The sequence below is a fragment of the Mercurialis annua genome, linkage group LG3 (assembly GCF_937616625.2).
Source record: "Mercurialis annua linkage group LG3, ddMerAnnu1.2, whole genome shotgun sequence".
Lineage (NCBI taxonomy): Eukaryota > Viridiplantae > Streptophyta > Magnoliopsida > Malpighiales > Euphorbiaceae > Mercurialis > Mercurialis annua.
The window spans coordinates 13,635,085-13,707,173 of NC_065572.1; the positions used below are offsets into that span (position 1 = coordinate 13,635,085).

General features: G+C 36.4%; 3 protein-coding genes across 3 annotated transcripts; all 3 read right to left on the minus strand.

Annotated features, from left to right (window-relative positions):
* Nucleotides 1-22,191: 22,191 nt before the first annotated feature.
* On the minus strand, nt 22,192-22,998 carry LOC126672322 (uncharacterized). Its single transcript, XM_050366267.1, has one exon. It carries the CDS (start codon nt 22,996-22,998, stop codon nt 22,192-22,194), a length of 807 nt encoding a protein of 268 aa, XP_050222224.1.
* A 4,694-nt stretch (nt 22,999-27,692) lies between these two features.
* Nucleotides 27,693-32,343, minus strand: LOC126674261 (vacuolar protein-sorting protein bro1). Its single transcript, XM_050368683.2, has 3 exons — nt 31,894-32,343; nt 29,502-29,780; nt 27,693-29,028 (listed from the first exon to the last, which is right to left on the minus strand). The coding sequence occupies exons 1-3, from the start codon at nt 32,263-32,265 to the stop codon at nt 27,964-27,966; spliced, it is 1,716 nt and encodes a 571-aa protein (XP_050224640.1). The 5' UTR covers nt 32,266-32,343; the 3' UTR covers nt 27,693-27,963.
* Nucleotides 32,344-38,072: 5,729 nt separating this feature from the next.
* On the minus strand, nt 38,073-43,397 carry LOC126674739 (probable galactinol--sucrose galactosyltransferase 5). The gene is made up of 4 exons (XM_050369239.2): nt 41,898-43,397; nt 41,014-41,191; nt 39,494-39,861; nt 38,073-38,752 (listed from the first exon to the last, which is right to left on the minus strand). The coding sequence occupies exons 1-4, from the start codon at nt 43,146-43,148 to the stop codon at nt 38,189-38,191; spliced, it is 2,361 nt and encodes a 786-aa protein (XP_050225196.1). The 5' UTR covers nt 43,149-43,397; the 3' UTR covers nt 38,073-38,188.
* Between the last annotated feature and the right edge of the window lie 28,692 nt (nt 43,398-72,089).

Genomic DNA, 72,089 nt, shown 5'->3' on the forward strand with positions numbered 1-72,089 from the left:
TTAAAACCTTTCTCGTTTAACGCAAACACATTTCTGAAATTATACATATAAGCGAATTATGGTTTCAGAAGTACTGGTTGGATAATTGTATTATCTCAACCCTTGCTTCCTTCTGAAAACCTGGCGTGTAAGCATTGGAAAACCAGGGACTTATCTTTCACTTGCCTTAACACATAGGCAGCCCCGTTCCCAACCACACGCCGCTCTTAATATGTTTAATAAAATAAAGCGGACACCTCTGCGTCTCGCAACGGTGGTATTAAACATATTAAAATACACAGCGGACCTGTTACACATAGCCGGCGTATATAAAACATATTGTTTTTGACCCTCACAAAAACACATGAGGCCGACTCGGTAACTATATACAATATGCCACTAAGCAGCCACCCTAAAGGTACACACGTGCACTAGATCCTATCAGAGTATCTACAAACAGAGAACTAGTGGCACGGCTGCTGGCACATCACACTTATACTATTGCAGCACACTAAGAGTACAAAATCCTATGTACATTACCAAAGAAGAGCTTTCCTGAAGAAGGGATGTGGAAGCTCGACTGACCTCAAAGCTCGTTGCCTGAAAATTGGGAAACAACAACGGGGTCAGAAATATAAATATTTCTGAGTGAGTAGACAGTTTACAAATAAATACCAAAATCGCATAATATATATATAAAACAGTTATATATATAAAATATTACCAATACGTTGATCCATATGAAACCCTAGTCCGCAATTGTCCTAACAGACACACTCATCTCACGAGCTTATAGACAACAGAATAAAGACCGTGACCCGAGTCACTGCCGTCCACTTCTGTATCTCTGGTACCTGAACCGTAATCATGAAACAGCCATCGCGGTTTTACCCGCGACCGTAACTGTATTACTGTCGTCTCAGGGTTTACCCGTGAAGTCAGGGCATCTACTTTCCCAATGACTTACACGACAAACATACCTCTATATCTCGACAGAAGTACATCTAGAAATCGGTGTTGGTGATCACGCAACCCTATTGCCGCCCAATAGGTAGCTCGTTCCAATGGACCTCTCTTGGCTAGTTTATACTATTGCGATTATGGATTTAAAACAGTTGAATACTGATATTACAAAGTAAACACGTAAACTCACAGTACTGCTAAGTTACTACTTAGCACCGTCGTAGGTGTGACAGACTCCACTGAGTCCTGGTCTGACTGCTGGACAGCTAGTCGGATCAAACATATAAAACACACAAGCCAAACATCAATACTCATTTCTGGTATAAACATCTAGGTCCTGAAACCTAGGTTTAATCAAATCATTCAATTCACATAACACATAGCACGTATGGTCTCTTTCTCTTTAAAAACCATTTAAACCGTTTTCACCTCGAGAAAACGTTTAGACTTCACTCTAGAAGTCATTTTAGGTATAGCAATACCTAATTAAAATCATTTACTAGTATCGACTTGATTGCCAAAGCAATTCACAGTCGACTACTAATTATTTAGCAACATCGTTTGCTAAATCTTTTAAACCGGTTAAACGTCGACTTTAACTCTTTTAAAGTCATTTTTAAACGTTTAACTTTACTTTTAAAATCATATTTTAAAAGTCTTTAGCTTAGGTTTAAAAACTCTTTTCACTTTCTTTCAAAAGAAGTTATCGTTTTTAAACGTTTTAGTTGGACGAAACTACTTCAAACGGATAGGGCAAAAAGCCCCAAAAGAATTTTCCCCTTCGGCGTCGGCCTGGTGCACGTTCGTGCACCCCTGGCTAGTGCACGATCGTGCACCATTGTGCACGGTCGTGCACCCTGGATGGTGCACGTTCGTGCACCTCCAGATTGGTGCACGTTCGTGCACCATATGTGCACGTCCGTGCACCAACGTGCACAGCCCCGGGGAAATTCGATTCCCGGGGCATTCCGACGTGTTACAACTTCTTTTTTCCGCTCCTAACAAGTATACACAATCCAATATATCCAAATTCACATTCGAAATGTAAAAATAATAGGTATACGTTCGATTCGATACGGTAACCGTTTATAAACGAATATATATTCGAAATATATCAAAATATATCAAAATAAACGTTTAATACGGGATTAATACCTCGATTACTTGAGTAATCGTCGAAGAAACGGAGTTAGAATCGAGAAACGGATGAAAAATCGTGAAATCAAATTTCACGTTAACTGTTGCGCGCCTCCATTCCTAAGCTAGCACCTCAATGTTGTTTCTGAACAACAAAGAATGAGGCTGTGTCCTAATTTTTGAAACCTAATGTTATATTTATATATTTGATCAAAGTACACTTTAATACTAGCTCAATTATGCACTTTAAACCAACTTTTTAACTAGTCGTTCGTAGCTCAAACAGAAACGACTTCCAAATTTCATGAAACTTTACCCAAAAATCTAATAAAATATAACCGACTTATATTTTATTTTTAATAAATCATTTTCGATTTATTAGGCCTATATTGGTCGCGCTTGATAAAATTTCTATTCCCAAATTTTATCAAATTTTCACGATAACCTTTTTAAAATATTCTGCGAATATTGACACCAAAAATATTCGCACGAGACTTATGGATTATTCTGCACCCAATTAATAAGTCTATATTATCCCCGTTAACTATATAAATAACCAAATTTAAATTTCTAAAATTCAAATTTGAAATCCTATTGCCACAATATACTTTTAGGGACATTAATTTATCTTTAAATTTAATTTACCTACTCCCGTCTAATAAAATATTAGACACGTGGCAATATTTTATCCCTTAAAATTCCGGGTTATTACATTTAGCCAGCTCAGTTGGTGTTATACCAGCAAGAATGTCTGATTGTTGGGTTGGAAGTGATTCATGCATTTTAGAAATGTTGACATTACTACATGAGCCCAGATGGACCTCTTGAGCACCTGTTGAGGAAGACCCAACACATGGCACTGAATGTAGATTAAAATGAGCAGGTGGTGGCATGTCAACAATTTTTTTACCTTTGTCATGAGGCCGTGGTGCTGGATTGATAGTGTTGAGATGACTGTGAGAAGACCTGCCTGGTGTGACATCCTCCATGACATCGGTGTGTTTCCTAGGGTTTGCATGTCGCTGCAACGACAAGTCTTGGTATGAATGGTGATCAGATGGAACATTGGTAGGTGGTACTGGGAAATGATGGAACATTTCCTGAGCATGGTTGATTCTGTAGTGTTGGGGTCTGCGATTATCTTGCATGAAATGGGCTTCATAATCCTGTTTATTGTGTACCAACGAACTATGCATCATTGGAGCAGTACCCATCTGTGGACCAAAAGGGAGAGGATCCCCACCTCTGAGATGAAAACCCTTGATAGCATTATCCAATCTGTATCTGCATGCCCGGAGCATATGACCCATGCGCCCACAATAAAAACACGTATCTGGAAATCCTTCATACTTGAAATCCACCCAGAATTGATATGGGGATCTTGGGTTGATCATACATCCTCTAGTGAAAGGCTTACTGACCAACACTTCCACTTTCATTCTGAGAAATTGCTGCCTCCATAATGGATTCGACCGATCAAAATCCAGCTCCAGAAAACGATAAAACAAGGTTGACAGTCTCCTTGCATTAGCTTCAGTTACTTGGTTTCTAGGCAGCCCATGGATCTGAACCCAGAAAATGGTAGAGCGGAAGTAGATATGACGAATATTTCTATTCGGAGGCCACTCCTTGATGACTATGTGTTGATGTTGTATATTCCATGGTCTGTTTTCCAGCACCATGTCATAATCCTTCTTCTGCTCAAACGCAAACGTGAAAATACCAAAAGAAGCACGTTCCACCAGAACGGGTCCAGTTAATGGCCATGCAACCTCCGTCCATTGTTGCACATTAGAAGCTTCACAAGGTTTTTTTGTAAGTATTTTCCCCACCAGGACCAGTTGGTATCTAGTCATGTTTTCAAGATTGTCTGTGGGAAGATAAGGGTTGGATCTGAAAAGGTTAAGTGGTGTGTTCTGGTGATAAGATCATCAATGGAAGGGTAAGAAGGGGAGGGAGATCGATGAAAAGAGGACTCCATGAAGGAAGTATTTAACCTAAAGGATGGGTTGTTTGCCGGTAAGTGGAAAGTGTAGAGTAGGGGGAGAGGAAAGGATTCACTTATAGCATAAGTAATGAAGAGAAAGGATTGCTGATCTGATAGATAGTAAGCCATTTGGCAAGAATGATCTTCTCTAAGCCGGTAGTGGGAAAAGATTTGCATAGACAGAGAAGAAGATTTGAATAGAAGCCTCGGGTGCAGAGATAGGAGAAATCAGAAAACCAAAAGTTTATAGAGTGAAAAGGAAGCAACTGAAAGAATGATTGCAAAACTGTAATATCTTCTGCCATGTGGCTAATTTGATCTTCCCAAAATCGGAAGTTCTTAATGTTCATCATCGGAGAAGGAAGAAGAGAGGTCGCGCGTACGGCGCGTTCAAAAAATTTTCAATTTCCCTTTTCTTCCTAAATGCTTATTTGAGATACGCTTAAGATGGGACGCTATTTGCCTTGCAATGCAAGAAGGGATCACTAAAGATTCTCTCACACTAACACGAAGTGTCTTTTGCGCCATCCGCGTCAGACACACTTTTTCTGAAAAATAACAGAATGGACAGCTAGCAATTAGTATGAGGATCATAGAAGAAGCATTCAACGCTCGTCATGTTTTATTTTTCTATTCCTACCAAACTGACTTAAGCGTTTGAGTGAACGGACAAAATCTCATCTAAAACACTCAAACTGGCTTCTTTGCTTTTAAGTTTCAAATTCCTATTTTACAGCAAATCCTCCCTAGAACCTTGGTGATTTACCACTTGGCGCCATTTATGAAAAATCTTCACTTGGATCATTTTGTTATCGGATATTCGTTAAACATTACCGGTCATCGTTTTTGCATCCCATCAGACTGGATGGAAGAAGTAGACTTTCTGTTGATAGAGATCACCTCGAATCCTCCCACGGCCAAGACTACACCCTGCCTGTCCAAAGGAGAGATAAGGGCATCTACGCTCCACTCACCGGTGAGAACAAGATGATCCCTTTAGCTACATCTCATGTGGGTAGGTCTTTAGCCACAAGTAGTGGCCTAAATCCGTATGAAATGCCAGCATGGCCGATGATTCGACCATCTATCATACTCTTGCAACCTCATGGAATACCACCATATGGAAAGCCTCCTTCCTTTTTTTCAAACACCCACCCCCCCAGATGCGTTTTATTCACAACATATAGTTAGTTCCTACAAATCTAAGTTACATTATAAGTTACCTTATATAGATATAACCACCAATACTACAACTAGAGCAATCTATCCCAATTTATTCCAATACAGAAATATGTGGAGTACCATAATCGTTCTGTTTAGGCATCTCTCAGACGTGGTTGACGGGAACAAGCCAATACCTCAGTCAGATCAAACTCTGCCTCCTCGAGATGCGGGAACAACTCATAATTTCAACCCTCAACAAGTGATCCGGACTGAAGGTGAAAGGCCCGGGCTAGTGAGGAGAGATCATGCTAGAAGAATTCATAGCACGGATACCGACTCTAGCTGGAAACAGACTTGGGATCAAGATATATCTAACTGAGTGTGTGTTGAGTTTGCTAGGTTCACAATGCAGCGAAATTTCAAATTTTTTAAGAAAACCCAAAATAATATCCATGTAATTGACTGATAGGCATAGTTGTATAATTAAAAGTAACCGAATGTCAAACACAACAGTAATGCAGGAAGGAAGATAGGTGCTTTACTTTGTTGATACCTTGCCTCAGATCAGAAACGCCCCTAAAGAACGCGTTCTCTACGAGTATCCACACGAACAGTTTATCCTAAAGCGAGTGCTTATGTGCTAGAACTATTGCTTCTCAAAGCAATTTCGAACTAAGTGATAATATTTTGTGAGAGGGTCTTGTGTTTAATTTCGAAAAACACATATCTAAAACCCTAGGCTTAAGTGTGTATATATAGGCAAATAGCACATCTATAGGGTTTACTCAAAAAATGTGTATTGCAATCAAATTCAAACACTTCATTTTTTATAACTCTTTTGAGTTTAAGTATAGCAAAACTCCGTTTTGATAATTTTATATACTCCCTCCGTCCCAATAGAGTTGTCCACTTTGCCTTTATCACACAGTTTATGAAAAGCAATTATTGTTTATGAGTTTTGTAAAATTTTCTTTGTTTTTCCTGTTATACCCTTATTTAATATAGAATCCACTTGCAATTTACTCATTAGTGGATTTTAAATATGGGTAATATAGAAAATTTGAGTGTAAAAGTTAGTTACTTTTTGAAAGTGGACAAGAGTTTTTGGACAATTTTTTTTCTCAAAGTGGACAACTCTATTGGGACGGAGGGAGTATATATTAATCTTATCTTCTAAAGATAATATCTTAAGGATAACTATTAATCTCATTATTCTATTAGGCTTGTACAACTCATAATTGTTTTGGACATGTTCTTAGTGTGAGACCCTATAGGTTCATATAACGTTGGCAGTGAGCCTGAAATCCTAATTTTCGGCCCACGAGTCATAAGTGGCCTCTATCAAGACATTATGACTACCCCAAATCATATGAAAATCAATTATCCGACTTCACCTTATATAATAATATATTGATCCTTTTGTCTCATGATATCCAGATTGAATATATAGTATTGTCATCCTTATATAATTCAATCATTAGTTTTCTGAATTCAAGTAGACTGAAATGATAACTCTTTATCAATTCATTTAGCATGGTCATACATTTCCTTCAATCTATATTTTCAAGGGGCCATGGATATCTTATTCAAATAAATGAGGGGCAAATTCCTTCTCAGCCATTCACATTTCTCACGTAGTTACTTTCATATCTAACAACAATCTATTCCATTATCCTATTAAAAATAATGTAAGAATGTATCAAAATTTGAAATAGCTATGTAGAAATCCATGATGATTTCAAGGTCAAAAGATAGGTTTAACATTACTATAATGAGAAGTACTTATGACAGTGATCTATGTAGTATTCTCATGATGGGTCATTCATCGCTTCATTTTATAAATGGCACCTAAGATTTGACTTAATACCCATATATATGATTAGTAAAATATAATCATCAGTCAACATCATACTAGTCTTAATGTACTATTAAGACTAGGGATAGATTCAATATAATTCTATATAAATCCTAAGGGTTTTACTATCAAGTCACATACTTGATGACCTTAGGAAGAATTAGTAGAATTTAATCATAATATAAAATGAAAATAAAAGTACCAACTAATTAATAACAAAAGTATAAAGTCAATACATGGTCAAACATGATTGACTTAGTGCATATCACTAACAATTCGGGCTGAGATAGAGAGGCAAAAAGCAACCACGAGAGAAACTCGACTAGCCAGGTATCTGAAGATTGACTCTACATTATCTAAGGCCATTTGAGATGAACCATTTCCAACTAAGTATAAAATTGTGCGGTTAGAAAACTATGTGGAGTACCATAATCAGCATCTAGCATCACTCTACTAAATGCAACAACGGTTGTTAGCTCAGTGGCACTCAATCACACAAAAAATCTCGCAAACCGACATTATTCCACCATCGATCATTGCCCTTACCAAACAGTCAATAAACAACACAAGTTCGGCTTACGATCCACATGCTCATACCACGTCGTCATTTAGGCAGCCTCATACGTAGATAGGAACAAGTTGATCCCTCAGCCGTATCAAACTCTACCTTCTCGAGATGCGGGAACAACTCAATTCAACCCTCCACCTATGATCTAGACAAAAGATAAAGAGCCTCGGTCGGTGAGGAGAGATCATGCCGAAAGAATTCATAGGTCGGATGCCAACTTTAACTGAAAAATAGACTTGAGATCAAGATATATCTAATGGAGTGCGGGACGAGATAGAGAGGCAAAAAGAAACCACAGGAGAAACTTGACCATAAAGACATATGAATATTGACTCTTTATTATCCAAGGTCATCCACAACGAGCCATTTCCAGCAAAGTATAAAATTGTGTCGTTAGAAAACTATGTGGAGTACCATAATCGGCATCTAGCATCACTCCATCAAATACAATAAATGTTGTTAGCTTGTTCCAAACAACTTCTCAAACCAACATTGTTCCACCACAGGTCATTCCCTCAACCCAAAAGTGTGGAAACATAACAAGTCCATCTTACAATCCACATGATCATACCATGATGCCGTTTAGGTAACCCTCATACTTGGTGGAGGGGAACATATTGATACCTCGGTATAATTAAAATATGTCTCCTCAAGATGTGGGAACAACTCACAATTTCAACCCTCCACTAGTGATCCGGACAGAAGGTGAAGGGCCTAGGTCGGTGAGGAGAGAGCATGCTGAAGGAATGCGTAGCTCGGTGTTGGGTTTTCTAGGTTCGTAAGGCAATAAATTTTTATAATTTTATTCAAAATCCAAAATTAAAATCCATGTAATTCAATTAGATCAACATAATTATATATAAAAATAATCAAATAACGAGTTCACAACAGTTTTGTATGAAGGAAGAGAGACGGTTCACTTTGGTGATACCTTGCCTCAGATTAAAATGCCTCCAAAAGAATGTGTTCTCTACGAGTATTATGTAATATCCCTCATTGTTATGATGTAAGAATCTGATGTGTGACACACGTATTGTTTAAAGTCCAATGATATACGTGCAGTGTTTGATATAAAAATAAATTAAATATGTTAAGGGGATAAATAATGTAATATCCCGTACTTTTGTGACGTCAAATGTTAACGTATAACGTATGAATTGTTAGAATCTCGACATGACACATGTAATGTAGAAAGAAATTAAATTGAAATCAAAGTAATATAGATTAATTAAGAAATTTTATGGAAATTGAAAGGTTATATGATAAGCAAAGCATTGAAACGGAATGTGATTACATTCACTCAACCATTTGATCACGTATGGAATTGAATTTCATAAATTGTTTAAGTGAAATGAATATATATGAATTATATATGAAGTGACATAGTGAGTGCACAAATTGGGATTAATTTGAGATCATTGCGATTCATTTTCAAGAAGTTCTCAAGACAGTGTGCAGATGTTGCATGCACACTGACAATGTTTAATAAAACAACGATTTCTCCCAATTTAACCGTTGGATTGAGACGAGACGTGAGGGAGGCTTTCCTAAGATATAAATCTATAAAATGACCGTTGGGATTTCAAATATGGCAAGTTTAAGGTTATGTGAGAGAGCACACAAAAATGTGCGAGCGCACACCCTTTAAATTGCAAGTTGTACGAGCGCACAAGACACACATTCTAGGTCGGCATCAGGGCCAATAAGAAGGTACTATACATTCCAGAAAGGGAAAAAATTCATTTCCCTTCGATTTTTAAAGCTCTGGAACCCTAAGTCACGGCTCCCTTGCAAAACTATCACCCTTAACTCATGTAAAACATATAATTGATCATTGAATCAAGATTGCTCAAGTTGTCTTTGAATTGAAAAACTATCAAAGTAACAACAGAGTTATCGATTCATATGTCTGTTTTCCGGGGTTACATCAAAGCATGGGACTGGTTTCAATCCTTAAATGTAAGGATTATAAGGTTTTCATCATTCGTATGCCAAGATTTAATTAAGCCTGATGATATGATCAAGTTAGGGTTTAGAGTTTCAATTGAATTATTAAAATTCTAAATTGTTAAGGTGATTAGTTTCAATTCCTAGTTACTGAAAATGATGTGTTGAACATATAGAGTGATGATATCAAATGATTATAGTTGATAAAACGAAGAATCGGAGATTGGAATTGGTCGAAGATTGCAGCTGCCCAGCTGTGCGATCACGCACTAAAAGTGTGCGAGCACATACTGACTGAGAGTGTGAGAGCGCACACTTCTGAGAGGCTATATATATATATATATATATATATATATATATATATATATATATATATATATATATATATATATATATATATATATATATATATATATATATATATATATATATATAAATATATATATATATATAATGGTGATTAGCAATTGATTTATTAAAACGATACAACGTTTTAATTAAGTTATTGATTGATCAAATCAATCATAGAAACGAGAAGTATAACTTAACAAAGTTATATGATTTTGAATAAACACCAGATTTAGGAATAAAGGGATTTGAGTTAGTCGTATTCCGATATTAACATATGGTGTAATGTTTAGATACGACAAGTTTGAGACTTCAGACGCTGGAAGTTAAAGGAGCAATGTATTGGGATAGCAAGTTGTGAGTACACTTTATTAATTTTCGATATTCGTAAAGCCAAGTATTTTTATATACTATTGACTATGTGTTTTGAAAAGTATATGTATATTTTAAATATAGATTGATTCTTATTTATTTTTAAAAGTGTTATGTTTGTTAGTGCATGAGATATAACAAAACTACTATATATATATAAGATATAGGAAATGAAAGCGTAAGATACATAACAATAATAAATAATAAACAATTATGAACGCACATAACATATAAAAAGAACCCTTAATAATTAACGATATGAGGTCAACGCAATATGTGTTTCCAGTACGGAACATAACAATAATGTATTACCTCATTATTAATCATATGGTGTTTGTACAATTAAGGCTATACCTATTATATGTTATCGTTAGTTGGTTGTAAAGAAATATAGTTCGTGTAAGACTCACCATGTCGATGAAGTTAAACACATTATATTTCCAACTAGTGTGAGAGCGATTAGCATAATACGTACATGGAGTTTCATTTTAATCACTGACTTTTAAAAGTTGACATTTAAAGGCAGGACCTTTCATTTTTTTTTTCAAATCCATCATTCCAATGAATTTTTGTTGGCTAAATTCTTAACTAAACCATTAATGAAAGAACCAAATCATAAATTGACACCAAATATTATTGTGAGCGGAGCGGGGTTCAGGGGGCCGCTCGCCCAAGGCTTATGGCTCACTTCTCGATTTGGAAATGGTTTGAAAAATGGCGTCGCCACTTAGTTCAACTAGGAAATGCCATTTAACCGACTAGATAACCTTACTTGCCTCTGGTAAGAATATCGTGCATCAGACCAAAGAATAGGGTTCGTAGACATCCCTAAGACTCTTGTGATTGGCTTATCTGTTATCGGCTTTATTTACTGAACATATTCGCATTAATCTCATTTCAATAGTATATGCAGTTCATAGGATATGAAAGCTGGAAATAAACAGGTATGAAAGCAGTAAACACGTTTAACGCGCATATGACTCGATCTGGACTGGCATTTGAGGCAAGTAGCAAGTACTCCTAAACATATATTTAAACTTAGAGGTTTATAGCAAATAACATAAGTCTAGCTGGTCTGGATATTTTACATGCACAAAGCCTAAACCGGATGTAAATTTTTGATTGATTGATTTTATTAGGTGATCATGAAAAACCTATACAACCGTTACTACGTTTTCATGGTAGTCCTACGATGTCTAAGTTATGGGCTGGAATTGTATTAACGGGCCAATTTTAGGTGATCAATCCTTTAAACGGTTATTATTTGATTTGGAATGCTTTAGGATAGCGATAAACAGTCCGATCATGCTCAGGGGCAGTTGGATATACATATAAGGTTAGAAATACTTTTTAACCTCGTTGACTTTGAGTGTCTGGCACTCACGCTGGTTTTGACCATCAGCATGGTCGAAATTAGTTCTCAGTCAGATCAGGAGAGTTATGCGTCTCGTCGATAAGGTTCTACTGATTTGATTCAGAGTTGATTCTGAGTTTGGGTTAGCCCAGAATTGGCTCTAAAAGTTGCCGGTTTGCTGGGCATCAGGCTCGTGGGCCCGGTTTATACACTATGTTACATATTTGGACTTCTGGTTCCGTTTTACATCGGGTTTGGCTTGTTACAAAGAAAAAACATAAAGTACATGAAAAACAGTAAATCCGGGTCTAACAGAATCTAATTCCGAGCTCAAACGAGCCCGAAACGTAAATTGAAGATCTGTGAGTCAATCTAGAAACAAGATTCCTCAAGAACACGACGCCAAGAGGAGGTAGAGGCGCCGACAGGTTAGAGTGGCGGCGGCGCCAACTTATTCTGGCGGCGGCGCCTGATTCAGTGGCGGCGGCGCTAGTTCGTCGGCAGGTTCAGAGCTCGTTTTGTTTCGCTTCGTTCTCACTCGTTTCAACTCTGTTTTTCATGCAAAAGTAGTCAAAACGCATAAAATAGCATTTACAGAGTGTTTAAAGCTCATTTAAACAAAAAATATTTTCTGGACATCAACTTCGAAAATAGGCTTTTCACGGCAAACAAGCTCAAAATCACATCTATCATGCATCTTAAGAGCTACAATTAACTGAGTTTCTGGATTTGAACGTATTAGACACATTAAATCAGTCATTAACATGATTATTTGTCGATTTCATGATAATTTGACAATTAAATAATCAAGCTTAATATGATAATTATATGTCTAACATTGACAAATAAACTAACATACACCCTAAATCATGCAATTACATCAAACATAACAATCATGGCATACAAATTACTGGCAAATCAAAGAGACTAATAAATGGGTCCAAAGAGTTATTAGTTCGAGTCCTTGGCTCGTTTGCTGGCGAAGTGGATGCGTAATCCAGCTTCGAATCGGATGCGGGTGCTGCGTTCTTGGAGAATTAACACGTACTAGGCTGCATTAAGAATGGATTGAAGTGCGATTTGTGTGTATGGTGTGTATGTGAATTCGGATATGACTTTTAGGGAAGGGGTCGAATTTTTCTATCTAGGGTTTATGTGTTTCTGGTCCGACCTCTAACTCAATGAGCTAACAGTAGTATTTATAGGGAAATGGGTGACCTGGAGTTAGTTTCGAGTCTTTTAGGATTTAAATTGCTAAGAGATAAGTTATTCGGTATTAGGATTAGCTTTAAACTCCTTTTAATTAATTAAATCCCGTATCAAAACTTGATGGCTAAGCAAAGGGTGTCTAAAAGTTGATTTTGGTGTCCAAAAGTGTTAAAAAATGCTCATAGGACTCTATGGGTTTGAGTATGGTCAATTATAGCCCGTAAAACTTGCAAATTGACCTATAAACTTCTAAGACATTACTATTAGTCCAATTTCTGGACTTAGACTACAATCGCTTTAGATTTTTATGGGCTATTTACGTCTAATTGTGTTTTAATCCTCCAAGTTTGCAGCTATGCACATATTACGCCTGCTTGGAATCCAGCATACAAATCAAAAGGTCGTCATCCAGACATATTTCTCTAGAAATCATCATTCGACGCTTCAGTCCCTTATCACTTTTTACCTGTTCCAAAAATAGGTGTCTACAGTTTTCCCCCTCTTTAACGAGAATTGACGAAGTAGGTCAATTTTTGCTAAAGAAGAGACTTGCTGCTAGAGAAGCAACAAGGATACTGCCCACCATCGGAGGCGCTCGCTCGCCCGATGGTATGGTAATGCCCTAGCCTGAGCATTACCCATCATGGTGCATGACTCTACCTTCATGCACCCTGGTTCTGGTCTATTGCGCATCTAGCCGGGAGTAGTCTTCTCAACTGTTGTTGAACCTAGGCTGCTTGAGTACTTGCCCTGTGGAATGGAGCTATAAACTCTCAGCCGTCCCGAGAGTGATTTGATGGCTCAGAACCTGGTAATTATCTTGTCCAGACCTTCTTAGGTTTGTAGAAGGGACAACATCCCCTTGGCCGTCCCAAGGGCCACCCTATTGAATAAGTTCCTAGTTCCGTTAGTTATTCCATAATTAACGGATGTTGGTGTTTTTTACCAGGCTTTGGCGTCTTTCTACAATTTTTGGTGTCTTTCTACCGACCTCGGTGTCTTTCTACCGTATGCTGATGTTTTCTATAAGGATTTGGCGTCTTTCTGCCATCTCCGGTGTCTCTCTACCGGTTTTTTGTGTTTTTCTACCGTCCATGGTGTTTTTATACCACACTTTGGTGTCTTTCTACCTTATGTTGGCGTCTTTATGCCATATATGGAGCTTAGGGTTTGTTGGTTGTTTGAATTCTGTCTTATGGGCAACTTTCAAATCCTTTAGGGTTTGTCTCGAAGGCCTTGGGGCTTTTTCTGATCCTCTGGGACTTGTCTTGAACGCTCTGAGGCTTGTTCCAATCCTCTACAACTTGTCTTGAAGGCTCCAGGGCTTGTTCTGATCCTTTGGGGCTTGTCTTGATCTTCTGGGGAATTCTGATCCTCTGGGTTGTCTGTATTTCTGACTTTTATCTTCTAGGGCGTCTGTATTTCCGGTTGTCTATCCTTTGGGGTGTCTATTATGAAAGTTCTCGGCTCTGGCCTGTCGTTGGGAAAAGTCCTTTAGGGATTTATACTTTGTCTGGCCGGATCCAGCATGGATTTTTCTTATTTTGAATTTACCGTGGAGCCTTTTGGTCCTAGGTGTATCGGAAGAAAAATAGCTCTAAGTAGCCTGTCCATGGAAGGCTTGCTCTTATAAATGCCTCAGGGGAAACTGGATACATCCTTATTCATTTTTATCCATATTTTCTCAGATTTGAGTGGTTCTGTCTGGTACTCTTTTAGGATTTCATCCTTTTACTGGAGATAGGTTTTTCTGCTGAGATTTTAGGATATGTTTCGTATTCTGATTCGGAGTTTGGGAGTTGCTTGTAAATAGTACCTGAATGAGCTGACCTGGATTGGTGCACACAACATACAACAAAATGGTTAGTGTTTAAATAGTATTTGACTTGTATACTTACTTGGAGTATTTTGCGGATCCCTTCGTCGTGGAACATCCCTCTGGGAGAGACTTGGCCTCGCTGGTTGCAAATAGTCCAAAGTACCGGTCTCGGTTCTTAGGTGAGCGCATGCTCCATTGATGGGTTAGACCCAATGTTCTTGTGGTTCCCAGTGAACCACCCCCGTCGATGCTGCATGGTAGGGATGTTGTGACGTTTTCCCTCTATTAGGACCACAAAGGTTATCTGGTGGCTGAGTTTGTTCTGCTCCCCGACGAAGCTACTTGGACGATCTGGTATTACCCTGTCTTCTATGTAAGTTCCCTCCGGTTGGCCTGCCAGGGCTTCAGCAACTGAACGATGCTAATACGCTCCCTGGGAGCTGGGATGGCGACCTCGAGTCGTTGTCACAGGGGTGGGATTCCGACGAGTAGATTTCACCTTCTTGTACTGTAGATGTCATATTGCCTTGAATGCTGCGTACTACTGGTTCTGGAATTGGATGGAGGCTATGACCCATTATTCCTGGAGAGATCAGCTATATACCGTATCTGCACAGATGAGGGTAAAAATGCCAGAATGCAAGATGATATATTCTATATGTATGCATGTATGCAATTTTTCTGCTCTGACTGCTCTTTCGTTTCTTGTAGTACTACATGGACAATCTGGACCGTAGGTTGCAGCGGGCAGAGTTGGCTCCTATTAATAGTGGAGTTGATAATCCCCTTGGATTTCCTGGCACTAGCTGATGTGACTTCCGTGTCGGCGGTCGCGGACTCGGATCCCGTGGTGGTCGTAGAGACCATGCTTCTTCTTCTAACGGTGTGTAGGCTGCGCGCTACGACGACCTTGATGATGAGCTCTCCGAGAGCGATGATGGAGATTCTGAAACCCTGGTGTAGGACTGGGATTCTGACAAGTAGGATTTTGTCCTTTTTAGTGACTTCTTGTATGTTAGTACATTGTTTCCTAAGCGTGGATACTTTGCTTGCCGAACTTCATCGTTGCTTCGCGTTTTGGACGTCTTGCTAAGTTTTTGATTTCCAAAACGTGATCCGATTTTTCGTCTTCTACTAGAATCAACGTGACCTTTACTGTTGTGTTTAGGAGCTCGTAGTCCCGTGATGATCAAACTGCGGGAAGCCTCGGTCCCGAGATGTTGCCATGATCGGGAACCCGTAGTCTAGTAACGATTGAATTGTAAGAAGCCCTAATCCCGAGATATTTCCATAATTGTTAACTCGTAGTCCCATAAATGTTTAAGTCGTAGGAAGCCTTAGTCCCATTACTGATGCCCCCTGCAATATAGTAGCAGAGGTTTGTTGACTTTTATAGGGAGGAGTCTGATGCCCCTTGCTATTCGGATTTCTGTCTCAGTATTATAGAGGCATCTCGCCTGTGTTTAGATACTCCCATCTCGATTATAGGGAAGAAGCTCGACGTCTATCTTGGGTACTTTTGGAGGTAAGAGGTCGGCGACACGTCTTGTCTTTTGGAGGAAGGCCCAACTCCTTTTTTGCATGCTTATGGGGTAAGGGGGCCAAAAGCACGTCTTGATTTTTCCTAGAGTAAGAGGCTTGACGCCTTTCCTAAGGTATGCTATCCAGATGTTCTTTGTAGGACGATAGAGGCATAATGCTTTTAGCTGAGTAGAAAGCCTGAAACCTGTAACAAGGGTCGCAATGCCCAAGTGGAGTCGACATTTGTTTGAAATTCCCAGTGGAATCGCCAATGTGAGCGGAGCGGGGTTCGGGGGCCGCTCGCCCAAGGCTTATGGATAACTTCTCGATCTGGAAATGGTTTGAAAAATGGAGTTGCCACCTAGTTCAACTAGAAAATGCCTTTTAACCGACTATATAACCTTACTCGCCTCCTGTAAGATTATCGTGCATCAGACCAAAGAATAGGGTTCGTGGACCTCCCCGAGACTCTTATGCTTGGCTTATCCGTTATCGTCTTTAGTTACCAGACATATTCACATTAATCTCATCTCAACAGTATATGCAGTTCACATGATATGAAAGCTGGAAATAAACAGGTATGAACGCAGTAAACACGTTTGACGCGCATATGACTCAATCTGGACTGGCATTTGAGGCAAATAGCAAGTACTCCTAAACATATATCTAACCTTAGAGGTTTCTAGTAAATAACATAAGTCTAGCTAGTCTGGATATTTTACATGCATAAAGCCTAAACCGGATGTAAACGTTTGATTGATTGATTTTATTAGGTGATATTGAAAAACTTATACAACCGTTACTATGTTTTCATGGTAGTCCTACAATGTCTAATTGATGGGCTAGAATTGTATTAATGGGCCAATTTTAGATGATCATTCCTTTAAACGGTTATTATTTGATTTGGAATGGTTTAGGAAAGCGATAAACATTGCTGTCATGCTCAATGGCAGTTGTATATACATACAAGTTTAGGAATACTTTTTAACCTCGTTTACTTTGAGTGCCCGGAACTCGCGCGAGTTTTGACCATCGGTCTGGTCAGAATTGGTTCTTGGTTAGATCACGAGAGTTGTGCGTCTCGTCGATACGGTTCTTCTGGTTTGATCCGGAGTTTATTTCGAGTTCGGGTTAGCCCGGAATCGTCTTTGGAAGTTGTTGGTTTGTTGGACCTTAGGCTCGTGGGCTCGGTTTATACGCTATGTTACATATTTGGAATTCTGGGTCCGTTTAGCATCGGGTGTAGCCCATTACAAACTAGAAACATAAAGTATAGGTAAAACAGTAAATCTGGGTCTAAGCGTAATCTAATTCCGAGCTCAAACGAGCCCAGAAACCTAAATTGAAGATCTGGGAGTTGCCTCGAAGATCTGGGAGTCAATCTGGAAACAAGATTCCTCAAGAACACGGCGCCAAGAGGAGGTGGCGGTGCTGGTAGATTGGAGTTGTGGCGATCTCAACTTATTCTGGCGGCGTCGCCACTTCATTGGCAAGTTCAGAGCTCGTTTTATTTCGCTTCGTTCTCACTCGTTTCAACTCTGTTTTTCAAGAAAAACTAGTCATTTTAATTAATTTTAATATTTGATTATTTCTTTATAATTTAAAAAGTTTAAAACCATATTAACTTTTAAATAAAAAAAAAACCATTTATAACTTTAACCCGTTAAAATTCCGACAAACTCAATCGCCGCCTCCCGGCTAACCACCGCTTGAAAAAATTCCGGCCACCTCTATCGAAGCAGACCCATGGGTCTGCTCCTTGTCTTCTCCGATGAAGGAGCAGACCCACTGTGTCTGCTCCTTCACCGAAGAAGGAAAAGCATACCCATCTGGGTCTGCGTTTCCTTCACTGTTGAAGTAGCAGACCCATCTTTTCCTTCACGTTCTGGGTCTGCTCTCCTTCTCCGGAGAAGCAGACCCATCTGGGTCTGCGCCTTCATCGGAGAAGACAAGGAGCAGACCCATGGGTCTGCTTCGATAGATGGCCGAAATATTTACGGACAGAGGTTGGTCGGATGACGGTGGTTGGGTTTGTTGAAATTAAAGTTATAAATGGTTTTTGTATTTTTAATAAAAAAATTTAATAAATTTATTTAGTATTAATCTTAAAAATTAATTAGTTATTAATTTTATTTGATTTAATTTGTATGGTTTGATTTGGTTGGGTTAGTGTTTTAGAATATTGTCATGTCAACTAATTTTGGTGAGTTGGAAGTGACATGGATGACACATAGGCAATAAATCCAGTTTAATTCAAAAATGGCGGAAAAAGAAACACAACATATAAGGTTTAGTTAAATTTGGTGGTTTTTAAAGGTTTGGCTAAATCTGACACAAGAGGTATAGATTTGGCATTTTGTGGTGATTAGCCTTTCTATTATGTGAGGTATAAATGAAAACAATTAGTCTTTTAAGAAATTTGTGTACTTAGCCCATCTATTTTCTTAAACAAGTTCAAATGACTAATTTTAATGAATTATATTTTTAATTTAAGTAAAATTATAAAATTTCACCAAATATAAATAAATTACATAAATTATATTTTTTTAGTATTATTAAATTATATCTTTTAAAAATGTTTTATGCCTAAAGTTCAATTGAGTATTCTTTTATATGTTGTATTTATTATATACTCTTATTTAATTTTTTAGAACTTGTTTTTATTTTTTATTTTTCTATCTAAATTTTTATTTTTAATAATTAACCTAGACATTTATATTTTAAATAATAACTATCAATTTATAATGAAATGGCTGAATTTTTTTTTGAATGAGAAGATTGGCCAAGGCCCAAAAACTAAGACGATCTACACATACGGGGGTTTGAGACCCCCATAATATCATCTAACATGAATCTAATAATCGCTTTCGGAGCATCATAAAAAATGACAAGGCCAATCTCCTGCGAGAAGCCACGATTGGCCATCCAATCCGCACAGCGGTTTCCTTCACGATAAGTGTGACGAATGCAAATCTGTCAATCTCTGTTTAAATAACTCCGGATAGTATTGAGCTGCATGGTATAAGCGTTCACCCTTGTATCGTCTTGGCTAAGAGTATCGACAGTCAATTTGCTATCTATTTCTAGAATAATATTCCTATAGCCACGATTCCAAGCGATTTCTAAACCGTCGATAGCCGGTTCAACTTGAAGAACCGAGCTACACCCGATACGTCTACTATACCTAAAAATCCAGCCGCCATTGTTGTTTCTTGCCAGGCCACCAGACGACGCTCGGCTGGAGGGAGAGTGCATTGCTCCATTAGTGTTGAACTTCAAACAACTTGGAGGAGGAGGAGGCCAGTTGATCAGTTTCTCTTTCTTCTTAGGAAGCCCTGGGCTGGACAGGTGAGCGTATTTCTGAACAATGACGGTATATTCAGTCAAACGACTGAACGAATGGGTGATTTCAGCAACTCTATGGAACTCGTTATTAAAAGCTGCATTGTTTCGATTCGTCCAAAGACTCCAGCAGGTCAGCTCGAACATAATGCTCCACTGTTCATTTCCATTAATGTGCGTGACCTGCAAATTATCACAAAACCAATCAGAAAACGGAACATTAATCCAATTATTTAGAGAAATGGGATAGACTAAACTACGTCAGACTTCCCTAGCAATGACACAATGCCTTAGAGTGTGGTCTATGTCCTCACGATTATCGCTGCAAATATAGCATGAAGTATCTTCAGTCATATGTATCCTCCACCTTTCATGATTAGTCATGAGCTTGTTTTTAATTGTGATCAAAAGGAAGGTACGGACCCTTTGCACTCCCGGCCAATTCTAGATATATTTCCAGAAAGTGTCTTTTTCCTCCCAATTGTTATTACAGAGAAGCCCATATGCAGAACTGACGCTGAACTGCCGGAGCTAGTTAGACCCCATTATCGCTCATCAACATCCGCAATGTGTGCGGGAGGTCTTATTACTGCCAATTGAAGCAAGTTCGAGGAAGGAAGCAAGTTCTCCAAGTAATTCCAGATCCACGAATTATTAACAGTAATATCTCTAACTGTTTTAGCACGATCATCATTGCTAAGGGGAGAGAACGCAAGCAATTCAAGTGGCCCAAGATCACCAAGCCAATTATCCTTCTAGAAGCAAATATTAGAGCCATTGCCAAGAGACCAATGAGTACCAAAAACAACATCATCCCAAAGATAAGAGATATTCTTCCAAAACCGAGAACTGTGCCTGTAGCCTTGCAGGTATTGCCGTGGCAAGACCATCCGTATTTGTTCCTAAGCACTTGGACCCATAAAATCTCAGGTTTCATAAGAATAGCAAAGCCAGCTTCATAAGAAAGGCGTTATTTTGCTTCTTCAAGTCTCGAATACCGCCTCCACAATTTCGACACGGGGTACACATGTCGGCCCATTTGATGAGACTACTTTTATGAGTATCCTCCGAGCCTCCCCAAATAAAGTTGTGGACAACACAATTAATTTTATCACACAACCCTTTGGAAAGAGAAGCAGTTTGCATGGAGTACCCAGGAATAGACATAAGCACGGACTTGGCTAGAGTTAACCTACCTGCCAAAGATAAAAGGTTAGAATTCCAACCTGAAAGCTTCATTTTAATTTTTTTTCCCAAAATGTAAGCATAGGTTTGCTTAGACACTCGAGAATGAAGGATAGGGACCCCAAGATACTTCCTTAGATCATGAGAACGCTGAAAATTAAGAATACTACTGATGGAGGGGGCAACTCGACTATTCACATTAGAAGAAAAGAAACTCTTTGTTAATTCATCAAAAACTGACTTAACAGTTCAAGCTTGATCCTCCTTAGCAATACCGAAAAGAACCAAATCATCTGCAAAAAAAAGATGGGAGAGATTAGGACCATGTTTATTCAAATTATTAGGAGACCACTCACCACTTTGGTTTGCCAAACCAATACGATGAGCAAGACACTCCATACAAAGAATAAAAATGTAAGGAAAAAGTGGGTCTCCTTGTCGAATGCCTCTCGAAGGCTTAAAATCCATAGAAGGCGTCCCGTTCCAAAGTAAGTTCATATTGGACGTAGTCACACAACGCATAATAAGATGAACAAGCTGAGGAGGAATGCTGACATCTTTGAGAGTGTCCTGGTAGAAATTCCAGCTTAATCGGTCATAAGCTTTTTCAAGATCCACCTTTATAGCAAATCACCCATTTTTACCCTTTTTGGCTCTCATAGAATGAACGACTTCTTGGGCGATAATGATATTATCCGTAATATTACGACCGACAATGAAGCTCACTTGCGTGGGACTGACAATGTGAGGCATAATAGACTTGTATCTGTTGGTAATGATTTTGGTGACTTAACTTATACAACACAGTACAGAGGATAATAGGTCTAAAATCCTTGATCGACTCCGGTTTAGAAACTTTAGGAACAAGAGAGATTAAGGTCCTATTAAAATCAGGATCCATCGCTCTATCCTTGAAAATTTTCATAACAGTGGAACAAACCGAAGGGCCAACCACCTGCCATTGGTTTTGATAGAAGCCCACAGGAACTCCGTCAACAACAGGAGCCTTCCACGGCTTTATATAAAACAGATATTGGTAAATTTTGGTCTTGTTAACCTCCACCTCAAGGGCATCGCACATTCTACTAGTAAGAGCCGTAAAATGGCCTCTATAACTATATAAACCGGTCTAAGGTCAATGTCCTCAGCATATAGATTCTTGTAAAAAGAAATCGCCAAAGAGCAAAGCTGATCCACATTATCACACCAAGACCCATCATCTTTTTTCAACATAGTAATATTCTTCTTCTTTCTTCTTGCTATAGTTTTTGCATGAAAATAAGAGGTGTTGCAGTCACCAAACATGATCTAGTTACATCTTGACTTCTGAAGCCAGAACAATTCTTCTCTCAACAAAATCTCATCGAGATCCTGCTTAAGCTGTAACTCGAGGCTAGAAAGGGACATATAAGGGCGATTTTCGAGGGCCTTTTGAATCCCACTAAGTCTTGAAAGAATATTTCTTTTTTGCCAAAAAAATGTTGCCAAAGGTATTCGCGTTCCAATCCTTAATATTGTTAGTGAAATGAAGCATATTTTCTTTAAAAGAAAGGTCTATTTTCCAGCAGTTATGGACAACTTGATTGAAGTCTTTGTGGGTGAGCCATGCAGCCAAGAAAAGGAAGCTGTTTTGAGTACTAACATTGATCCTCTGATTATAGAGATTAATGAGAACGGGGCGATGATCAGAGCTGATTCTCGCAAGATGATGGACGGCCACATTAGGAAATTTAGTCGACCAAGTATTATTGCATAAGCCTCTATCCAAGCGTTGAAAGAGAGTGCCTCTTGTCCAAGTATAAGCAGGCCCAACAAAACTAAGCTGCCCTAAAGCATCGGTGTTAAGAAAGTTGTTGAAAAACGGGCACCCAATATTTCTGAGACGAGCCTCATCTTTCCTGTCAACAGAACTCAAAATCGCATTCAAATCCTCGGCAAGAAGCCAAGGATCAGAGCAATCAATGTTAAGAGAAAATAGATTGTTCCAAAGAGCATGACGTTTAGAAATATTAGGGCTGCCATACACTGTTGTAAAGAAAAAATTCTCAGTATCGTTACCATAAATCAAAAAAGTGTGGATAAATTGCTTATGATTATGTAAAATAGTAACCCGAATGTCATTGTTCCATAACGTCCATATGCCACTAGAAAAACCTTGGGCCTCTACTCGGTTAGAAAATTCAAATCCCGTTCTTTTAATGATCACATTAGCTTTATAGCCTGCAACTCTAGGCTCAACAATAACCATTAGAGAGGGATTATAACAATCCCTAAAAGATAATAAGGTACGAAGAAAGGTAGATTTAGCTTCCCCTTGGAAGTTCCAAATAAATTGTTTATTAAATATAAAAGTAAGAGGGAAAAGAGACATCAAACCGAAATTAGACATTAGCGGATGGGACCTCTTTATCAGGTCTTCGAACATCCTGCATTTCCTTAAGGTGCCCATGATTCAGGGAAAGCCCTTCTTGAAGGGAATCTGAGATATCCATTTCTTTAATGAAATCACGGATGGAGGAGTTTTGGATTGAGCTGGTGTCTTTTTTCTTTCGAACTTTGACAGCGGTCTTGGAATTCTTGTTCACCTTAACATTCCAAAGGTTTTTATGCTTCTCATTACTTTTAGGAATATGCTTATCTCGGGTGGAGGATCTTCTTATTTAGGCCAATGACGGGTCTGATTGGTCAAAAATCGTGACTGCAGAATGTTTCTTAGGATCCAAGGCAGTGATATTTGACGGGGCATCCTCTCCATGCAAGTTATGATTGTCATTAGTAGGTTGCTTATCTTTCAACTTAGGATTTTGAGGCATGGGATGGACTTGAGTAGACATAGTTTTGTGGGCCTGTGATTTGTCATGAGAGAAAACGTTGTTAGGTCCAGCAAGGGTGGCTTGGTTAAAGGACATACCTTTTTTCGGAGGGTAAAATTGCCTTTCTGTCGCATTCTATTTTTGATTATCCATGCACGTAGAAGGTATGTCGTGAAGGTGAGTTCCTTCCTTTTTCAGGGGAAGAGGAAAGACCTTGATTTTCCTCTTCTAAATTAGCAAGAGTTTCAAATCTGGACCCCAAATATTTTTTGCCGTTAGAATTTTGCTTGTTGCCATGTGCATCAACTTTCCTTCTACAATTAGAAACTTGCATCCAGGGACCAAAATTAGATTCTTTAGTTGTGCTCGCCGAAAAAGGAACGACGTTGTTGACAGTTGGACCGGAGGAACCCTCCACTCCTGAACATGATTCTTAAAACTGCAAATGTTTTCGCGATGACCGTAGCGACCACATTCAAAACAAATCACTAGAAACCCTTCATATTCAATCCTCTAGAGACGCCCATCAATCATGATTTTTGAGATTAAAGGTTTGGTTAAATCAAGACTGATAGCAAGCCTAGCAAATTTCCCCCTCTCCTTCGCTTCAGTGTTAAAATCAATTTGAATGACACTTCCAATTAGGGATGGCAATGGGGCGGGGTGGGGACGGGGAAGCCATCCCCATCCCCATCCCCGCGTCTATGGGGAATCCCCATCCCCGTCCCCGTTTAATTAATGGGGATAAAATCATCCCCGTCCCCATTCCCATGGGGATCCCCGTTCCCCGTATAATTAAATATAATTTATAAATAATTTTATTATTTTCATAAGATATTTGAAAAAAAAAAATCATTATAGAAAATACTATTACCTTTTATAATATTATATATTTAAAACTAAATAGAAACTAATAAAAAAAATTATGTTAAATTATTTAAAATTATAAATAACATACTAAAACTTATAATATAATATAAATATACATAAATATAAATCGGATCCCCATGGGGACGGGGATGTGGATCCCCATGGGGTGGGGACTATACTCCTCGTCCCCTCCCCATCTCCGTGGTTGGGGAATGATTTCCCCCCATCCCCGTACCCATGGGGGTAATTTGTGGAGATTCCCCGCCCCATTAGGGGCGGGTCCCCACGGGGAACGGGAAATCCCCTCCCCATTGCCATCCCTACTTCCAATGGTTTTAGTTGTAGCTTTTAAAATATGAGTATGATAATAATGAATAGGTAAACCAGGAAAGCAAACCCATGCTATAACCGAAGTAGCATTGGTATTATTTGATGAAAACGCCGGACTCCAAGGTTGCACTGTCAAATAATACCCAAAAAGAATCCAGGGACCATCAGACAAGACATGAACATAGTCATCCATAGAAGAAGACTTTACCATAAAGAAGTTGTTATCAAGATCCACCATGCTTGGATAGCTTTTACACTTCCATATCTTAAGGAGCCTGTTGAAAAGGGTTTTATAGCTAATAGTTTTTCCCAACAAACGTATGATAACACATATTTTCATATTCAGGGAGATTATAATATGAACCCTATCCGAGAAGTTAATAGTGGGACTACCACCATCATTCCCAAACTCAGTATCTTCTTCATAAAGGTTGAAAACAAGAGACTCCTCTATTAACGAATTTTTAGCAGAATTGAGAAGTTTATCTCTAAAGGAGATTTTTTCTTCTGGTTGTGGAAGAGGTTGATTCTCTTCACTGACGTTTTCAACATCCATTTCTGAATCGTTGTTTGAATCAGGTGGATGTAATTCATTGTCGCGTCTGATCTTCACCTTTTTCGTCGAACGGTCATGATTATTAGGGCCATATGTTTCATTATCAGAGCAGAGAGAATTTTCAGTATCCATTTTTTTCTTTTAAAATCCGTTTATAATTTTGGTTAGTTGGTTATTCTTTCAATTTTGTTATTTTAAATGGCTGAAAATTTAGATACTACAAAATAATGAATATGCTAATGAGCTATATATTTGTGTACTCCTATTTATATAAGTTTTGAGGTTTTAGAAAAACAAATCATATTAAATAATAAAGGGATAATGTCAAAAAAAATCACAAATTTTAAATGTTTTTTCATTTTAATCACGTAATTTAAATTTTGTCATTTTCATACGTGAACTAACACTTTTTCCCAAATTCATACATGGTGCTGACCTGTCACGATTTCATTGGTGTAATTTGCTGAGGTGAATGTCATTTTACACCAATAAATGAGTGCCACCTCAGTGTATGAATTTGGGAAAAAGTGGTAGTTCGTGTATGAAAATGATAAAATTTAAACTGTGTAATTAAAATGAAAAAACATGTAAAGATCGTGAATTTTTTTGACATTAACCCAATAATGAATAAAGTGTTTTTTTTACAGTTCTTTTTATCAAATGCTTGTATAATTAAATGTCATTTTAATTCTTTCAAAATCTATTAGTTCTACATACTTTACAATTTATTTTAAAAAATTGCGCTCCGGTAGACCGTTACGCAACGTTACAGTTACCAATCTGTTATCGTTATGAAAAGCCGCGACCGCGACTGCGGCCATTACCGCGATTTAAATCCATATAATTTACAGCTCAAATGTCTTATCTTATGATGTTGTTTTTATCATGCAAATGGCCAAAACAACAATATTTTTCGCATAAAACATACACCTAAAATGGTATTGGGCTATAAAATAAAAAATTGGCTTAAATTCACAAAAAATCACCAACTTTCGCGTGTTTTTGATATTTGACACGAACTTTTTATTTTGGCATATAAATACACGAACTATTAATTTTTTGCATATATGACCAAGTTTCCGTTTTAGGTGAAAAACGGTGCTGTTTTAGATATAAAACGTTGCCGTTTTAGGTAAAAAACGGTGCCGTTTTATGTCAAAAACGGTGTCCGTGTTATATATGCAAAAAATTGATAGTTCGTGTATTTATCTGCCAAAATTAAAAATTCGTGTCAAATACCAAAAACACCAGAAAGTTGGTGATTTTTGGAGCAATTAACCCTAAAAAATTTGAAAAAGCTGGAATATAGAGTGCCATATTTGCTCAAATAAAAAAAAAATGTAAAAGTTGAGTTTTTTTTATGACAATAACCAATAACTCATTATAATATGCATATCCATGTAACAGAACTGATCAAATTTTAGCAATACTTAAATAATCTAACATCAAAGACAAAGAAACTGAATGTTATAAATTAATTTCCAGCAGAGTGACTCCACCATTCATTAGCAGAACTTAGATAGAAACAATGAATTCTATAAGATTTGTCCAATCATCTAAATTCTATAATTCCCAAATTCACCTCCCTCGAAAAATACCTACATAATAATATTTGTAAAATTTAATCTCCAATTAAAATTTTCTAGTCGTACCTCAAAAATTCTAAAATTTTACCTTTTTACTCCACAATTTCAAACAATTTCGAATGGTTTCTAAAAAACACAATTTGAATCTATTTTACAACCATTTTTAAAAACGTTGTCTTGAACAGTTTCAGATGGTTTCAAACAGTTTCTAAACGCATATTTTGAAAACTGTTTTTAGAACAGTTTCTAAAAAAATAGAATATTTTTATAAATTTTAATAGTAAAAAAACATATATATTTTTTTAAAAAGAGTAAAAAAATTAATTTTCAAACTCCGAATATTTTCCACTAATAGTTTCAAAAACGGAAAAATACTCTTACTAAAACTCAACAGCCTCAATGCTGAATTAAAAGGCCAAATGTACAGATTGGACCCTCACGTTTGGTTTGGTTTTAAATTTGGACCCTAATGAACTTTTTTTTCGATGGAGGTACTTAACGTTATAACAAAATTTCAAATTGGACCCTCCGAACCTAAAATGTCACGTGTCCGTTATGGCCTGACATAAACTGACATATTAGGTTCGATGGTTCACATCTGCCAATCATTAACGGACATGTGGCATTTTAGGTTCGGAAGGTCCAATTTGAGATTTTTTTACGACGTTAAGTACCTCCATTAAAAAAAAGTTCATAAGGGTCCAAATTCAAAACCAAACCAAACATGAGGATCCAATATGTACATTTAGCCGAATTAAAACTCATAATTAAACAGAAATATAAGAGATGATAATAAGCCTCTCTTCAGATTATTATATACACACAATACCAACCAAGATACCAAGTCATAAAACAGTGTTAAACAAGACGATCATAATCCACATTTTATAACAGCTGAGTAAAAGAAGAAGAGTGCGAGCAACTTAACCACCACCACCACCACCGCTGCAAAAAATATAATAAAATAGAAAAGAAAAAAAATCTTCCAAGCAAATAATTCCTGTTACCAAAATCCGTCCGGAATCAAGTGATTATTCTATACATAATAAAAGCATATGTTACCGACCAAACCAGCCTCTTTGGGGCTGGACTTCTCCATCATTCATCAGCTTATCCAACACAGTGTTCAAGTCAACTGCCTGCCCATTGTCTGTCAGCTTTCGCACAGTTGCTCGAACATGTTCTCTTGGAAATCCCATGTTACTCACTTTGTCAACCACATCATCTATAGGTACCCTGTTTCCAGCTCCAGGAGAACCAGAGCCGCCGCCACCTCCACCGCTGCTCCCGGAAGCGGTAGGTAATGCATGCGGCAAAATTCGAGCAGTGGGAAGCTGAGGATACCCATTTCCACCACTATGAGACAGAGCAGGAGAGAAGAGTTGGGGCGGTTTCATTGCAGGGTTGTTCCCATACTGAGAAGGTAATCCACCAGAAGGAAAGGGCTCAGGAGCCCCAGAATGGGGGCCATATCCAGCAGGAAACTCTGAACTTGGTCGGCTGGATGGTTGATCAGACAGGTGTGGAGCAGCACTATAGAACTGCTGGGAAGGAGGAGCCCCAGTGGGCGGCTGGCGTAAGCTTGGCGGGTAACTTTGAGAAGAAATGTAAGGTGCATCTACCTGATGGTGACCTACCAAAGTTTGAGGCTGCGATAACTGGGGTGGCTGGGAATACTGTGATTGAGGGGCAGATTCATATGGCTGATGTGGTGGTGCTACAGTGGAGGGCTGTGGCTGCTGCGATGGAGTTGTCTGATATTGAGGATTTGGTCTTTCTTGAATTTGACCATGCGATGCATAGTAAGGCTCTTTTTGTGGGACTGAAGGGATTTGACTTTGGGAAAATTGGTTTGGAAGGGGGAAACTTTGTTGGGCAATTTGTGGAGGAACAGCAGGAGGGAGAACAGGAGTATGGGGAATGGATTGTGGAAAACTGGGCAGAGAAAGCTGTTGATGAGACTGGGGAGGAGCGGATGCCCTTTGCTGCATAGTGTCCATGATCACAGGGTTCTGGATATCTGATTGTCGCTGATCAGCCTTGGACACATGCAGCCCTGATAGTCTTAGCCGGGCATCAAACATTTCGTGATTATCCTTTAGAACCTCTATTCCTGCTTGTAGCTGCATGTAATTGATGACAAACACGTCAGATAACATATAGTGAGCAGTAAGAAGTGGTAGAACACAATCTACTATCTACTGATATAAACATCTAGAATATACAAAAGTCATGCAACTTAGTTACTGAAGGTCTTTATTCATTTACTCATCACAAGAAAATAAGAAACACAAATGGGAATTTAGTTTTATGTGCCTGGATTATCTATGCAAAAGATAGAGACATGGTTAAGAATATACCAAAACTACTCTAAAATCTCAAAAGGAGTAAAGAGTAGATCAAATTCATCATTCAACATTTGATCATGTTTGTCATTCATCATTTTATCATGTTCGTCAAATGAGCGACCTTATATCCATGAGTATGATAATAATTCATAGATACAGTGCATACATCTATTTCAACCAATGGTCAATATAGAAGCCAAACAGAATTTTACGAAAGCAAAATAGCCAGGGATCAATTAAGCGGGTACCTTAATCAAAACTTTCTCCACCTGTTCAATTTTCCCATCTGTGTTTCCATGATTGTTACCAATAGACACTTTCAACTCATCCACAGTATTCTCAAGGTGACGACTTCTACTCTCCAGTTGGGTTAGTCGTGCACTAACACCTTCCAAAATATGCAACAAATTGTTAGTATATTTCTTCATTGTTTTATCGATCTCAGACATCATTGCTGCATTACAAGCATTCTGATCATTCTCAATGATGACTTTTGCAGGTGCAATGGAGTCCAAAGAACCATAATTCTGTATAAACAATTATAACACTATGAGAATTATATGCATAAGTATTAAATAACAATGATATAAATAACTAAAATAACAAAAACACAGTACTAGTCACACAAACATCATTTAATAAACACATAAAATTTAAATCTATCCAAAAAATAGCACTAAGGTTTAAAAAGCCTTAAAATGCAAATTGTAAATGATTTCATTTGAAAATAAAGTGGCCAAGCAAAGCATAACCTCAAACGGCCAAAATAAGGCCAGTGGCTTAAAAACATCACTCCAATCAAGACCTAGATGAGATGAAAAGAATGATGCAAAAATTGCAGTAATTAGATTGCAATAATTTGCTTGAAATGGTAATTCAAATTATAGTTTTAAATAGAGGCCGTCATGTAACGTAAATGCCATTATTTAGAGGATTTTTAACTTGCCGTCCCTGTTTTTACTGTTATGTAACTGTTATTATATTTTGCATAGGTAATGGCCGCTAATAGAATTATAAAACAAGCAAAATGTATATATATATATATATATATATATATATATATATATATATATATATATATATATATATATATATATATATATATATATATATATATATATATAATACAAATATAAAAAAAATAAAATATCAATAATAGATTTTAGCACTATTATCTAAAGGTAATGACCGTTATTGAAGCCATTACCTTAAGATAAGGGTGCTAAAATCTATTATTGGTATTTGATTTTTTTTTTCAATTTTGTATTATAAATATGTAATATTTTATTTATATTTTTTAGTTTATATTTCTATTATGAACACTATGATATTATTATATATAATTATTTATTAAGCATATGTATGTATTTTATTTTTGACTTCATAATTATATAGTTCAATTTTATTTAATTCCTTAGAACTTTATTAGTTCTACATATTTTACAATATTCATAAGAACAATTGTGTCTCGGCTGACCGTTACGTGATGTTACAGCCGTAACTAATACGTTTCCATTATATACAGCCGCGGCAGCAATTGCAGCCGTTACCGCGATATAAATCCACAATTCAAACCTTAGTGAAAAGGAGTTTTACTTCTGAATACATAGCGGCTTACAATGATAGGTTCACCCACCAAAAGGAGTTGATAGTTTAAACAAGAAAAGATCTAAAATATTTCCATGTTTCATGTAAAACACAACGGATCCATATTCTAGATTCAGAACTGCACTAGCTACAGTATCCTCAGTTGAATAAAATCATTTACAACTTTCTCACTTTCATGTTTTAACAGTTTACATTCTTAAGAGTAACTCCACAAGAAAGCAGGATTGACAAATCACAATCATAAATATCTCTCAGCAAGATCAGTACTTTAAAGGTGTATATCCAGTTCAAATTTAACCGAATAGAACCATTTGTTAACAAAGTTAGAATATTTTAAATTAAACCGAGTTAATCAATTTTGGTTGATCTTAATTCAGTTTAAACTAAAACTGTATTGAATTTTTTTTTATCATCAAAATCAAATTAAATTACCGATTCAGTTCAGTTAATTAATTTTGGCTCGATTTCATACATCCCTACCAGGACCTAACATCTATTTGCTCAAGTAAACAGATCAATATCTACCATTGTGCTGCTGTCAGTTAATTTTCTCCACAACTATGAACTTTATAAGTATTCGTGCCCCATCTCAGCATAAGAACTTCAAAAACTTAGGATAAAGGTTTTGAAGGTCATTACTTTATCAAACATTTTCTAATACATTAGCTCTCTTAATCTTTTCAATATCATCATCTAATCCGATGCTCCCACTTTCTCTTCTATAGGTACTCGAAAAACTGTTAGAACCGATCCGCTGATCAGGTATATCAATGACTACGTATATTAATTATACTAATCATCTATATACAGGTATTTAAATATCATGAATCTCATTGCACAGGTCAGTAGCAAAAGTAGAGTTTCAAGCATATTTGGGATTAATAACCTAATTGCATATTATATTTTAAGGCAATCACATTTCAAATAATAAAAAGAAACTCTTAACCATTGCAATTTTAATTTAATATAAAAACAACTAGAATAGTTTAAAAACCTAATTATAAAGATTATAAAGAGACTAAGAAAACATACTCTGAGCGGAAAGGCGGTGAAATTGGAGTTAGAATCAGGGGAATTCAAAACCCTAGAACCAACAGTAGAAGAATCTACACTGTTTGATGTAGTAATAGGTCTAATTGGCTGGAAATCATAGCTAGCGAGGATCTCTTCTCTCTGAATTCCATTATTTTCGTCGCCAATTATGCTATTTATGTCATATAAATTACTATTACTGCTGTTCTGCTGCTGTTGTTGTTGGTCGTTTTCCCGTTGATCGTGATGAATTGGATCAATGTTGAGATCAATGTTGGCGGCGGCGGTGTCGTCTTGGTCGCCGGAGTTTTGTTTTGAGGAGGAGGAAGTTAAATCCATAATCTGCTTGTCCATGAACTGTGATGCGTTCATTTTTTTAGGGAAGGGTAATTGCACTTCTCTCTGTAGTTTACTTCTCCTTGACGAAAACGAGGATCAGTCTTATAATTCATTTCTTTTTTATTTATTTATTTGCTAATTATTACAGTATTATCGTGAGACTATTTTTAAAGGAAAATGCTATTTAACCCACCATTTTATACCTCCTTCATTATCCCTCCTTACGTGGCAGCATTTAATTCGTCCAATTCATTTATTAATTTATTACCACGTCAGGTGGGTCAAAGAAGATGAATTAGAAAGAAGGGTTATATACCATTACTCATTTTTAAAAAATAATCAGAATATTTTTGGACTTATCCCTTCAATTTATAAGCAATGAGCAATTAACATATAAATTAATTTTATGGGCAAATTAGTCATAAACTTGTCGATTATGGACAATTAACCTCATTTTGGCAATTTGCCCATCAACTTGTAAGCTAATTATTCTCTAAATTAATAATTTGCCCCTTCAACTTGTAAACTAATTTGCTCACAAGGAGTTAATTACCCATAATTAACAAGTTCATGACTAATTTGTCCATAAAATTAATTTATGTGTTAATTGTCTCTTGCTTATAAGTTGATAGGGCAGATTGCCACTTAAGTCATAATTTTTCCATATTTAATTAATTTTCCTCGTACCCATATTTATAAAACAATAAAAGGAAAAAATACTGAAAACCCTTCCACCTTTGAACATTTTTTCAATTCCACCACCATCTAAGAGAATTTTCAATTACACCCTATTTAAAATTTTCGGTTTTCGTCTGTACCCCAAAATAAAAAAATTGATATTTTAATAAATTAAAGGATGAAAATATAAAAAACTACTAAATAAAAGGGTTATACTATTACATTTTTATTTGAAAACATACAAACAAATTCTTTATCTTTTAAACTGTCCAAATAAATCCTAATAACTAATTAATTTATTATATTTTTTAAAAAATAATAATTAAATTTTAAAAAACTCGTGGACTACAATTGCCGGAAAAAAATTTCGACAGCCACCGCCATTTTTGGAACAGATCCCTGTGGATATGTTCCGGCAAAGAACAGATCCCTGGGATCTGTTCTTCTTCCTTCGCGAGGAAGAGGAACATATCCCTACGGATCTATTCCTCTTCGTCGAGGAAGATGAACAGATCCCTGGGATCTGTTCTTTTTCTTTCGAGAGGAAGAAGAACAGACCCTGGAATCTGTGCTTCTTCCTTCGACAGGAAGAGGAACAGATCCTTGGGATCTGTTTCCATGACGGTTGTTGCCGAAATCTTTTTCCAGCAGCGGTTATCCTCCGGGTAGGTGTTTTTCGGTTATTTTTGGTTTTTATTTATTTTGTTTTAAATAAAATGACGGTTTTTGATTTATTTGTTTTAAAATAAAATGAATTACCCTTAATTTTATAAAGAAGATGGCCTTTTTTTATTATTAATAATATTAACGTTTAATTGATATATAGGTTAAAAATGAGGGATCATTTTAAACTCTTTGTTAAAGGAAAAGAGGTCAATTTTAATGAATTAGGGTACAAACGAAAACTGAAAACCCTTAATAGGGTGTAATTGAAAATTCTCCTAGGTGGTGGTGGAATTGAAAAAAAGTTTAAAGGTGGAGGGATTTTCAGTATTTTTGCCTTTATAAAATAACCTTAATACAGGTAGAAAAATTTGAGAACCTCTTGTGATTTCCTACACAAAAAACAAAATAAATTTAAAGGACCTCAGGTAGGAGTTTCCTGAAAGTCACTCGATACTTAAGTCGGTAAGGGTTTTTTGGTAGATAATAAAGAAAATAAGTATTTTAAAATAAAAAATGAATACATTTCCAAGCACTGGTGGAATCATATTTATAGGGCCTCGGATGGTCGGTTACTTCATCCAAGATCATGGTTTGTGCCTACGATCTTCTGTTGATACAGAACCACGTATTTCGATAAATCCGAGTAGTGGGCGAGAGAGGCTAGTTCGCCCCTCCACTTCATTCTCTAGGCGAAGTTAAGTCATATAAGGGTGAAGCCTCTAGATAAGCTGGGGAGAACCTGATAGCTAAGGCGATCATGAGTCTAATTAAAGTGGCAATCCAAATAAAGAGGCGAAGCTTGGGGTTCAAACATTTCTAGATCGGTGTCAGACCTTTTGTTTAATCAGGGCTTCCTTCTCACTTTCTTTCAATTTCTCTCATTCTCTCAAGCATATCCGCCTCTCCCAATCCTCTCAAATTTCTCTTCCTCTTTTCATCTCTTCTCAAATCTCTCTCTAAGAAGCCACCGCCTCTCAAATCTACAAGTACAAGAAACCAGCGTTCTTCTGGTGGTTTAATCGTCGTCGTCTTTCTTTCGATGGTTTCATCATCATCATCTTTCTTTCGGTGGTCATCGTTGTCGCCTTCCTTCTGGTGGATTCATCGTCGTCGTCTTTCTTCCGCCTTTTAAATTTTTTGTACACAGATTATTGTGATATATTGTTATCTTGTCTATATAATTGCTCTCATGTTCATATAATTATTATTTGGGATAATTACTAATTCCCCCTGACTTTATGTCATAAATACTACTTCCCCCGTGACTTTTAAAAACTCAATTTCTTACCTCCTGACGTTTGATTAAATTAACTATTACCTTTTCCGTTATTAACTTTGTTATTTGACTTAGTCAAATGGTCTAATTGTCAAAAATAAATTTAATGTTTACTCTTAAAATAATGTAAAGTATGAGTGGACAGATAAACGTGATGACAGTTTTCAAAAACTGAAAAAGTGTCTAACGACAACTCCAGTGCTAGCGTTACCAGAAGGTACCGAAGGATTTACTGTTTACTGGGATGCTTCAAGAATTGGTCTAGGATGTGTTTTGATAGTTTATGCTTCTCGTCAGTTGAAAAATCATGAAGTGAACTATCCTACTCATGACTTAGAGTTAGCAGTAGTGATATTTGCACTGAAAATCTGGAGACATTACTTGTACGGTGCAACGTGCGAGATATTCACTGATCATAAGAGTCTGAAGTATATCTTTGATCAACGTGAATTGAATCTCAGACAGAGGAGATGGCTAAAATTGATAAAAAAAATTATGATTGCATTATACAACATCATCCGGGTAAGGCCAATGTGGTAGCTGATGTGCAAAGTAGGAAATATGCAGGAAGCTTAACACATATTACCACAGAGTGACGAAAGCCATTGATCAGAGAGATCTATACGATGTTCAGCCAAGACATCAGATTTGAAGTTTCACACCTTGGAAGTTTGATAGCTCAATTAAGTGTGAGACCAACACTGATTGACAGAATTAAAGAGTTACAAGGTGAAGATCTCCAATTGAAATATGTGATGGATGAGGTATAGAAAGGAAAATGTCAGGACTTCAGTGTTATCAACGGAGCACTAAAGTATGGTACCAGATTGTGTGTATCAGATGTGGAGAATCTGAGATAAAGCATCATGGAAGAAACTCATGGTTCAACATACAGTATTCATCCAGGTTCCACAAAGATCTATCAAGATATCAAGAAGATGTATTGGTGTAACAGAATGAAGAAGAATATAGCAGAGTGGAAGTGGGAAAGGATTACAATGGTTTTGTGCTCGGACTACGTAGAACGCTGAAAGGTTTTGATGCTATATGGGTGATAGTGGATCGTCTAACAAAGTCAGCACACTTTATACCTATTAAGATATCATATACTACGACAAAGTTGCCACAAGTGTACATTGACAGGATAATTAGTTACATGGAGTTCCTGTGTCAATAGTTTCAGATAGAGGTTCAATGTTTACCTCTAGATTTTGGGGACGTTTGAAGGAGGCGAAGGGAACGTGGTTAGATTTTAGTACCACTTTTCATCCATAAACTGATGGGCAGTCTGAAAGGATTATTAAGACCTTAGAAGATATGCTTAGACTGTGTTGAGAATGTAATGGGTGAACAATTTAAATAGGCAGGTGTTGAGATTGTAGTGGGTGAACAATTTAAAGAATGAGCATTTAAGGGGTGAGGAGGTAGGGGGTGAGTAGGTAGGAGGTGAGCAGGTAGGGGTTGGGGGTGACCAAACATTGGATTATGTATGAATGTTAATATTATGACAGATGATGAGGAGGACAAAGAGTTACAAGATGATAGGAAGAATATTACCAGAAAGTATAAAGAGGGTAGGGTTAGAATAGTTAAAAATTAAGGAGTCAGGAGGTTTAAACAAGGGAGCAACAGCTGGTGAAGACATAATTGATAGTGATGACAGTTCTGAGTAGCAAGAAGATAAAATGAATTGAATTTCCGCCCCAAATTGCTAGCACGTTTTCATGGTCCTCATCTGATTCATCTTCAGCAATATAATGTTGAACGGTAGGCTTTTTGGTAGTTTTTGCTTTTTGGATTTTTCTAACAATCAATTTTTAGATGTCTCTTCTTCTTGTAATAGTTAAATGTAGAATGTTTATGTTTCAGATACTTGTTTTCATAATCTGTCTTCATGCTAGTACTTATCCATAAACTCCTTATCCATAAAATCCTTTGAAAAAAGAGCAAATTTAACTCCCTCAACATAAATCAAAATTAAATATTAAATTTTCATGAAATTGCTTATAATGTAAAGGTGATGAACGAAACAACATAAGAGACAAATCTTCTTCATCATATTTAATATCCAGACTCTCCAAATTCATAATAATGGAATTGAATCTTCCAAGGTGTGTTTTTAAAGATATGCCTTCTGCCATATTGAGCATAGATAGATGGTTTTGACAACAAGTTTACTAATGAGGTCTTTTTTTATGAAGTGTGTTTTAAGTTTTTTTCACTAATTCAAAGCAGATTTCTCGTGTAGGACTTCACGCATAATATCATCAAATAAACATAACTGGATGGTAGACAGAGTTATCTCATCCAAATCTTCAATATTATCTTTTGTGATCTTCCCTAGCAGCTTCCCCTTCTCCCATTATACTTTGCGCAATCCAGATTGTGTCAAACAGTCACACATCTTGATTTGCAATAAAACAACTCTTTGTGCGATCAAACTTCTCAATTTCAAATTTTTCCATAGCCATATCAGAAAATTTCCAAATAATAAATCTCAAATAAGAATTGTACCTTTTTTTTAGAATAAGAACTGTAGCTTTGATACCACTTCTTGTAAGATTAATCGCAGCGCAATAGTAAAAAATTAGATAGAAAATTAAGTTTATAGTAAAATAGAAAATCAAAATAAGATATACGTGCATCGTCAAAAACTACTCTCGGACGAAGGAATGAGTTTTTATTCACTAATAAATGAAGATTACAAAAGACGGTACAATTTCACTATAATGTCCAAAATTCAACAATAAACCCAAAAAATGCTTTTGGTCGTACCAATTTGTCTCACACTTTTAAATTTTACAAGTCATAAAGTTTCCCTATTTATAGAGATTGAATTAAGTCAAAAGTAATTAGAAGTATTAATCATAATAAGATTGTACTTTCTTTCCCTACACAAAGACCAATAATAGACATAATTAATTATCCATCACATATTATAATAAATTACAACGGTTCTAAATTAATTAGAATTTTAAAAATAATCCTAATAAAACGGTTATTAGGTAAACCAATCATGACACCATTTGACCTTACCTTGTTATTTGTGCAGGAGATCGCCTACTAGAAACCTTTAAAGTTTGCCGACATCAGAGTCAATTTGCGGTCACATGAGTTGAATTGACTCATTCGATTATTAAATCATTGGTATTGCACTAATATAAATTTAGTATGAGTACCAACAAAATTGAAACATACTATATAAAAGCAAGCAATAAACTTACAAACATAGATAATAACCATTAAACTTAGAGAAATACATCAATTAATTACATAATTTATTGTAACACTCACTTAAGTACTTTGGAGAAATAATTATTCCATAATAAAGCATAATTAGAACAAGTACTCCACACTGGAGATACCAAAAGAGTCAGTAGCAGACCATGGAACTTGACCAACCACCATGCTATCTTCATACTCAAACTCAACTTCTTTTCCATCAATTTTGCAACCTCTAGGCTTCTCCGATGCATAAACCCTAAATTCACCCTCTCCTTTTACTCCAATTTTTACCGAGTCAGCATTGTAGGTCAACGACTGGATAGCACCACCAGTGTTGAGCATGTTGACCAGACCTATCGGAGCAAATTGAACTGATTTTCCGGGCAAGACAGTGACGGGGGAAACAGTAATAAGCTCGAAATTGAAGGGGTCGAGTGCAATTTTGAGATTCTCAGATGCGCTAGAAATGAGTAGCTTGTTGGATTTAGATAAGTACATTGCAAAAAGCTGCACAGCTTCAATGGAAATTGGATTCTTTCCGCTGTTCCATTCAATGTCTTTGGGATTTGTGTGAGTGGTGACAAGGTGAGAGCATTCGGAGGCGCATTTGTTTCGCCGACTCTCGCGGCACCATCCTCCTCCTTGACAGTTGAATACTCCGATCACTCCGGTAAACTGTCATAATTCAGATACAACATATTAATAATTAAGAAATTATTTACGTAAACTCAGTTTATAGTTACAAACTAAATTAAGTGAAATTTTAAAATTTGATAAATTCAATCGCTAATTTTCATATTTTATCTTAAAACAACAATTATATACTGATATGATTGCCATAACATTATTTACTCACATTTATATTAGTATTTTCATCGGAAAATAGATCGGTATTTTAATTTGTTAAAATACAAAAATTAGTGACCGGTCCTTTTAAATTTGGGTTAATTGCAATAAAATACCAAACCTTTACGGATTTTGTCAGTTATAACCAAACCTTTAAAATTTTTCTATTTTAGCCAATTTTGAGATATTTGAAACCTTTTCTAGCCATTTGTGAATAAAACCGAAAAATTTGCTATTCGCCAATGGGATAAACTAACCGATTTTGAATGATTTCAATAAAAAAAGTTTAAAATATCTTATATCATTCATAATCGTTTAGTTTAGTTCATTGACGAATGACAAATTTTTCGGTCTTATTCACGAATGGCTAAAAAGGTTTCAAATATCCCAAAATTGGCTAAAATAGACAATTTTTAAAGGTTTGATTATAATTGACAAAATCCGTAAAGGTTTGGTATTTTATTGAGATTAACCCTTTAAATTTCAAATTTTATGTTTTATTTATAAAATGCGTCAAAATTTATAACTTAATTTATATTTAACCTTTAAATAAAGATAAAAAAAAGTGACCTTGTTGAGGTTCCAAATTTTGAGCATGGTCTTGCCATCATGAAGAGGGTCCAGAAAGAGACAATCTCTAGTAGGAAGAGCATAGTAGCTACACCGGAGAATAGAACCGTCGGGCAAGACGAGACGCTTGAGCAAGGCGAAATTATGCTGGCCGACGGAGTCACTAACGTAAACCGGACCACCGGAAATGGCCCTAGAAGCAGCATGAAATTCAGCACAAGGATGTGTAGACTGGAACATGTCCCAATCAGGGTGTATGAAATTGCCCATCCATAAGCTATTGTAAGCACAATGCACCATGTGACATCCTTGTAGCCAAAATGTTCCGTTTGGATCTCCAGATGGATCAGTGCACCAAAAATCATCACCTAACACCATCAAAATGTTTTGAACTTTAGTTGGGCTTGGCCCAAAACATACTACCATTTATCTCTATCTCACAATATGAGTTTTGCTTTATTTAGTTTTGGAGTAATTATTTTATACAATTGCTGTGTCAAATCATCTACAATTAATAATATATATATATATATATATGTATATATATATATATATATGTATATATATACATATATATATATATACATATATATATATATATATATAATTTGAAATCGAAAAATAATTTTATAATATTATAAAAGAATTTTCAAATTTTTACTTTTCATTGGTTTGTTATGTAAATAATGTGACAAAATAATTGTATAGTATTTTTTGTTTTCTCTCTTAAAACAGAAGTGTGCAAATCGATTTTCAATTTTGTCTAAAAGTGAAATTTGACAGAAAATATCAACCGACTTAAGAATTATAATTAATCAAACCAAATTGGAGAGGTAAAGTTCAGTTTTGTTCGGCTTTTGATTTTACCAAATACACAAGAACAATTTTAAAATATTAAGGAGAATATAAAAAATAACAAAAAAAATATTAAAAGTAGGAAATAAAATTATAATATGTCATATATTTTAACCACTTTTTTTAGGGAAATATTTTGACCACTTATTCACATAAGAATAATTTATTTCAAAAGTTATTATATATGGTTACGTATTTAAAAAGTAAGTGTATTGCTAGAAGTTGACAAGTCATGTTTCATTAAAGGGGGAACAAGAAAATAAAAGATAAAGATCCTATACTAGAAGGCGATACCAATATATTTAATTCGCTAAATGGGACTGTTGCGTTGGATAAAAAAAAGTATTAAAACAAAAAAAGTAAAAAAATATTAAAATTATTATGTGTAGAAACTAGAAAGATATAAATTTAATACCAGTATCAGATAAATAATTTTTTTTAAATAAATCACTTAATTTAATTTTCTTTAAATTTAATATGGAAAATAAAAATTTCTAAAAATCAATTAAAATAAATGAATGAGATTAATAAAATGTTTCAGTACTAAGACGACCTAGAGAAATATAAGAGATAAATTGAATAAGTATGGTCGCACTCAATTGAATTTTACTATTAAACGTAAATCGGGACTATCCGCTAAGAATTACGGTAGAGAGTGCACGTACCGACACGACCAAGAGAAATAGCTTCAGTACCAAGGAACATGAAATCATTGCAGTGTTCCATACTGGCAATTACACCATTTCCATTGAAATGTTTCTTCACTGAAGCTGTTAGTGCCTTGTAATATTCCTTTGCCAATTCTACCCTCCCTCCATGGTCTTCACACAGCATTTCCAGCAACTGCACCATAAAATAATTCAAATTAGACCCCATTACATATTAAAAAAGTAAAATAAAACACCAAAAAAGCATACAAACGTATTATTGAAATCCGAAAATAATAAATTGGAATTTAATGGATATGTGGATAGATTTATGGAAAAGGATAACGTGGTGCTATAAAATTGTAATAACGTACCGACCAAAGAAGAAAATACTAGTCAAAATCAACTACCCTATTAACTAAGTAAACAGAAATTTGATTAAAATACAGGCTTAATCACCATCTTAGAAGTTGATTAAGGCATAGGACACCTAGGCACTTTTATAGGTAAATTACTTTATAAGTGATAATGCTTTTTATAACTTATTTAAAAAAAATACTAAACATTAATTTATTTTTTTAAATTGTAAATTTTATTTTTTTATTTTAAAAAGTTACCTCGATTTAATTTTGTTAATATAATCATCTCAATTAAAAATACTCGTCATCATATTAACAATCCATTTACATACCATATTTTGTTAATGTTTCTGATTCGCTAGTATTATTTAACTTTAACCCATAAAACTGTTTCATAAATAGTTTTTGAATATATATGTAACTGAAAATAGTGCGAGATGGTGACCATTTATATTTTTAATTTCTATTTTAACCAATTAAGTTAGAATTCAAAATTAAAATATAATACAACTAATTGTAGAAATAATAGAAAAAAAAACTTACATGAATAACGTCGACCTTAACACCATCAATCCCAGTATTATGAAGATGCGAATGAATCCCTTCATACATCTCATCAACTTTTCCCGGCGGAACTAATCCGACGCCATTATTATAAATCTTATCGACGGCAAGATCTTCCATAGTCAACTCCAATCCCGGCGACAATTTCGGCTTCACCACCGCACTTTCCGGCAGGCCGGGCACGTTAGGTCTTAAACCACCCCAATACCCACAAAGAGCATGCCAAACATACACATAATCAACACTACTAAACTCCTCCTTAAGGTCCTTAACAAAGGCACCCATCCCTTTATTATTGCTTCCATTAGCCAAGCTTTTAGGGCTAACATAGTCCCTAAATTTATAATTTTCATCAAATTTGAGTAACCTACATGGCATTTGTTCCCCTGCTACAGCACCATTCATACCCTCTTTTGTGATTGGATCAGCATCATGGCTGATGGATTGCCACCCGTCATCAATCAACACTAAGCCAGGTGGACACCCACCATCAACTAGACCTTTTACTCCTTCCCATACACCTTGCGGGTGCACCGTAAGATAAAACGCATCCCATGTACACCATCCAAACTTATCAACTATGCCAGGTGGATTTTTCTCCTCTTGTAACTTAAATGTGCCTAAATGAACCCTAATTACTTTCATGGCTTCGGTGACCAACTTATACGGATCATCACCTGCATGCACGTAAAGAACAGATCGGAATCCGGCGGCCGAGACTTTTGTCGATCCGCTTTCGACACAGACGTCGACATTATCGTCTTTTCCGGGCTGCAGCGATGCCCGAAAAGAACCTTCTAGGAGAGGAAGTAGAAGGATATAAGGACGGCCGTCGTCAGACTTATCAAGAACTACCATCTGAGTTTCGTTTTCGAGGTCTCCGCCGTTAGAACCGACCCAGTGGGTGGTCCACCAGACCTTGAACCGGAAAATACTCATGAAACGTATGTTCTTGAGCTTCCCGACGGAGACAACATGACGATCCTTGGGTTCCGGCGAGTCAAAACCAATGAAAGATCCAACGGCAGTCAATGATTTGTCGTTAGCAGTATAAGGAGATGGAGTGACAGTGATATTATGAGGAACATCGGAGAGAAAAACATGGCCATTGGCTTTGAGATTTGAATCTTGAAGAGAGAATACAGGATCAGAACTAGGTTTAATGTGATTATTGCTCTCAGCAATTAGTTCTACAGGACCAGAACTTTCTTTGGTTAAACTAGGAGCCATTTTTTATGCAGAATGAAATCAAGAAATCAAGATTTGAGTTGGAATGATTGATTTCTTGGTGATAAACAGGAAAAAAATGGGTGTTTATATAGAGGAAAAGAAATCAAAGAATGGATTCACGACAAAAATATAAAAGAATAAAGAGATTCTAAATGATATGTTCCAAAGGAATTGGAATTTACTTTGTTCTTGATTGTGTTGTTTTAATGGTATCTTCGAACTTACGTGTTTATGTTTGCTATGTAATGAAAATGGCAAATGATGCTCAATATTTATAGACTTATAGCTTAGTGATAAAAAGTTTGGGAGGAAGGTGTGGTGTTCGTTCCTGATAAACTGTACATGCACAAAAAAAATAAAAATAAAATAAAGAACATTATAATAATAATTCTTGTATAATTGAATCAGCATAGCTTTTATAAAGTTAATATCTGAATAATTCATAATTTTTGTAATATATATAGTAATATTTGATGATATATTTTAAATTGAACGAAAAAGCTTATAAATTAATAAAGTTGTATTTATTTAGATTTATATATTTTGGTTTCATTTTTTATTTTAAATTATCTCAGAAAAAAAAGAGAGCTTTGGATCTATTGTCCTATTTTTTTTTAAATTAAATATTTATGAAAATTATTAATTTAATTATCTTATTTTAGTAAAACATGATATTGTTGTTATTTATTTTAAAAACATATTTTTAATATCATTTTAATATTTTATACATCTAAAAGTTATAAAATTAAATTCTTAAATAATAAAATAAAATTATAAAATATATAATTATGTAAATTATTTTAAAATTATGTGGCACCGACTATATTAGTTTTATAAATTTATATTGTAAGCTTTTAATGGATAATTATTTTTAATTTAATTTTATGTGGGTCCGTAACATTAATACTTTTTCGTGTAATAGTCAATCTTTTTCCATGTTTCCATAGACGCGATGCCACATGTTTTTCCTGCTTTGAGGGCCTAGATGGTTGGAATGCAATGTCAGGAAATTAAGCCCTCACTTTAATTCCGATCATATATACAAAACATTTGCTTCATAAGCATTTATATATTTTAGTTACTTTATAAAACATCAAGAGGTATCCGGCAAGGCGACCCTCTCTCGCATTATCTTTGCTTGTTGTGCACTGAGGCAAGGATTGAGCTATTCATGGGGTTCAGATATGCAGAGGAAGCCCAATTATCTCACACTTATTTTTTGCGGACGATAATATTTTATTCACTAGTGCCACAGACGAGGAATGTAGTAAGATTATGGAGTTCCTAAAATCTTATGAAACAGAATCTGACCAACACGTCAGCTTAGACAAATCAGATATCTTTTTTAGCTGCAAGGTTCCCTAAGACCGTCGACTGATGATTAAAAACTTATTCAAGGTACAGGAGGTTGGACAATTCTCGAAATACCTGGGGCTCCTTACGATGATTGGATGGTCTAAAAAACTCATTTTTAGCTCACTCAAAGAAAGAATCTGGAAGAAGATGAAGGGTTAGAAAAAAAAAGTACTCTCAAAAGTAGGGAAAGAAATGCTAATCAAGGCGGTGACTCAAGCGATACCCACGCAAGTGATGAGCTGCTTCCTACTTCCTGCCTCCTTCTGTGATGAAATCTAGCGATCCATTAGCCAGTTTTGGTGGGGAGATAATAATGATAAGCAAAAGATTCACTGGCTCACTTGCAATCGCTTTTAATTCCCTAAATCTGAAGGGGGATCTTGGTTTTAGAAACTTTCAGTCTTTTAACCTTGAGCTTTTTGCCAAGCAAGGATGGAAATTAATGATGATACCTGAATCCCTTTGTTCCCAAATTCTTAAGGCTAAGTATTATCAGAGAGGGAATTTTTTAGAAGCGGGCACCAGGCATCAATCGAGCTATGTTTGGAGAAGTATCAAAGCATCCCAAAATCTGCTAAAGGCCGGTATTTGCGGGCGCATAGGCAATGGGCAGAAGTTCGTATTTGGAAGGACAAGTGGATATATGGTCACCACCCCCTTAAACCTCTCTTAACACTTTGCCTACAGATGCTACGGTCATTGCCTTGATTGATAAGGAAAGCAAATGATGGAATCATGACCTGGTTAAGAGTTTTTCTCCCTTCAAAATCAGAGGCTATCTTGAAGCTTCCAATCAGCTATAGAATGTCGGCAGATTCAGTGAGATGGCTACACACGAAACATGGAAATTACTCAGTCAGGTCTGGATATTACCAAAATCAGCTAGCAATGTACAAGGCCAACAATTGTAGATCTTCTTATAGCAATAAGAACGATATCTGGAAGATCGGCTGGAAAGCAAAAGTCCTACCAAAAGTTAAACACTTCTTCTAGCGCTTAAACAAGAATATTATCCCCTATTCTGAAGTGTTATGGAACCGTGGTGTCCAATGTGAAGTGCAATCCCCCCGATGTGGAAGCGAGCTAGAATCAATTTTACATGCTTTTAAGGATTGCCCCTGAGTGAGAACTTTCTAGCTGGGCGGACCTCTAGGCCTGCGAGTAGATTCGTACCTGTGAGCGGAGTGGGCTTCGGGGGCCGCTCGCCTAGGCTTATGACTGACTTCGGATCTGGAAAGGTTTGAAAAATGGAGTTGCTACCTAGCTCAGCTAGAAAATACTTTTTCTACCGACTAGATAAGCTTATGGGTGAGATTATCGTACAATGGACCAAAAGACTAGGTTCAGTGGCCATTATTAAAACTCTTGTACTTGGCTTGTCGATTACGTTTTATTTATTGGGCATATTCAGCTATTTCTCATCTCAATATTCATGAAATTCATAGGATAATGTACTATTAAGTAAACACGAATGAAAGCGATAAAGGAAGAGGCGCGAAACATAAGGTTTCGTCGCGATGCGATCTGTTTCACGATTACGACTTCGATTTCTTCGATAATCATAACGTATTCGAGGTAATAACCGTTAATTTGAATTCGGTTATTAGTAATTCGGATTATATTTGAGTTTTAAACGATAACTGTATTGAATCGATGTTTAAACTATAGAACTGGATTGTTTGGAGTGTTCTTTAGTATTCGGAGCGGAATATTAGATTATAGCACGTTGGAAATGGCCCGGGAAGTGAACCCCGTGGCTGCACATTCAGAAGCCAGCAGGCTGCACGTAACATGCAGCGTTGCAGCTGCACGAACGTGCAACACGAACGCGAAGCACACTGCTGCACGAACGTGCAGCCGATTTTCAGAGGGGAATTGAATGGGCTTCTGGCCCTAACTGGATTCCAAAGTTCGATACACGGACGACTTTGTATTACAATCCAATCGGACTCCGAAACGTAAATTGGAACGTTTTAAAAGTTAAAACGTTTGTGTAAAGTAAAAGATAGTTGGTTTATTAAAACAAAGTTAGGTTTTAATAAAGCCCTACATTAATCAAATTTATTAATGTTAAAATGATTATAAGTTAAGACCAAGAGTGATGTTATATATTGAACGAGAAGTTCAATATTAAAATTAATTTAGACGTGTGTTTATAGAGTCTTTTACAGAGTTTGTTTAAAGTCTATCGTTTAAACAATGAGAGTAAGGTTAGGAATTCAAAGTCTAATTGTATATTGACATTTGAATTCTAACTAGATGCGAGTGTTGATCTGCCAAGTCAAAACAACAGGGTGTTTGACTAGTGGGCTAGCATAAGCATAACAGGATTGTAATACAAAAGTCGTTCGTGCTGCAAATTCGAATCAAACCGATTTTTTGCCAACATGGCAATCATGTATATAAGATTTAATCACAATAAATATCAAAGATTTGCGTGTTGTGTCATAATAAAAGATTTAATCACAATACAAAAACCAAACTATTTCAAAAATGGCTATAAAAGGAACATAATTTGTCAAAACGGGTTATATTTGCAAATTTTGAAAGATTTGGTCATAACTGACAAAAATTACAAATTATTGATACTTTTTGAAGGATTGGCCTAAATATATCTATAAGATCTTGAAGTTTTACCCATTAGAATTATTTTTGAGATAATTGGTTTAATTCGATAGCTTAATCTGAAAATTTAGTCAAAAGCTTAAAGGGAGGAAACGTTTGAAGCATGAAACTCTAATTAACTATTTTTCACACTAATAAAAGGCAAAATTCTGAACGAAAAGTTTACTTTTAAAGAAACTTGCGCCTCCTATTAGGGAGATGATTAGTTCAGACCATGCATAGCTCTACTACTACTTTGATTCATATGATCAGTCTAACTATCAAACTCAATTGTAGTGGTTTTAGAACTCGTCAATCTTTTGAAATGGAAATAGAAAATGAAATCTCATTCCTAAATCTAAATTTAAAATTCCTAAATTTTAATTTCGTATATACATGGTGCAGAATTAGAATCTTTTTTTTAATCTTGTACATTTGATTGCTAAAAAAAAGTTAGAAACGTTGACCCTGATTCTAATTACAATTTGTGTTCATAATCAAATCAAACTGGATATGATCCTAACCGAATCAAATTCGAGTCCAAAATTTCAACCCCGTGTCCTGACTTACACCAACTTAACCTGACTCAAATTGAACTCAAGTCGCGACCTGAACCAAACTAAATCCAAGTTTTGATATGAATAAACCATAATAGAGTTTCGACCCAAAATGAACCAAGTCCCAAATTCCGGTCTCGAGTCTCGATTTCTGAATGAATCAAACTAAAATTGATTTCTGACACGAACAAAACTTGGTTCTTGAGTTTTGACCTTGAGTCTCAAATCGAGTCTCGGATTGAATTGAAACAAACTGAGTCTCGACTCAAATCGAACCAAAGTTATAACCTCTGATAAACATAATCTCAAACCAAACTGAACATGGGTCCCAAACCAAACAATAACTAAACCAAACCCCAAAACAAACTCGAGTTTTGACCCTAACAGAAGTAGAATATGAATTGAACCAATTTTCGAACTAAATAAAATCAAACAAAACCTAGTCCTTGCCTGAATCAAACCAAACTAAATTTGAGTTTTGTACCTAGCTGAACCTGATTCTAGAATTATAACCCTGAGTCTCCAATCGAGTCTTGACCCCAAGTCCCGCACCAAATTGAGTTCCGACTTAAATTGAACTAGAGTCTTGAGGCCGATTCGACCTAACACCAAACCAATATAAACCTAGGTCCTAAATCAAACTAGAATTGTTCCAGACCAGAACCAAACTCGAGTACAGATGTAGATTGAACAATAGCTCGTTCTGATTCAAATCGAATCGAGTCTGGACCCTAACCTTACTGAAAACTAAGTCGAGCTCAAGGTCTGACCATGAATTGATTTTTGATCTAATAATTAAATTACTTTAATATATTAATAAAATTTAAAAAATTTAGCTTAGTTTTAGCCTTTATAAAAAATAAAAAAATAGTACTAAATTTTTTGAGAATTGAGATTTCATATATTTCTTAAAAAATATTTTATTGGAAATTAAATTCCATTATTTATCTTTTACATAAATGTAGCAAATCAAGTAATTAGAGTTCCAAATTTCCATTACCAATTATGCGCTTAGATTAAATTTTTTATTATGATAAAATTGTCTATTAATCTTTGGAATTAGTAAAAAAATTGAGTGTTTATATATAGAAAATATAAAAAAACAGATTTACTTATTTAAGTTAGAATTTGTTGAAATTAAAATATAAAAATTCATAGATGTGTTTTAAAAAAAAATGGCTTTTCACACTATAACTGATGGAGTCTGCCTTCTAGATCTTAGATCAAACCTGCAAAACAATATAGATGCTCAATCATACGGTGGTTGTTCTATTAACACTCTGATGCTTAAGTCTGTTTAGCCTCAAAAAACGTATTTGTATATTCAATGTAGTTGTAATTGTAGGCAATAGCTCATGGCTTTATATAGTGCATGATGAAGACCTCGTATAAGTTGGAATACGAAAGTGATTACTCTTTAGTAGTGTGTTTGAATAGAAAAAGAATTACTTATTTAATAAGAATCATATTTAGGAGTGTTTTTCTAAGTAGACTTATCTTCTCAGATAAGAGTTTGTTTCCGAATAGAAAAGTGACTCTGTATATCTTGCCTTTTAGATATTATTTCATTTCCGTATAATCAGGTCTTTGGCGACGCGCTTTAGATTTGATTTCGGATCTTACCAAATCCTCTTGGATTCGGTCTTGCTATGGATTCAGGCAAATCCTCTCTTCAGCCTTTTGGCACGACGAGGTCTCATGGACTCAGGCATTATTATCATTGGGCTTTTGCCTTAGGCGAATCCTGGGATTCAATCGGAAGAATGGATCCTATACGACTCAGTTTCATTGTACTTATACTGGAATTCGTCTTAATCAATAACCTAACAAATACTTATGAAACCAAAAAATACAGTAACATATTTATCGAAAATATAAAATAAAATTGTGAATCGTGCTAAAAGTGACATTTTTGCTCAAAATGAAAAAATATATTCTCTTAGGGACTTGTTTTTAAACATTTCTGATTAGACGTCAAACCGCTCAGACAGTCAAACTTCATACTTTTCGACGATCAAGTTCATTAAAATTTTATAAGATAATTACACCAAAAAGATCTTAGATCATCAAAAATTTAAATTTGCAGTCCGAGAAATATACTGAAAAGCCTTTAAAGATAAACACCTGCAAACATAAAAAAATTACATAAATATCATCAGCATTAGATAAACTCCATTCCAGATCAGATTTATCGAGTAAATAAAGAAAAATAAATGATAATAAATTCAGAAAATCATATTATTCTATTTAAAAAAATAGAATGAAAAAAGAAGTTTTATAAGAGATAGTGGGAGCAATCAATTCAGAAAAAAAAAAGAATTGTTATACAATTAATTTATTTTATTTTTTAAAAATAATTATTTTATCAAATATTATATTTAGATGATAAAATTTTGAGTATTAAACACTTGAAATAAATTTAAAGTAATTTTTTTTTTAAGTTTTCAAAATCAATTAAATGATGTAATATACTGAAACTTGTCAACTAAGAAAAGGAAAAGCAAAGACATAATTTCAAAATGGATACCATGAGTTCATGACAAACAATCAATTAGGTAATTTCAAGATAAAAAAGAAGAAGAAATATGTCCGTAATGTGAGGATGGAGAATCTATGTATATGCTCATTTTTTGTTGTAAGGTTTTTTAAGTTATAGGGACTTCTTTGAATCATTCTTTCTGCACTTTATTAATTTTAACCTTTTCAAAAAGGGGATTCAATCTTTTTCTCCTTCACTTCTTCCCCTCCATTTTTGAAAATCTTATTGGAACCAAAATCAAAAGCTTGAGTCTATAAATTTTAAAATATAATATTATGATTTTTTAGTTAAGATATAATAAATTCAATAAGAATTCTGAAATTTAAGCTAAAAATGAAGTGATTATACCAGTCAAAATTCAATTTTTGTTTTAATTATTGTATAGTATAAATATATTATTTCTCTTGACTAATTTTCATTTAGATCTATAATTGTTTCTAATCAATTATCTTAATTGGATTACATCTAATCTAACCTACTTTGAAAATAGTTTATTCTTCTTAGAGGGTGAGATGCTGAGTTTTTCTTTTCAAACAAATTTGATTTCTAATCAAAGTCGTCATTTTATGATGGATTCCACTAAATATATGTGTATTTTGCATTCAATTTGATAACCTCAATGTTAAAGAGTACAAATATAACACAAGAATGGTGATCAGAAGCTATATAGGTAAGGCCTAATGTCTTAAAAAAAATCTGACCTCCCCTTTTCAATTCTACCCTGACATTGCAAATCAGTCAATTTTATTCTATTTTATATTTTTTCATTTCAATTGTACCCTAAAGCATAAAATTGACATTTTTTTATTTGGCAAAAACTTTTTAAATTGATCCTTTTTACATTAAATTAACTTTTTATATTAAATTGACCATTTTTAAAGAATTCTTTGAATTTTTATCAAATAAATAAAGGTCAAGTTTATGCTTTAGGGTACAATTGAAATGAAAAAAATGTAAAATGGAATAAAATTGACAAATTTTTAACGTCAGGGTAGGATTGAAAATGGGATGAAAGGTCAGGGTTTTTTAAGACATTAAGCCTATAGGTAAAGAAATAGTGTGAAAGCACTAACTATGAAGATACCAACAAAGCGAAGAATTATTACGATACACGGAAACCGATCCACAACAAAAGAGTGCTACGATCAGTCAACTGACAATGTCGAAGCCATCCGAGTCATCTGAAAATCCGCCAACTATTCATATCATAACGGAGTTCTCTACCGAACCTCCTTAACTCATCCTTGGTCAAGATGTGTCTCGCCCCAAACAGAAGGCTCCATCCTAAAAGAAATCCACGAAGAAATATGCGGGGCGCATGAAGGAGCGATCACCATAGCAAGAAAAACAATGCTCCAAGGGTACTACTGGCCGACCATCAAGGAAGATGCAAAAGTGCTAGTAAAGAAATGTGACAAATGCCAAAGACATGACAATATCAGCCGTAAGCCAGCGGTACCCCAAGGATCACTGGAGAGCCCTTGGGCATTCGCCACATGGGGAAACGATATAGTTGGACCATTCGAAACGGGAAAACATCAATTGAAATTCCTGATCGTCGCAATCGAACACTTCACAAAATGGGTTAAGGTGGCGCCGGTCGCAACCATAACTGCAGCCAGAGTAGAAGAGTTCTTCAAGAATGAAGTGATATGTCGATTCGGCATATCTCACACAGTGATAGCGGACAACGGAAAACAATTCGACTGTAAGCGATTCAAGGAATTTTGCAAAGGGCTAATGATAAACCTGAAATTTACATCTGTGGCGCATCCTCAAACAAATGGAATGACTGAGGTCACCAATCGAACTATAGCACAAGGAATTAAAAAGAGGTTAGCTCAGTATAAGGAGAATTGGGCTGAAGAACTTTACAGTGTTCTATGGGCATACAGAACGACTCAAGAAAAGGAACAGGCCATACACCCTTCAGACTCGCCTATGGTACTGAAGCGGTGATCCCCATGAAAATTGGCATACCCAGCATCAGGGTGAACTACCTAGAAGAAGAAACCAACGAGGCTAGAACAAGGCTATGTCTAGACCTACTGGAAGAGAGAAGAAATGAAGCAGTAACCCGAGTCGCGACTTACAAGAAACACGCTGCAGGATACCACAACAAGAGAATAAATTCGAGAGAATTCCAAATAGGCAATCTAGTACTACGAAAAGTGGAAATCGGCAGAGGAAACGGGTAAAGAAAATGCAAGCAAACCGGGAAGGCCCCTACATAGTAGAAGAAGCTACTGGCAAAGGCGCCTACAAACTGAAAACAATGACCGGATCCATGATACCAAGATATTGGAATGTAGAGCATCTAAGAAAGTATTACCAATAGACTAGTTCGTGGCATGTACTTATTTCCGTTTTTGAAATAAAAGCAGATTCGGCGTTAAGATATGAAATTTTAAAGGCTCGTTTGAGTCCCAAATCGATATATACAATTTAACAAGAATCGTTTGAATCTTAGTTAAAAACAATCTAGACTTATCTGAGTCAGAATAAAATTAAAGGATCCAATCGGACCTACAAACAATTCACACAGCCAAACCGATCTGGTTTCGCGATCATACATCAAAGAAGTTTAAACTAACTTCTAAAAATAAAGCATGAGTTTATATTAACTCTGGAAATAAACAAAGAAAGAAGACCAATGGTCAAAAAAGATCATTATATTAATTATAAAAGGTTATAAAGGATCCGCCTCGATCCGATACAAAAATCAAAACAAAGAAAATAAAAACTAAGCTTTTTGCAAAGCATCTTGCTTCTGTTTATCAAGCTTCGCCTTCACTTCCTTCGCCAAAGAGGCAGGATCCAGTTGATTAACCCCAGAAAGATCGATGCCAGGATTCTTCTCCCGCAGCTTAGCCCCAATCACCAACCGGTACTGGGTCATGACTTGGGAATAAAAGCTCCCAGAGTCGCCTAGACGCTGGCGGAGACGCTCCTCTTCTTTTTTCAGATCATCCCTCTCTATTGTGAGAACATCCGAAGAAGACTTTAGAGACTCGATCTCATCAGACAAAGTCTGAACCCGAGCCTCTAAGGCAGAGATCTCTCGACTCTTGGCAGATACGGAAGAGCGCAGCTGCTGGATCAGACCCGTCGCTTCGCCAGCTTCCTCCTCCATCTTCCGTTTCTCGAACAGCCAAGATTCAGAGTCTTTCTGAAGCTTCTTCAGTTGATCCACCGCATCTCTACGGCGACGCTCCAGAACATCGATGGATTGAACCACCTACAAAATAAGACAACAGAAATAATGAATACAAGATAGCAAATGGCGATATAAAATAAAAAAAGAGGAGAGGATAAACGCACCGAAAAACCGCCAACACAGGCGAACTCAGCTAGACCATCGCCACGGTCACGGTCTATGGACTCTATGTCCTCCTTAACCATAATATTCTCTATGCAAGCATGAAGAATAGCAACATTGGAAAGGCGAGGCGGATTTTGAGCATCCGCCCAAGAAGCAAACTTAGGAGCCTCATCAATAAAAGCCTCCTTAGAAGATTTCTTCTTCTTGGCACTCTTGGAAGAAGCACCAGCTTGATCCTCAGCAGGACGTTTCTTACCAGCGGTGGGCAACTTCTTCAGAGAAGGATCCAAATCCTTTGAAGGAAGTGAAGAAGACTCAGGAGTCACAGAAGGCACCTGATCAACAGCAGCAGGCGCAAGATCCACCGAATTGAGGGATGGATTCTGAACGGCGGTAGGAGTGTGAACGCCACTAGTAACCTCGCCCATATCTACACTCATATCGACATGAAAATTGTCAAGCAAATGGTCAAGAGAAGTTGACATCCTACAAAATAACAAACATACTAACAAAGTTAGAAAAATACCTTCTAAAGGAAGACCCGCTGAAAGTATTTCACGTCGACTTAAATATTGCCCTAAAAGGACGCTGTGCTTGGGCTTATTAAAGAGACAATCCGATAACAACGACAAGGCGAAATCCTTCTCCCCGTCGGTCAACTCAAGAATATCAGTAAGCAAAACTTTACTGGTAGTAAAGCTCCGCGAAAAAGAAGAAAAGGAAGAATTTTGAACCAAGAAAAATTTAGGGGTCCAACCCTTTAAAGAAGACGGAAGACTAAAAAGAGACCGGTTCGGTCAACCACCAGCAAAAATAAACTCCTCGCCCTTTCGGCGGGAGAAAACATAAAAATAATTAAAAAGAGCAAGTGTAGGCTCTTGCCCCTGAACCCTACAAGACTCCATAAAAGAACAAAGAAGGCGAACCGCGTTGGGATGAAGTTGACCTAAAGGAATACCTAAATTACGACAGACTTTTATGATCAAAGACTCAAGAGGAAACCTAAGACCCGCTAACAGTTGTTCGTGAAAAATTACTATCTTAGAAGACGAATCTGTACTACGATTCGTCCGATATGATTTCCCAGGTCTCAAAATAGTATATGACCCGGGAAAATCAAATTCTTCAGCATAACCGATTATCTGTTCGACAGACAGGGTACTTCGAGTATACTCTAATTCATCACGAGCACCCCGAACCCCCCTCGGTTGCTTCTGACATTTTAAAATTTAAAATGGGGGGGGGGGGGAAACAAGGAATGACAACAAAATTAAGATTTTAAAAGATCAAAGAAAGGAAAAGACGAAGAACAGGAAGAACAAAAATTGCAAAGAAATCCAGAAAACTCCAAAACAGGAAATTAAACCAAGGGAAAGGCAAATAACTTGCAATCAAATACGCCGGATCAAAGAAGAGATAGGGAGAAACTCGAAAACGAGGAATCTTGAAGGTAGAAAAGAAAGCCATTCAAAATTACTGAGAATTTGCTGAGAAATAATAGAGTAACTGCAAAGGAAAATGAAAGTAAAAGTGAAGGAAAAAGAGGGAAATGAACATTTATATAATCCAAGAAGACGAAGTCGGAAAGACGAAACCCTAAAATCAAGACGGATGCATGACAAATGGCGCGCAAAGACACTTGTTCCTCATCCAGAAGCTACCTCTCGCTGATAAACAACACGTGGCAAGAAATAGAATCTTACTAGATAAGAAAAACAGCTCGCCGATATATGAAACGACTCGCCCAAAATACAAAAAGACTCAGCTCCAAAAGAGCCAAAATCTACTAAGACATGAATACCAATCACTTCAGCTCACTTGCAAGGGGACTAATGATGGATACCGAATCCTGCGATAGTTATAATGGAGCCGAGTCACAGGAGATCCACTCTCAGGTGATACTGGACTCCCGATGAGGACCTGAATATATGAAGAAGGCGGCTGAATCCCTTGAGATCCGCCGATACACCAATGAAGACTGAATCCCTTAGGATCCGTCCAAAGCGCGTTAATCCGGGATTCGGATAGATCGCCATGATCTGTTATAATATCTTGAAGTATCTTCCCATTTGGACACAATCTCCAACATGGGAAGATAAGCTCTATCTTAGGAAGACGAGACTATTTAGGAAGACGTTCCTAAATAGGGCTCATGTCTGAATAAGGTACATCACGATAAATCAGGGTGAATCTCTACAAAGTAGCTCGATCCCTACAAAGTAGGATTCACTTACCTACTATGACTCTACAAGGTATGCATTCATCTACTATAAAAGAAGCATGAGGTATGCCTAAAATCACAATTACATTCATATACTCCAAACGCTGCTCAAAGCTCTAAACAGACTTTAGCATCGGAAAGTTAATCGGATCACCACCGTCCGGTTAGCTTCTACCCTGTTTTGCAGGTCTCATTCACCGGTTCAGAAGCCAGACTCCATCAGGAATATAACTATGCGGTAATAATATATCTTTTCACCTATTCTTGATATCCAGTTTAAAAAGACGTAGAAATAATTGTTTACATTGACCCAATTTTTTTTTGGATATGTGGACAATGAACTGAGTAGGATTTTTTTGGGTATTGCGGTCAGTTTAGTCAACTAGATTAGAATTTTAATTATTTCTCTCTTATTAAAGAGTTTTAGTCTTATTAGAATAGGTTTCCTTTTTAAGAGTTTGTTTTTATAAATAGTTGAATTTTTTATTTAATAAAGGACACATCATTTATCAAACAAATCAAAAAACAAAGTTCAAACATTTTATATTAATCTACGGATTAAATTTAATTTAGGAGTAGATTGGTCATTTATTATACTTGTTAGCTTTGATACTGGTCCTATTTGAACCTTTAGATTCCCGAATTACTATCTACTTGCGAGTAAATTCCGCTTGAATTTTACGTTTCCCAGATTGACTTGTACCCTAAAGTAACTCGTGATCTACACCTCGTAACTCGTTAGCTATGCCCCATTATCTTTGAATGAACCGATTAAAGCATCAGATCTAAACGGTACTTACCTATAAATTCAAAGATTAGAGCTTAAAATTATTTTCTTACAAACAGTTACTTTATTTTTTTTTAAATTTACTTTTTATTTATTTAGTCTAATTAAAATGAAACCATTGTAAAATTTAATTGTAGAAAAAGAAAGTAAATAAATTCTTTTTAAAGAATCAAATAAGTAAAAACTAAAAATTCAGGAATTTGAGAATTGTTTCTGCATATATATAAATCGTTAGTGTAAACTTTAGCAGATATTGCATACGTCATTAGAGAAACCACTCTTAATTAAAAAAATAAAAAATATTATGTAAACTCAGTCCACCACGTCATCTGTGGTCTAAGCTTATCATATAATGACACATCATTATAATAATGATAATCTTGTAAACTATTCAAATGTGTAAATAAGTAATAAATAAATTTATAAAATTTTCATCATTTTAACGACATGTCGTTATATGATAAATTTAATATACAAATGAATGACGTAATATACTAAGTCTATATAAAAATTTCTCTAATAAAATATCAACTGTAAAGGGATTGGACATACCAAATTCCTTTAACCCAATTACTTCCTTCATTCAAGGAGATACTTACACATCCAAGAGAAATTCTTAGGTAGACTCAGTCCACCACGTCATCCGTAGACTAAGCCTATTACATTATGACCCGTCATTAAAATGATGGTAATCTTGTAAATTTGTTTATTACTTATTTACACTTTTAAATAGGAATATTACAAGATTACCATCATTTTAATAACGTGTCATAATGTAATAGGCTTAGTCCACAGATGACGTGGTGGACTGAGTCTACCTAAGAATTTCTCCACATCCAATATATAAATGACTAGAAAGCTTATTTTCTTTTTAAAAGGAAAAGTAATATATATATAAAAAAGAAAAGGAAAAATAGAGTAATAAAGAATATATATATAAAAAAGAAAAGGAAAAATAGAGTAATAAAGAATATATAGTATTGTCGTGCATAAATTAAACACTGTTGGTTGTCTAGGTGACAATTTTTCGGTAAAGTCAATTGACACTTGTCTTAAATAAATTGGACCATTTATGTCTGCTTCATGTCTACTCTATATGCTCTTTATTGTATTTTTTCTAAAGACTTTCGAATAAAAAAGAAAAGTGTTATTATTATAAGAGATTTTTTTTTGTTTTGAGTTTGGTTTATAATGGGTTTTTTTTAATACGTATCAAACTACAATTTTGAAATATTACTTCTTATTAAAGAAATCCATATAAAATTATATAAATATCATTCGACATTCGAAATCATTATTTTCACTAGTGCAAATTGAACTGAATCAGAGAGGGTTCTTTAAAAATTATTCTAAATAATAATTAAAATTAACTATTCTCATAATGTGCTTACTCCAAAGATTTTTTTTTTCTTTAAAGAGATCTACCGCTAATATTAAAAAATAGAAAACTTTTTATAATTTATATTTCGGCCGAAATTTATATTTTATAACCGATTAAAGGGAGTATACAAGCTTTATAATATGAAATCTAGAGTTTTAGACCTATAAAATCATTAAAACCAAATTATCCATTTGATCTAATATTTTTGAAAAAGGTAATTCTGATGGATGTTGGTTATATCTTTTCAGAACCTTTTAAAAATTACTAATTAACTTTTTTATGGAATATCTAAAATCATGTTTGTAATGTACAAAATATGTTGTTAATATGCAGCCTTAATGTTTAAAAATATTAATATAAATAGTGTCAATTCTAACTAATATTTTAAAATCGCTTCATTTAACTTGATTTCGTATTTGGTGTGTTAATTAGTCATTTTTAAAATAATTTTAAATTTTTATTTGTGTCATGTCACAACTGACTCAACATATTTTAATCTCAAATAATGACACAATCAAATTGTTGTGATAAGGATTTGGTTGGTCAATTTCTTTTGGATAAATATCACAAATGTTCAGTTTAATTTAAGTGACATGTCAATATTTATGATTAAACATATTAAGTTAGCTGTGATATAACTGTTACGGGCAAATTTTATTTTTAAAATGATTATAATAGTATTTCCCTGTTTTTTAAGAAAACGGTTGGTGCCTTTGAAGTGTGTGCGGACGTGCCAGAGGTTGGACCTCAAATTGAAAATTAAAAATTGATCAAGCGACTGTGACTGATTTTCAAAGGACGTAAAAAATCTAAACGGTTCGTAAAGAAAAACTCTTGAAGAAACTTTGAAAACAAGAATAAACTTCTGCAATTGAAATCTAAAATTCAACACTGTAAATGAACTACTGCTGAAATAATATTAAAAATAAAAGATTGAAATTGCGAAAGCTGTAAAGTGTTTACAAAGGATTTCATAAAATAAAAGCTTTTGGTGTTGATAATCTTTTGAGAGTATTAAGTTTTTGTTGAATTTGGCTGGGGTTCAAATCGTCGTCTTCTTCTCCCTTTTATAGCGTTTGTAGAAACTGCATGATGATAACTGCCTATTTAACTGCCCACGTCTTCACAGTGCTTCCCACTTCTAAAAACTGCTCCTGAAACAACGCTTTACAAAAAGCACGTGACTTCCTGGACCTTGGCCAATTGAGCTTCTGGGCTTCTTCTTCTAACGGGCTTCTGGCCTTTTGATTCTGAAATTCTCTTTTCCTCCAAGATCAGGTCAAGGTCAAAAACAAACCTCTGAGATTAACTTCTCAATGTCAAATCTCTTGGAATTATGAAAATCAAATCTCTTGGGAATAACTTCTCAAATCTCTTGGAATTAACTTCTGACAGTCAAATCTCTTGGAATTAACTTCTGACAGTCAAATCTCTTGGAATTAACTTCTGACAGTCAAATCTCTTGGAATTAACTTCTGACAGTCAAATCTCTTGGAATTAACTTTTACAGTCGAATCTCTTGGAAATCTCTTGAAAAAGTCAAATCTCTTGGAAATCTCTTGGAAAAGTCAAATCTCTTGGAATTAAATTCTCCACGTAGCTTTTCTATCTTTTTAATAAAATATGGGCTTTATGGCCTTCGGGCCATATTTTAAATTTTGGCGTAAACAATGCCCCCTATATAATTGGCTTTAAAATAAAGCCATTTATATATAGTTCTTTATCCAAAATTGATTAAACATTCCACCATGATTAGTCTAAATCTAAGCGCTTCACCCCTTCAGCTCCGGCGTCTTCAACAGTTGCTCAAAACCTGCAAACCGGACGACAGTTGTTGATCATGTGTTCTCAAGACGGCGGGGCAGCAGCTTTCCACGCCATCAGGTCCGTGTCATCTCGCCAGCAGATCCATTGGTTTGTCTCCGCCAGCCGCTGCGTCTCCAGCGGCTAGCCCAACCGCTGACCTTCGTCCAACCGCTGCTCATCGTCCTATTCACCATCGATTCCACGCCTCCATCCGCGTGTCTCCAGCCGGTCCTCCGCTCGTCCAGCAGCCGCTCGCCTCCACCAGCTGATCTAGCGGCTGCCTCGTCTCCTTCAACGGATGGCATCAACCCGGTGACTGCAGCAGCTCGCCTGTCTTCCCCAGCTGCGTTTTTAGCGGCCAGCAGCTTCCTCGCCAGGCAGTCACCAGCAAGTTCAGCAACTCCCTTGCCAGCAGCAGCTCACCCATCCGCTGCTCTTCCTCGCCAGCAGGTCTGTGTAGTCTCGCCAGCCGCTGCCTCTCTAGCGGCCTCGCCATCAGCAGATCCATGCTAGCCTCCAGCGGCTTCCTCAGCAGCGCGATCATCTTTGCCAACAGGTCCAGTAGCGCGCTTGCGTTTGCCAGCCGCTGCATCTTCAGTTGCTCGCCTAGCCGCTCACCTGCCCTTTTTGCCAACTCTCCACACTGTATGGTAAATCCTGCCACATATTCAAGAGTTGACTGACCTTCATCTCTTGAGAACCAAAAAAAATCAAGAACTCTATAACCTCTAGGATATGGGTTATCTCTGTCAATTGTTTCAAGGTATGGCTTGTGAAACTCTGGCCTTCCCACTTGTCTTAAGCTGGGGCCATAGAGTTCTTGAACCATTTCTCTCACAACATCAATATCCACCTGGTTTTGAATCACAGGAGGTTGAAACATAGGCACTGGAGTAGCATTTCCTCTTGGCATTTCACCACAATTATTTCCCATATGGTTAAAACTTGATTCTGCTACCTCCTGAACATGATTACCAGATGCATGCCCCCCGAGTTCAACTTGTTTTAGACTCTCCTTTTCAGATTCCTCCTTCTGAGCCCAACTCCTCTGCAGTTTTTCCACAGTATCAATCATGATCCTGTATTGTGCCTTGCTTTCTGTGGAGTACTCATCAATTCTCTTGGCTTGTTTCCTAGATTCTTCTTCGAACCTCTCCTGCCTTATCTCCATTCTTTTGAAATAATCCATCATGTGAGCCATGATGCTTTCAGGAGAATCCTCAACCATTTTCTCATTTCCTTTTTCTTCTGCAGTGTAATACCCCAAAATATTTAAGTATTTAATTGGACCACGTGTCCAGTGTTAAGTCGCTAGAGTGGCGATATCAGAAAGATTTCCGAGAGATTAGGATAAATATTAAATTTTAGCAGGACGGACTCGAAAGGATTATTGCGAAAGATTTAATATTATATTTCAGTTCTAGAGTTGGAATTAGAATTGGAAAAGAAAAATATTAAGGAAGTCGCAAAATAAAGTACAGGGACTAAAATGGTGATTTAACCATATAAGACCCGAAGGGATATTATTTCGTCAAAGCCCGCGAAATATTTTATAGTATATGTGGTAAAAGTTTCGGGTCAATCGGAGACCTTTTAAAATTTGGACGCGGATGCGTTTTGGGCTAAATTGTCACTTTTGAGAAGTTTAAGGGCGAAAGTGTAAATTAGCCAATTAAGCCTCGAGAATAGTAATTAAAAGATTTTGACGGAAAGTAATAATATTGAGTTAGTATTATTTATATGAATATAAATAATACGTAAGCAATCGAGTTAAAAGAATAATTTAACTATTTGGTTAAATTAGAAAGTTTAAAAGAGAAATGGTTTAAGTTAGAGAAATGAAGGATCAAAATGTTAATTAGCCATACATATATAACCTTTCCTTAAGAGTAAGGAAAGAAGAAGAGAATCAGAAGAATGAAACAGAGAGAAGAAGAAAGGTTTTGGCGATCAATTCGTTCCGCCGCCGTTTCGCCGTTTCTCGCTCAAATCGCAAGTTCTTTATATCGATTCGTTCAGAATTCGATTCTCTATTATCGCTAAGTTTCAAATCGAGGTAAGCTTGACGTTTTTATTATGAGAATTGATAAATAAGGGTTATTTCGTTTTAACGAATCAAACGAATCGTAATCGCGTTTCTATTGGCGTTTTTGATGATATTTGAGATGGTTATTAATGGAAATCGTGCTAGAATCGATTTTGGACGTTTAAGCACGTCGGAATTGGCCCGGGGAATGAACCCCGGAGCTGCACATCGGCAGCCGTTTGCTGCACGAACGTGCAGTACACGTTCGTGTAGCAGACTGCACGAACGTGCAGCACACGTTCGTGTAGGACACTACACGAACGTGGAGCACACGAACGTGCAGCGTACTGCACGAACGTGCAGCGTACTGCACGAACGTGCAGTACGCTGCTGCACGAACGTGCAGTCCTTCGCCGAGTGAGGATTCCTGATTTGGGCTTTCTGGGCCCTGACGCGACGCGGAAACTCGATTTCAAACAATTTCAAGTCGTGTAATCAATCGTGATTCGATTGAATATCAAAACGTAAACTAGGACGTTTAAAAGAGAAGTGTGATTAAGAGATTATCAAAGTTAAGAATCGTATTTGAAGTACGATTATGTTAACCTAAGTTTATAACTTAGGGTTTTGATACTAAGTCAACGTTTATGGATTAAACGTATAGGTAACTCGATTAAGTAACTGACGTACCGACAAGCTATCAAGCCAGTTAGCGGGAGTGGATACGTGATTGGACAACGCATGGAGCTTACGCTTGCGGGATTATAATAATGCAGTTTTGGATAGCGGTCACTGTGAGTGGCAATTTACTTTCGCATATTATTAGTATAAAAGTTATCTTCATATATATACGTATATTGTTTATACGCATCGCATTACCTATAATTGATTGAAATGTTATATGTTTACTTAATTTCTATATACGAGAACTAGTATGCGATCCGAAGAAACTAGCTACCTATTGGGTGTCAATAGGCTGTGTGATCACCAGTACCGAGTCGGTCTAGTATGTTTGCATATGAGTGATGAATTGATATAACTCAGCTGGAAGCTGATGATGAATATGATATTTACGATTGGGTTATGATTTAGATACGCAGAGTGAACTCGGCTACGGTGTAGCCTGGAAGTCCCCGTATCTAGTGGCTGGGCCACCAGCGAGTTGGACTCGCAATTGATATTTACGATTGGGTTGAGTGATATATGATTATTCGAGAGATGTGTCGCATGCTAGGATATTAGTTTCGTACGGATCAAATACCTGTTTATAAGTTTTACATTATTGTTTTCTTAAGATGCGATGTTATATTTTTTTATATTAATACTGTTAGTAACTTGCAAGCTCACTCAGTATTTTCCAAAATACTGACCCCCTCACAGTGTTTCCTTTCAGGTGACCGGAGTCGGATCAGACAGACCATCTCCTTTGTGTCGGCAGCCTTTTGGCTTACACAAAGTGCGAGTTTTTATAGAGCTGCAGTAGTCAGTAGGTGTCAGTATAAGATTTATGATTTAATTTCAAACGGTATTGGAAAAATAAACGCTGATATAGTTTTATAAATAAGTTGTTTATAAAGATGGTGTTTTATCCGTTTGAATTGTGTACCAATTGCCTTAAGAGGAATTGGTTATGTTTGTGATCAGAAACAGGGCGGTGCTGGATATGAGATATCGCTCGGTAAGACCCTGATTTCTAAGAATTTGTTCGTGAATGTTTTCAGAAAAGAAATACGATGTTTTAATAAATGTATTATATATAGTAATATGTTTTAATCGCGAAAAATTTATAACGGTTTTAGGCTTGCTACGGGTTTCGGAGCAACCACTCCCATTCCCTAGCGCCGGTCTCGGCTCAATAATTTGGGTCGTGACAATTGTGGTATCAGAGCAGTTGGTCCAGTTACCTCTGCTAAAATGAGTTTTGTCAGTTAAGTGACCTAGGAACTACTGCAGCTATAGAGTTGAGTTCTGTCTGATCCAAGTGGTTTGCATTGTCGTTTTGTGATAAGTATGATTTATTGGTATGTGAAGTGCTTGTTTGTTTGTCGTGACATACGTATATGAGATACACGCGTATATTTTATTTTCGATAAGGTATGCATACGTGATATGCATGTTTAGATGGAACCTCGAGGAGATGAAATTCTACGATGAGACAGCTCATCTTTTGAGTTGTTTAGGCAAAATACTATCGAAATGATCGATTGAAACGCCAGGAAGGAATAGCGAAGAAGTATAAAGTTACAGAAGTTGAAGAACTTTCCAGATACAGAGTTTTAAGGTCTAGAGAGCTTACAAAACTTAAACTTTATAACTTTCTAAAGTTGTTTTGTTTAAACGATTTTGAAAGCATAATTGTGCCTAGACCCGATATAGAAATGTATGATTGCCACGACATTGATAGAAATGCATCACTACATACATAATTAATAAAGAGAATGATAAATGAAGATATGCATTAATAGTACATGCATCATATGCATTATGCTCAGACGAAAAGGTGAGCTGTGGCAACTCTTTGGGGATGAGAGACGTCATCACCCTAGTGCACAATTTTGCTAAGATTTGAATGAAATTTTGATTTAAATTTCGAAACGAGATGTTTTATGTGAAAGAGTTTTTAGAAGAGTTTTGTTTTATGTAAGTATACCTAGACCAGAACTCTGTGACGGAAGTGAAGTGCTCGCGAGAAAGTTACAATTGAGGCCACGAAGCGAATGAATACGTATAGTTGCGAGAACATAGGAGTTATGCTTCTAGAATACGAACTTAGTTTCGAGTTAACGAGCTAGAATATAGCTAAAAATCGCAGACGTATTGGAAAGTGATGCGTGCCAGATTAGTGGTAAGCTAGAAAGTAAGTATCTCTTTGACAGGTCGTCAAAGATATTAAACTACGATATAAGGGAAGAAGTATATCAGAAGGATGAAGTCTATATACGAGAAGCGAATGGTAAAATGTATGTGAGTAGCAAAATGTAACTAATCGAACGATGAACTGGGATGTTCCTATCTTTAAACGAAGTGACTAGAGCATCATGCTACCACACCATAGAAGTAAGAAAGAGGATAGTCGAGCATAGAAATAGACTCACAGTTTGCACCTTGGAAATAGAGGATTACCCTTATAAAAGAATAATGTGAATATTGTGTAATATTAGAAAGTCGTTAGGTTTAATAAGATCGTGACAACTCTTTAGTGAACCGTTGGATCAAGTTGTCACTGGAACACGATGTCCCTAAGACGGTGACCTAAGTGTTAACTATTGCGATCGGCAAACCGAGAACATGAAGTAGATTTCATAAGAGTATCGATAATGGATATATGTCGATAAAGTGACGAGCCAAGTAGACGAGTGACAAGAATACGAAGTACGGAGCATGGAATTGGATCAATTAAGTATAGCTAACATCAAGTCCGCATAGAATGTAGTGATTGGAGAAGCATGATAAGAAAGATCAAGAGATAAACAACAAGAGTTACAATAAATGAATTAGGAGTTGGAACTTCCACCACAAAGTTACGATTATAAAGTGGATGAAAAGATTAGGACAAGTATAAGTGTGAATGATGTGCGCGAAGCACGGAATCTTAAGTTTTAAGTTCGACTAATAAGGAGTAGAGTGCATGGTGCGATTGATGTGAAAGATTAATAGTAGTCCCTAAATGGTTAGGATGCAATATATAGCATCGAATGTATTTGACACATAGATGAATCTTCGTGCGTCGAGGTAAATGAAAGGATGTGAAGAAGAGACTCAATAACAAACTTGAGCTACATATATTGGATCAATCGAAATATGACATGAGAGATGAAAGTAAGATACCTATGAGAAGGTATAAGAACTCGAACAAAGAAGTTAGTTACGAAAATCGATATAGAGAAAAGTTTGCTTGCGTACGTTGCAAGAAACTTAATAAGAATGATCGAGGAAAAGAAAAGAGAAAGTCACACGGAAAATTAACGAGAGGATCCACTAGATTGGACTCTATGTAGTCACGGACACATAACAATAAAAAGAAATGAAGATGACTCGAACATAGGATCGGCTTCACTGACAGTCAAGGTGTCAGTAAAAGTACGATAAGACGCAAGTAATCAAGAACGTACCATGTCGAGGAATTCAGACGAAATAGGCTACGATCACCACTCATGCTCGAGGTCGTGAATATTAAAAGAAGAAGTACATGATGTACAGGATGCAATGAAGAAGAATGCAAGAAATGTAACAAAAGATGATCGAGACACATGATAAGAGCGTGAATACGGAACACAAGAAAGGTACCATAGGGCTATAGCATTACGACTATTGATCCTATTGGTTGATTAGGAGCAAGAAGTCAAGGAAGAGACATGAAGGAATATACCTACGTTATAGGTAGAAGAGTGAAGTAACGAGTGAAAATAACAAGACTATAGATAATAAGGAATAAACCTCACACCACGCTATGGGAAAGAGAAATAGTTTGGAAATTAAGAGTCAAACTACGATACGATATTAGAAAAGAAGAATGGAATAGAATAGTGAATCGTAAAGATGAATGCTAAAAACATCCTTAAAGGTCGTAAGACAATCAATGTTAAGAAGATGACGAAAGAAGGAAGAACATAGGTAAAATGAAATGAAAAAGTAAATAAGAAGTTAAGGATAAATATAACCTAAGGGCTAATACTAAGGTCAACATTTAAGTTTCAAAAGATGGACTACCATGAGGCGGATAGTGACATACTCACTAAAAGAAGGAAGGATCAACTAATTGAAAGATTAGTAAAAGATATACGCGATAAGTGACGAAGGTAACAGTGACGACACTGTTAAAGGCAATACATGACGACAAAAGTGGAAAGAATCAAGGATCCTGTTGACAAAAATGCTCACGCAATAATGCCAACTCGTAGTAATCCGGAAGTCGGATGTCGATCCCACGGAGACAAAGGGTTTAAAGTGAATGAAATTGACTTTGATTTTCAATTCGGAAAGCAAAGAGTAGTTGGATTTTTTGATTAATAGCAGCGGAACTAAAATTAAACAATCACTGATTAGACTAAGAAGCAATTAAGAATTAAACGACTAATTGAGTAAAGGATTAAAAACAATAATTAAAAGCGCCTAAGGGTTGCTAATCATGCCATCGAGATTCCTAGGTAATAGGTCGGGTCAATAGGTGTTGGTTCGGGTCGAGCCATTCTAAGGTATCTAAATCCGCTCTCTCGAGCCGGAAATTGACGAATCCACAATTGATTAATGAGTCGAAATCCAAATCACTCTCGCACAAGTGGATGTCGACTACAACAATCAATCCGATTAATCCGCAAACTCAACAACCGCTAAATCCCTAAATCACTCTCGCGCATTTAGGTCTTAAGCTTATGCTTAACGAGGTCTATTCAATTAGCTTAACTCTCGTCCTCACTAATCAAACACAAATCATCAATTAAGGAGCTAACTTAATCCAAGCATTAAGATCATTAAACACAACAAAACCCTAACCCATACAACCCTAACCAATCATCTAACAATCATACATAGCAATCATAAACAACCCCTAGACTAGGAGTTTAGCTACTCATGATTAAAGTAAAAACAACAACTAAGCAATAGTAAATCAACATAATAAAAGTGAGAAAACTTACCTCAAATAACAATGAAGAACAATAAAGCATGAACAAGATAATGAAGATTCAATAACTAAGCTTGTATTAAAGATGAATTCAAAACCCAAAATCTGGAAATAAAAGCTTCAAATCCTTAACAATGGAGGAATCTCCAAGAACAAGTCACACAAAACTAAGAGAATAAATGCTAGAGTAATAAATGTTGCTACAAAAAGAGGCTTACCCTAAAATGTGACATAAGGTGTCCTAATATAGTAAAGCCCAAAAAGGAAATAAAAAACATCCTATTACAAGCTTGTTTGTCCAAAAATGGAAGTGGGCCAAGAGAGCACAAGACCCAAAACTGATTTGAAAAGCTGAATTCTGGCCCTTCTCGATCGAGAAGCTTCATTAAAGTCAGCTTCTCGATCGAGAAGCTTGATGTCCAAAAACTCTGCCGATTTTTGCTCTTCTTCTCGATCGAGAAGCAAGGTGTAATTGTGCTTCTCGATCGAGACCATGCAGGAGAAGGGCTTCTTTGATCTTTACTTCGCCCTTTGCTTCAATCCATCTCTCGACTTCCACATATCATCGATTCTTTGCTCTTTTGGACTCAAAACCCTTCACATACGCTCCGTTTATCCTGAAACACTAAAACACGTAATAAGCGATATAATCACTCGAAACATGCAACAAAAGTATACAAAGCGATGCGAAAGAGACTCGTAATATAGGAGTATTTTACTCCTATCAAACCTCCTCACACTAAACCTTGCTTGTCCTCAAGCAAGAAATGCATTAAACCACAACTAACTTAGTGACATTGGCAAGGTTGAACACACATCAATACTCATACTCCCATTACCGAATTGTACAAATGCAAATGTCTAATGTCAACAACTATAATCAATGCAAACAAATGAGCAATGCAATTTGTAATGACATAATGCGAAGGCAAAGAGAACACAATTGCATTAGTTTAACATTAATCTTGGACACTCAAGCTATCACCATCGTTTACGGGACATGCAATTATTTGGTTAAGCAACAATGTAGGGCAATTCATGGCAATAATCAAACATAAACAATTGAACCTAGGCATCAAAATCCTCACTAGGTATCACTCTAACACACAAGTGTTTAGATAAGAAAATTAAGCACACAAACACGGAATTCCCATAAGTTTGCTCATAGTCCTAAACTCCACTACTTAGCTCGGTGATCAACAATCATCTCATGGGCTTGCACGGGTTGTAACGTGGCCAAGGTCGGGGTAGATCAAAGTTGATACTTTAGGCTAAAACTTGACTTGAAACTAGTTAAAACATTAATAAGAACTTAGGCTAGCTTGGACTTTTTACATTTTTGAACTCTTTTTGAACGCTTAACTCAATCTCATGCCTTTATATATATATATATTTTTTTTTCTTTTCTATCTTTCTCTTTTTGGATTTTTCTTTCCCTTGCATATTTTTATATTTTTCTTTCTTTTTCTTTCTTAGGCACTAATTTCACTTTTAGTTCAAGTTCACTCTTCTTTATGTTTATCAAGCTATTACCCTCTCCTCCTCACACTAGTTGTCAAGTCAAGTTGGGTGAATGAAAGTGGAAAATTAAGAAAGGGATTGTGTTGTTAGCATGGTAATATCAACAAAGGTCTAAGCTCAAAATTGGCTATCTAATGGTTAAAGGTAGGCTTTTTAAGCGGTCTCTAGAATGGTTACACCTAATGCCATAGTCATTTAATTATCAATCACTCAACAATGCAATTTTGAATGGACACCGAGCAAATTCTAGGAATTCCGGACAAGGCAACACTCACAAAGACAAGTAGGCTCGAAATAACTCAATACGAAAAATGTGGTGTTATGCCTATTGTTCAATCCCTATGTTTTCATGCCAATTATGCCCAAATTATGCCAACACAAATTTTTCACAATTTCGCACATCATGCAACCGTATTAAGTTTAAACCATCACATCCAAAGATTAATAACTAAAGATCAATTTAAACACTATCCCTTCACACATGTCATATCGAATTACATCCATTAAGCAAGCATTTAAGCATAGTTGTTAAATCTAAACAAATGCATTATGGCAATAAGGCACAAGAGATAATACACATTGATATGGTTCAACACGTTGCCAAGTGACTAATTCTCATTTTCGATTCATTTCACATGCTTAGTACAAGAGCTTTAGTGGAGGCGACACAACAACCTAACTAAACTCTAGCAACTAAAATTAACAAAAATAAAACACAACATAAAGCAATAAAAGATAGAAACGAGATACAATTTCACTACCCTCCTCAAACTATTTCTAGCTTAGTCCCTTAAGCAAGAAATAAAATAAAACAAGAAATTGTAAGAGATAGGGTTAGAAAATGCAAATCTCGCTAGTCGAACGCCGGGGGTTCGGGGGATGGAGTAGGTGACGGGTAGTGGGGCCCTCCTTGGGCATTGAAGTATGCTTGCAATTTTTCCGCTTCCCTTCTTTGCCTATGACGGAGCCGCTTCATTTCATATCTAGTTTCGTTCCAAATTCTCCTTTGCTCCGCCATAAATTGGCGTTGTTCATCCTCAAAGCTACTTCCCCCATGTGAGCTAGTGGCCCATGGTTGGCCCCCTTGGGCCCCTTCTTCTTGAACTTCCGGTTCCTCCGGTGCTTTCTCTCTTCTTCTTACCGGCTCCTTTTCTCTTCTAGGTGCCGGTTGTTCTTGATCAAGCTCTTGATCGCCCTCCTCGTCATGCTCTTCTTCTCCACACTCCTTTGTAGTCAAATTGCCTCGGGTTGGTGCCCAATCCATCCGCCTTCATTCCGTGCTTCCTTTTTAGAGCGGATACTCCTAATTCGTATTCCACTCCAAACAACCTTACGATTAACGAATTAGAGTACCCTTCCTCTAATTTAAGACTTGTGAAAAACTCCCAAGTCAATTCCTCATACCCTACCTCCGGCGCTTTAGCGAGTGTGAGCACACCCAACGGCTCCAAGTATTGCTCCACTTCTTCGATTAACCCCAAACGGCCCATATCTTCCCAATTAATTTGATAGGGAATGGCGGATTTTTGGCTCTTCAATTCTAGGAAACGCTTGCCTTCCTCGTCGGAGCGGATCTCGAAGGGTGCTTCATATTTCCTTGTGAGGGAACCCGGTGTGTTGGGTCCCACAACTGATGCACCGGAGGCGGTCTTCTTCTTTCCTCGGAGAGGTCTCGGAACGGGGGCGGATGCGGTGGCGGCGGACTTTCCTTTGCTTGCCCTTGAGGTTCCAGCCATGATAACTATAGGCAAAAGGGTGGGTAAAAATGTGTTTAGGTTGAAGTTTGGTGGTGGTTTAGGTGGTGATAGGGGGTGGCCGAATTTTTGCTTGAAGAGAGAAGAAGTTATGGTGTTTTGCTTGAAATGGAAAAGATGAAGGAAGGAGATGAAGTGTTGGGGTTTTTTAAAGATAGAATTTCAACTTTGAATTTTGAATATTCCTTGAAAATGACATTCCCTTTCTTGTGCTTTGTGTTTGATGTATCCAAGGGCCTAGAATGAACCACCTCACACCCCCATGTGCAAATGTTGGACCTAGGGAAGGGAAAATTGGCAAAAAATTCGAAATTCAAATTCAGATTCTTCATGCTTCTCGATCGAGAAGCACCATTTAAACTAGCTTCTCGATCGAGAAGCTCCTTGAAGGAATTCCCTGCCAATTTTCCCTTCTCTTCTCGATCGAGAAGCATAGGCCAAAATGGCTTCTCGATCGAGAAGCTCCTTGAAGGAATTCCCTGCCAATTTTTCCTTCTCTTCTCGATCGAGAAGCATAGGCAAAAATGGCTTCTCGATCGAGAAGCCCCTGAATTCTGCACAACTTCTTTCAAAACTTCATTAAGTCTTGTCCAATGCTTCCCAACTCAAATGAGCTCCGTGCTTTTCTATTTTCTACACATCAACAACATGAACACCCCGGCATTAAAGAGAACAAAAGATATAAACAAAACTAAACTAATTCAAAAAAATGAAAATTTCTCAAAGTAAATAACTAAAACGAAAGAAATAAGTGAAGAGAAAGAAAATCTAACCGCTTGGGAATGCCTCCCAAGTGCGCTTGTTTTAAGTCAAAAGCTCGACCGTTCTTGCTTGTAGAACTCATGAGGCGGGGTCGAGATAACATTGTTCCCCCTTTTGATCCGTTAAAGGCCCCAAGTAAGGCTTGCAACGGTGTCCGTTGACCTTAAACGTTTCACCTCCTTGATTCTCCAACTCAATGGCACCATGATTCGCCACACTCCGAATCTTAAATGGTCCACTCCATCGGGACTTAAGCTTTCCCGGAAACAATCTTAACCTCGAATTATACACCAATACATACGTTCCAACTTCGAAAGTTTTAGGGGAAATGTGGGCATCGTGCCACCGCTTGGTCTTCTCCTTGTAAAGCTTCGCATTCTCATATGCCAAGAACCGGAATTCCTCCAATTCATTCAATTGCAACAAGCGTTTTTCCCCCGCCGCTTTTAGATCAAAATTCAACTTTTTAATCGCCCAATAGGCCCGGTGCTCTAATTCCAAGGGTAGATGACATGCTTTCCCATACACAATGCTATAAGGGGTCATACCTAATGGCGTTTTGAATGCCGTGCGATATGCCCATAATGCATCGTCAAGCTTCAAACTCCAATCCTTGCGAGTCCCATTCACCGTCTTCTCCAATATTCGCTTCAACTCCCGGTTAGAGACCTCAACTTGCCCA

Excerpts from the sequence above, each read along its gene's own strand:
- LOC126674739 (XM_050369239.2), bottom strand. The coding sequence starts at position 43,148 with ATGGCTCCTAGTTTAACCAAAGAAAGTTCTGGTCCTGTAGAACTAATT. Across the intron at positions 41,192-41,897 it reads TTAAGGTCGACGTTATTCAT|TTGCTGGAAATGCTGTGTGA; the intron begins GTAAGTTTTTTT and ends TTTATGGTGCAG. Across the intron at positions 39,862-41,013 it reads TATTTCTCTTGGTCGTGTCG|GTGATGATTTTTGGTGCACT; the intron begins GTACGTGCACTC and ends TGATGGTGTTAG.
- LOC126672322 (XM_050366267.1), bottom strand. The coding sequence starts at position 22,998 with ATGGTTATTGTTGAGCCTAGAGTTGCAGGCTATAAAGCTAATGTGATC.
- LOC126674261 (XM_050368683.2), bottom strand. The coding sequence starts at position 32,265 with ATGAACGCATCACAGTTCATGGACAAGCAGATTATGGATTTAACTTCC. Across the intron at positions 29,781-31,893 it reads TCACCGCCTTTCCGCTCAGA|AATTATGGTTCTTTGGACTC; the intron begins GTATGTTTTCTT and ends TTGTTTATACAG. Across the intron at positions 29,029-29,501 it reads TGGAGAAAGTTTTGATTAAG|CTACAAGCAGGAATAGAGGT; the intron begins GTACCCGCTTAA and ends AATTACATGCAG.